Below are 72,089 nucleotides of genomic sequence, written 5' to 3'. Positions count from 1 at the left end.
TTTTTTTATTAAAGGGCCCAGAGGTCCCGGATGGCAACCCCCCTTTTTAAAATTAAATATATATATGTTTTTATTTTTATTAAGGGGCCCAGAGGTCCCCAAGGCCCCGGATGGCTACCCCCCATTTTTTTTTAGATATTTTTCTTTATTTCTTCTTTTTTTTGTAAAGGGTCTCCCCCGTTTCTCAATTTCAGGCGGCAGCACCCCCCCCCCCCCCCGGTTCTCTACAATACAATACACTACAACAGAACACAACACAATACAATACAATACAACACAAAAAAGAGTGGTGCCTCTGAGTGTTTATAATGCCGTGTACACACGATCATTTTTTGGGTTGTAAAAAACAGTTTTTTAAAAATGTCATTTAAAACGATCGTGTGTGGGCTTTTCCGGGTTCTGAAAAAGTACAAAGAAAAATTCGAACATGCTCTATTTTTAAACGATGACGTTTTAAACGATGTCATTGGTCGTGTGTGGGCTTTAACGACATGAAAAACCCGCGCATTCTCAGAAGCAAGTTATGAGACGGGAGCGCTCGTTCTGGTAAAACTACCGTTCATAATGGAGATCGCACATTCGTCACGCTGTAACAGACAGAAAAGCACAAATCGTCTTTTACTAACACGGAATCAGCTAAAAGCAGCCCCAAGGGTAGCGCCATCCGCATGGAACTTCCCCTTTATAGTGCCGTTGTACGTGTTGTACGTCACCGCGCTTTGCTCGAGCATTTTTTTTCACGATCACGTGTAGGCAAGGCCGTTTTAACGATCGGGTTGAAAAAAACGTTGTTTCTTCTAGACCCTTAAAAATGAAATTTTTTACAACCCGAAAAAAACGGCCGTGTGTACGCGGCATTAGGCATTGAAAACCTGCTGAGATAAAACTGCTGAGAAAACTACCGATGTACCTCTCTGTTCAGAAGTGATCATGTATGTTGGCCTCTAGCAGGAGGAAACTCCTCTCCGTATTATCTGTTTGGCGCCATTGAATTACTTGCTATGAAAACAGATTTGGTTCAACAACCTCAGCCAGGCTTAATAAATGTCACATACAAATCTTTATCTCTTTATCTGTATTATTGGAATGTGAAAGTGTTTTTTCTGTGTGCCTGCTTTCCATACCTTATGCGCAATGTACAGTGCCTTGAAAAAGTCTTCATACCCCTTGGAAATTTTCCACATTTTGTCTTGTTACAACCAAAAAATTTTATTGGGATTTTATGTGATAGACCAACACAAAGTGCTGTTGTGCCGTGTTCTTTCCATTTGGTGATGATAGATTTGATGGGGCTCCTAGGGATCATCAAATATTTGGATATTTTTTTATAACCGAACCCTGACTTGTACTTCTCAACAACATTGTCCTTTCCTTGTGTGGAGAGTTCCTTGGTCTTCATGGCAGAGTTTGGTTAGTGGTGCCTCTTGCTTAGGTGTTGCCGCCTCTGGGGCCTTTCAGAAAGGTGTGTCTATGTAGTGACAGGTCATGTGACACTTAGATTGCACACAGGTGGACGCCATTTCACTAATTATGTGACTTATGAAGGTAATTGGTGGCACCAGAGACAATTATCAGTTTTCTTACTTCACCAACTCATGCCCCATGAGAACGGACCAATGGACCGTTTTCATAAAAAAACGATCGTGTCAGAACGCGGTGACGTAAAACACAACGACGTGCTGAAAAAAATGATGTTCAATGCTTCCAAGCATGCAACGACTTGATTCTGAGCATGCATAGATTTTTAACCGATGGTTGTGCCTACTAACGATCGTTTTTTTCCCATCGGTTAGGAATCCATTGGTTAAATTTAAAACAAGTTGGCTTTTTTTTAACTGATGGTTAAATAACCATTGGCGCCCACATAAGATTGGTTTGGACTAATGAAAACGGTCAATCAGACCATTCTCATCGGTTTAACCGATCGTGTGTACGCGACATTAGACTATTGTGTTCTGATCCATCACATATTCAGATTAAAAAACATTGAACTAAAGGCTTTAATGTAACAAAATAGGTGAAAAGCCAAGGGGGTGAATACTTTTGCAAGGCACTGTAATTCCTAGAGTTTGGTACAATATGGCAATAGTCGGGTGTAGCCGTACTTGATGACGATGATGAGATTTACAAGGAAAAATACCTCAAAAGAGAAGCCCGGAGCTAAATACAGAGTATAGGTCAGAGGGCTGGCATGACTAAGTAGCAGAGGACTGAAGAAAGTAGAGAGGGCCATTTTCAGCTTGGAGGGGGTGGCCGGAGTTAATATTTCCCGGGGTAGGAGGGGCTTGGGGGAAGGTCTGCAGTTTAGGTGTGGGCAGCCCAGGAAGAGGAAACTCCCACCCTCCGGCCCTATTATGTTAGGATTGTATGTAATGTGTTGTGTTGGGTTGGTTTTGGCGGTTGGGGATGTTTGGAGGCAGTAGACATTTTGACCAATTTGGCATAAGTGGGAAACCATCAAGGTATGGGATCCTCAGTTGATGCCAGCTAACCGTGGTTTAGCTGGCATCGGTTGATGGGCATCAGCATGGGAAAGGTTAAGTGTGCTATGGTCCTTGAGTTGGCGCATTGCATCTGGGATCTTGGATGGCCAAGCTGGTACAAGGGAAATTTGGTCAATGCCTTCAATCCTCTCCTAACAGGGTGGCAATTGTATCTGTGAAGGAATGTTTAGTGAAATAAAGATGTTGGATTAATTTGTTAATAAAATGGCCAAGTGGATAATTTTACTCCAAAATGGATGTCGCCTGGTTATTTATAAGTTAAGGTATAATTTTGGGTAATATGGTAATGGCAGGTTAATCTGACTTACTATAGTCAAGTTATGTCAAAGTTGAACTGAATTCTTCTCTGACACTTTAGTATAACATGCTTCTTTTGCTGTCTGTGTCTGGAGGGGAGGGAGGAGTATGGAGGTTGGTTAATTGTTTTTGAACAAGGTCAGTAAGGCTGCTTTTGGATTTCTAAGCTGAAAAATGTGACTTGTTTTATGAAAAAGTCCATAAAAGCAACTGTTTTTCTTTACTAATCAGATTAACCACATGCCTCGCATCCGGATACATTTTTAATTAGGTGCTGTAGAATTTCCTGCTAGAGGGCTGTGCTGACTTTGGACTTAATAAAACACAGGGGACCGACACCAGCAGATGACACGGCTCCCATTATCATCATGGACTGTGGAAAATGTTGCACTTAATTTGGAAATCAAGGTCTCAGAGTCTGGAGGAGGAGTGGAGAAGCACAGAATCCAAGTTGCATGAGGTCCAGTGTGAAGTTTCCACAGTCAGTGATGATTCGGAGAGCCGTGTCATCTGCCGGTGTCGGTCCTCTGTGTTTTATCAAGTCAAAAGCCAGAGAAGCCGTCTACCAGGAAATTCTAGAGAACTTCACACTTCCCTCTGCTGACCGGCTTTATGGAGATGTTGATTTCATTTTGCAACAGGACTTGGCATCTGCCCACACTTCCAAAAGTACCAATACCTGGTCACATGATCATGGTATCGCTGGGCTTTATTGACCAGCAAACTTGCCCAAACCCCATAGAGAATCTGAGGGGTATTGTCAGGAGGAAGACGAGAGACACCAGACCCAAAGCAACCTGGACTTCCATAACGCCACACCGCATTGATGCCGTAATTCATGCAAAAGGCAAGTATTGAGTGCATACTATACTGTACATGGACAGACTTGTCACTAAGCCAACATTTCTGTATTAAAAATCCGTTTTTTATTTATCTTATGTAATATTTACATTTTCTGAGATACTGAAGTTTGGGATTTCACTTGCTGTAAGCCATAATCATCAACATTTAACAAAAAATGCTCACAATATATCACTATGTGTGTAACACATCTATATAAAATATACGCGTTTCACTTTTTAAATTAAATTACTGAAATCATTATTTTTTACGATATTCAAATTTTATGAGATGCACCTGTAGATACAAAATATATCAAGAATCAAAACTGCATGAATCTAAGAAATAGCGAAAAACTATGGTATGTAAATTGCTTTATTAGGTGACAAGTTATCAATTTATAGGTAGATTCACGTACGCGGCTTAACTTTGTGTGGGCGTAACGTATGTTATTTACGTTACGCCGCCGCAAGTTAGAGAGGCAAGTGCTGTATTCACAAAGCACTTGCTCCATAAGTTGCGGCGGCGTATCGTAAATTGGCCGGCGTAAGCCAGCCTAATTTAAATGTGAAAGCGGTGGGCGTGTTTTATGGAAATTATTCGTGACCTCACGTGAATGACGCTTCGAACGAACGGCGCATGCGCCGTCCGTGGACGTATCCCAGTGCGCATGCTCCAAATCACGTCGCAAAAAGTCAATGCTTTCGACGTGAACGTAACTTCCGCCCAGCCCCATTCACGGATGAGTTACGCAAACGACGTAAAACGTGAAAAATTTGACGGCTGTCTGACGTCCATACTTAACATTGGCTGCGCCATCTTTTTGGTGGTTTATCTTTACGCCTGAAAACGGCTTACGTAAACGGTATATCTTTACTGCGACGGGCGAGCGTACGTTCATGAATAGGCGTATCTTGCTGATTTACATATTCTAGACGTAAATCAGCGTACACGCTCCTAGCAGCCATCGTAAATAGACAGCTAAGATACGACGGCGTAGGAGACTTACGCCGGTCGTATCTTAGCAACATTTAAGTGTATCTCAGTTTGAGCATACGCTTAAATATACGACGGCGCGGATTCGGAGTTACGACGGCGTATCTACTGATACGCCGTCGTAACTGTACCTGAATCTGGCTATTAGAGTTCACCATGAACAATGGCCATAGAACTATTGGTCTCTGTGATGGGAGTCACATTGGGCGGGGGGCCCATGGAACCCAGATTACCTTAGAGAGGTCAGGAAACTCCTTGTTTAGCGCCCCAGGCTCCTCTTATATATATGTTGCCCGGTTTCTATTAGGGGCACTGGGTGATCGAGAAGCCCAGTCTGATCTGCTCTAACCAGACTCACCGTACAATCACATTTCAAAGGACGCTCATACGGTGATTATACTCCTCTTGAGTACCGGGTCTGCGGTGATAGCTCATACAGAAGGTGCCTCCGATTTTGTATATCCAGCGTGATGGGATCACGCTGGATATCGCTGCTGGAGGCTGTGCTTCTCGTGCTCGCTGACCCCACGAGATGCCGCGCATCCATAGGACACCATTGGGGCGGCGAGCAGGAGGAGCGACATAGCTCGGCGCTGGCTCCCACGACGGGGATCGCGGGTGGTCAATCTCGCCGCTAGAAGAGGCGAGATTGACACAAATTCGCTGGCACCTACTATATGTCCAGTGCAATTGTTGAATAGCTACCAACTGTCCCTGATTTGGAGGGACTGTCCCTGATTTGGAACAATGTACCTCTGTCCCTCATTCCTCCTCATCTGTCCCTCATGTTGGTCTGATCTATATAGTTTGATATAAAATGCACTTTTTATCTTTCAAAAAGTGTTTCCCAGCTCTAAACCTTTCATCCAAATTCTAAATTGCTGCATTTTTACATTTCAAAAGCCAATATAAAGGAATAATAGTGGTAAAAAAGCACTTGTGGGTTTAACTCTTTTTTTTTTATATAAATCTCCTTTAAGGGGGCGTGGCAGGAGGTGTGTCCTACTCCTACATACCCTTGCTAATAGGTGTCCCTCATCTCAAAAAGTTGGGAGGTATGATGGTTGTTTACAACATGGGCAAGACCTACTCCTGTGAGCGAAAGGGCGAGTGGGGACCAAGCTGGAGGCATCTGGCTAAGGTTCCTCCACCTCAGGTTCCTTAGTGCAAGAAGCATCCCCGGCCAATACTCTGTAGAGAACACATTTGTATGTCCCAAAGTTTGGTACAATATGATGATTGTCAGGTGTAACTGTACTTGATGACGATGATGAGATTTACAAGGAAAAATACCTCTGAACCGGTTCTACAAGTTCTGCCAAAGTTGAAGTTGAGTTGAAGTTGAGTTTTTCTCTGACATATTATGATATTACTATCACTGGCTTCTGTTCCTGTCTGTGCCTGGAGGGGAGGAAGGAGGGAGGAGGTTGGGTAATTGTTTTTTAATTTCTAAGCATAAAAATGTGACTTGCTTTCTGAATAAGTCCATAAAATCAATTGTTTTTTATTACTAATCAGATTAACCACATGCCTCATATCTGGGTACCGTAATTTTTTTAATTTTTTTTTCACACATATATTAGAAGATTCGCAATTTTAATTGAGAATTACTTAGAACTCCAAAAAAAAGTATACATTTTTTGAAATAAGGAACATAAAAAACGATAAAATTAATTTTAGTGCACACAAACCAAATATAGGGCCAGATTCAGAAAGAGATACGACGGCGTATCTCCTGATACGCCGTCGTATCTCTGAGTTCTGACGGTCGTATCTATGCACCTGATTCAAAGAATCAGGTTACGCATAGATCTCCCTAAGATCGGACAGGTGTAGGTGACTTACACCATCGGATCTTAGGCTGCAATTTTAGGCCGGTCGCTAGGTGGCGATTCCATTGCGGTCGGCGTAGAATATGCAAATGAGTCGTTACACCGATTCACGAACATACTCTTGCCCGTCGCAGTAAATTTACGCCGAGAGATACGCGGCGTAAAGATAAAGCTGCCCCCTAGGTGGCGTAGCCAATGTTAAGTATGGCCGTAGTTCCCGCGTCGAAATTTGAAAATTTAACGTTGTTTGCGTAAGTTGTCCGTGAATGGCGCTGGACGTTATTTACGTTAATGTTGAAACCAATGACGTCCTTGCGACGTCATTTAGCGCAATGCACGTCGGGAAATTTTAGGGCCGGTGCATGCGCAGTACGATCGGCGCGGGAACGCGCCTAATTTAAGTGATCCACGCCCCCTACCCGGATCATTTGAATTAGGCGGGCTTGCGCCGGAGGATTTACGCTGCGCCGCCGCAACTTTACAGGCAAGTGCTTTGTGAATCAAGCACTTGCCTGTAAAACTTGCGGCGGCGTAACGTTAATGAGATACGTTACGCCGCCGCAGAGATGCGGAGATCTACGTGAATCTGGCCCATAAGTACCAAATATTTGGGTAAAATATAAAAAAAAATATTTTGTAGTGTAAATAGATACCAAATACAATACAAAATATATCAAGAAACAAAACTGAATTTACCTAATAAATGGCAACCATCGAAACAAATGGCTGCATAGTTGGGCATCTCCTCATGCAGCCGGAAAACTCATAAGGACCAGCGCTGACACAGAGCCGCTGCTAAACTATCTGGCTTATAAACCATGGGCTTCACCTAGATCAGGCATGTCCAAAGTCCGGCCCGTGGTCCGGTTTTGTGCGGCCCCACTAGTAATTTGTAAAAGTATATCTTTTGTGACCCTCAAAGAATCCCCAAGCGCTGCGCACTGCTATATACTGTATTTATTGTTCCAGGGAGGGGGGTGGGACGAGTGCCGTCAGATACCATACAGGAGAATCTCTTGTTTACTTGGCGGCCTCTGTAATAGGAAGTCCCGTCTCCTGGGCTGGCATTGGAGGACTGTTCTGTCTATCAAATGAGGCGGGACTTTGTATTAAAGAGGCCACTGAGTAAACAGGAGATTCTCCTGTATGTAATCTGTTGGCGCTTGTCCCACCCCCTCCCTGTTCTCTCCGAGGCTGCAGATGGGCATGGACAGGCTGCACTAATGGCAATGGTGAGGCTGCATTCATGGCAATGGTGAGGCTGCATTCGGGCACTGATTGGGCTGCATTGATGAGCACTGACCTTTATTTTGCTTCACAGTTCTTTATTTAATTTATTTTCTTCGTGAAACTTCCCTCTTAAATTAAGGTGTGTGTTATACGCCAATAGATACGGTATATCCAAATAACACTCCCGAGCTCATCCTTAGACCCTTCACCACACACAGCCACAAAGGCAAGAAAATTCTTGTTTGCCAGTGTATTAGTTAATTTAAAATTACATTTTAATGGTTCTAAGAATGTCGGGCAATATGGTCGGCCCTCACGCACGCTCACTTCACCAAATCTAGCCCTCTTTGAAAAAAGTTTGGACACCCCTGACCTAGATGGTGATGGGGATGTTCTTCTAGTGGAGAACACACAGACAATTGCTGCGAGCTCCATGGCTGCCTCAAGTTGTGGAGGATCCAATGGGGTCTCAAGTGTCTCTACCCCTTACACAAGGAGCCCAGCCAAGTCGAGGCTCCGCTGTGACTCAGATGAGGAACCTCTGATGGAGGTAAGCTCCCACACTGAACCAATTGTTACTGCAACTGCCGCTGAAAGATCCTATAACTGTGTCAGCCTGTCTCAGATACTACTTTGAAAGACATACTGAGGACGTCTTTACAAGCTGATCTATTATCCTGCACTTATAATGTTAATGCAGATGTTCAGGTCTTGGGTGACAGGATAGGGCATGTGGAGAATAAAATGGGGGAATATGTCACCTCTTTCAACATGTCAGAGAATGAATAGAAACAGGACTTGCCAGTATCGCCGCTTTCCTGCTCGCATGCGCAGCGGAGCGGCGCTTCGGCACATACGGGTGCGCGATTCAATGGAATGGCACCCGTGCATACGGATTAGAGCACGCATATCGTGAAGTTACCTTGCCAGCCTATAAAGGGCTGTTCAGTCCCATGTTTAGTTACTGGTTTGTCTCTCAACTTCCTGTGTTCCTTGCCTCTGTATCCTGTTGCCTTGTGATGACCTGTTGTGAACCAGATTGACCTTGACCTGTTCTGATCTTCTCCAACACCTGACCCTGGCTTGTTAAAAGGACCTCTCTGCGCTACCTGCCTCCTGTGTTTGACCCTCGGCTTGCTTAAAGGACCTTACTACCTGCCTCCTGAGTCTGACCCTCGGCTATCTTAAAGGACTTTGCTACCTGCTTCTTGTGTTTGATCCCCGGCTTGCTTAAAGGACTTTGCTATCTTTCTCCTGTGTTTGACTCCCGGCCTTCTTAAGGACTTCTCCGCCGTTCAACCCTGTTGGGTTAGAATCTACAGGGGGTGGAGTGTGCTTTGTCGCAGCGGGAGACCACTCTCGACATCTCGGCATTGGTGAGTACTTCCTGACACAACACCATGGCGCACATGAGGGCCAGAAGGACAACATAGCCTAGATCAAAAATAAGTTGGCTGATCCAGAGGATAGGTCCCGATGTAACAATCTAAAAATAAGGGGCATACCAGAATCTATACCTTGCTCACAGCTACCACATTTTGTTTGAGACCTTTATCAAGCGGTTATTCCAGCATTTACATCTGCTGCTTTAACCATTGATACACAGGGTCCCTAAGCCTTCTTTTCTCCCTGCTCATGTTCCAAAGGGATGTCCTTCTGCAAGCTAATTTTTTCCAAGCCCAACAAAAAAATCCTGGAGGCCTTCCACAAGAAAGAGCATCTCCAGGGGAGGTATGTATCATCTATGTGATTACCTGCATTGATACTGCACATTTGCTGTGATAAAAAGCTCCATACTGCGCTACAAAGTTGATGAACTGTTGTGTCGTGATGGTGACGTTATCTACATAATCTCTGAAGTACCAGCATTTGCATATTTCACTTTCAGTGTCCGCACTCCATAATGCAGCTTCTGTTGATCGCAACTTCTGGATTCCAGCCTATACATTCTACATGCTTGCTTGCTTTGTTTGCTATAGATTCCTATTTTTAGGATAGCATTTCCGTGTATTACCCCAGTATTTATGGATCTGACCGCGGTTTGTAGAGGGGCTCATATCTTTTAAAGTTGTATGCACGTGGTGTGCGACACATGGTATGCACGTGGTGTGCGACACATTATGGGCCAAGGTTGGATCGGTTTGTCAACTTATTTATATGTGTGACAGTGGTATGGATGGGGACCTCCTTCATATGACAACGTTTTCATTTGTTATTAACTGCCTGCCGACCGTATAACTTTCATATATAGTTGCAAGGTGGCTCTACTGCGCTGGAATGACATACCTAGTATGGGATCCAGAACTTCGAGATTGGGGGCGAGCAGACGTGCCGCTGGCAGCCCCGTTCCATTGTGATTATTTACAGCGGGAGCCGATCAGCAGGTACCGCAGACTCAATGTCCACCGGCACCCACCGGCACCCACCGGTCCATTCTATTACAATGCAGATTGCCATTCTGTCAGCGAGGAAGGCATGGATTTTGTGTTCCTGCTTTGCAGGGTCAGGATCCATGCCTTCCCCTAGTAAAATCACCTCCCACAGTTTAGTAAAACACATAGCTAGACACACATTTAACCCTTTGATCACCCCTGATGTTAACCCCTTCACGACCAGTGTCATTAGTACACTGACGGTGCATATTTTATAGCACCGATCGCTGTATTAGTGTCGCTGGTCCCCAAAAAGTGTCAAATTGTCAGTTAGTGTCCGATTGTCTGTCGCAATATTAAAGTCCAGCTATAGGTCACTGATTTCCGCCATTAATAGTAAAAAATAAATAAATATATCACATAGTTTGTAGACGCTATAACTTTTGTGTAAACTATTTAAAGCGGAGGTTCACCCGCAGCTTACACATTTTCCCCTTAGATTCCTGCTCGTTTTGTCTAGGGGAATCGGCTATTTGTTTTAAAATATGATCCGTACTTACCCGTTTACGAGATGCATCTTCTCCGCCGCTTCCGGGTATGGGCTGCGGGACTGGGCGTTCCTTCTTGATTGACAGTCTTCCGAGAGGCTTCCGACGGTCGCATCCATCGCGTCACGATTTTCCGAAAGAAGCCGAACGTCGGTGCGCAGGCGCAGTATAGAGCCGCACCGACGTTCGGCTTCTTTCGGCTACGAGTGACGCGATGGATGCGACCGTCGGAAGCCTCTCGGAAGACTGTCAATCAAGAAGGAACGCCCGCTCCCGAAGACCCATACCCGGAAGCGACGGAAGAAGATGTATCTCGAAAACGGGTAAGTACGGATCATATTTTAAAACAAATAGCCGATTCCCCTAGACACAACGAGCAGGAATCTAAGGGGAAAATAGAAAAAAAAAAGGAATTGGGTGAACTCCCGCTTTAATATACGCTTATTGGGATTTTTTTTTCTACCAAAAAACATGTTGGCCCAAACTGATGATTTTCTTTTTTTTTTTACCAAGGACATGTAGCAGAATACATTTTGGTCTAAATTCATGAAGGCATTTTGTCACGTACCTGATGGTGATGAGCCCGAATTGCAGAGGTCGGCCTCCCTTATGGCTCCCACTTGTGGCCCCCTGATAGGGTAACAGAAGGCACAGGACTAAGGAGTGGCACGGGTGCCTGGCAGGATCAACAAGAAGAGGTAGTGGGTCAGTCCAGTAGAAACTTCCTTGCAGGAACTGGAATACCGGAACTGGATCAGCTCAGCAGACAGGGTAGGTCCAATAGACTGGATCAGCTTAGCAGACTGGAACACCTCACCAGACAGGATCAGCTCAGCAGAGAGGATAGGTCCAATAGACTGGATCAGCTTAGCAGACTGAAACACCTCACCAGACAGGATCAGCTCAGCAGAGAGGATAGGTCAAACAGACTGGATCAGCTTAGCAGACTGGAACACCTCACCAGACAGGATCAGCTCAGCAGACAGGATAGGTCCAATAGACTGGATCAACTTAGCAGACCGGATCAGCTCAGCAAACTGGACTGGAACTAGGACAGACTGGAATCGTTCAGCTGGACTGGAACTAGGACAGACTGGAATCGTTCAGCTGGACTGGAACTAGGACAGACTGGAATTGTTCAGCTGGACTGGAACTAGGACAGACTGGAATCGTTCAGCAGACTGGAGCAGACTGGATCAGCACGGAAGGTCAGACAGGCCGGGTCGGATATCGGGCGGACAGCGAGGTACAGGGGTGCAGACAGAAGGGTAGTCAGAACCTTGCTTGCTTTGTTTGCTATAGATTCCTATTTTTAGGATAGCATTTCCGTGTATTACCCCAGTATTTATGGATCTGACCGCGGTTTGTAGAGGGGCTCGTATCTTTTAAAGTTGTATGCACGTGGTGTGCAACACATGGTATGCACGTGGTGTGCGACACATTATGGGCCAAGGTTGGATCCGTATGTCAACTTATTTATATGTGTGACAGTGGTATGGATGGGGACCTCCTTCATATGACAACGTTTTCATTTGTTATTAACTGCCTGCCGACCGTATAACTTACATATATGGTGGCAAGGTGGCTCTACTGGGCTGGAATCACATACCTAGTATGGGATCCAGAACTTCCAGATTGGGGGCGAGCAGACGTGCCGCTGGCAGCCCACTTCCATTGTGATTATTTACAGCGGGAGCCGATCAGCAGGTACCGCAGACTTAATGTCCACCGGCACCCACCGGCATAGTCAGTAGTCAGTGTTGCTTGACTGAGCAATTGACAATTAAAGGGGTTGTAAACCTTCATGTTTTTTTACCTTAATGCATCCTATGCATTAAGGTAAAAAACATCCACTACTTACTGCCCCCCCCCCCCGAGCCCCTGTTTACTTACCTGAGCCCTCAAAATTCCTGTGTCGAGAATGCTCTAGCCTCTTGGCTCTTCTCGGCCCACTCTTCATTGGATAGATTGATAGCAGCACAGCTATTGGCTTACGCTGCTGTAAATCAACTCCAATGATGAGTGGGGCGGGGCCAAGTCCTGTAGTCGATGGCTATGGATGCTGGATACAGGACTTGGGAGCACACCCGCAAGGTAACCCCCTTGGGAGAGAGCTTCCCAAGGGGGTAACAAGAAGCGGGGAGTAGCCGAGACAGCCGCCGAGGGACCCCAGAAGACGAGGATCGAGGCCACTGCAAAATGTGCAAAACTAGCTGCACAATGGAGGTAAGTATAACATGTTTGTTATTTAAAAAAAAAAAAAAATCTTTACAACCCCTTTGAAGTAGCGCAGTGCTGAATAGCAAAAAGTGGCCTGGTCATGAAGAGAGTAAAATCTTCTGGAGATCAAGTGGTTAAAAAAATGATAAAGAAAGATTGCAGATCTTGTGTATCTTTCCCACGTTCAAGTATTTCTGAGTGACAATACAAGATGATCCACACAAAATGTTTTTGTTTGGCCCGTACATACAAAGAATGAGGAAAGAAAAACAAAAGATACCATCAAATGATAAAAAAGGCAATGTAGGAATTTTCATGTCTTTAGTGAAGCTGGAAAGCCCTTTGTGAAGAGACATCGTTGGAGTGATCGGTGTTCAGAAAGGAGTGATAGGCAACGTAGACTCCAGGATGAGAGACCGAGCGTCCCTTCTGGCCCTCCTGGTTCTCCTGTGTGCCTCCCATGGGATGACACGTGAGTAGATTAAAAAATATATTAACTAAAGCCCTGTACATACGCTCGGTTTTCTCAGCGGTAAAAAGTGTGCAGTGAAAACCGAGGGGAAAGCCAAGAACCCGTCAAGAAAACTGCCATGGAGCTTTGGCCAGGAATCCCGGCCGTGTGTATGCTCCTTTGGCACTGCCTTGCAGTCTTTCCCATAGGTGAGTAGTAGATCTGGCGGAAAAAAAATGCCGGGAATCCCAACGGGAAAATAGAGCAGGTTCTCAATTTTCCCAGACGGGATTCCTGATGGGAAAACCGGATGTGTGTACGAGGCTTCAGTCTTTTTTCTTGACAACTTCCATACAGGTGCACAATGCAGGGCTGTCATAATGAGAGGGCACACCTGGGCACTGTCCAGGGGCCCCAGCTGCATGGGGGGCCCCTGCACTTTCCTTAAAGCAGCTGGTCCTTGAGCCCACGCTGCCCCAAAATTGGGGGCCCCATGGTGGCACTGAGAGTGATAGATACACAGGGGAGGCAGTCTGCCTCCTACCTACTTGATGTCTGTTTACCTGCCATCATCATTGTAGGGGCCCCAGAGCATTACTTAGCCCAGGGGCCCATGATGCCATTAAGACGGCCCTGGCACAATGTACTCTGTCTTGTATATCACATACAACTCCCATTCTTAAGTATGTCCATCAAACTTTAGTTCCTTGACTTTGTGAAGTTGTGAAGTAGGGAGTCACAATGTCCTCTGAAACATGCTGGCCTGTTTGATTATATATATATATATATATATATTTTAGTTCAATAATTTTTATTCAAAGTTTTCAAGGATACAAGAAAAATGTGCATTGACTGCCATATAACAAGACATAGCAAATAGTACTACATGTATAAATACATCTACATCATGACTAATATAAATGAACCGTAAGTAAGTTTTTCACACTAAACATTGGGTGAAGGGAATTGTCCAACTCCTCGAGACACCCCGTCTGGGAACAAACTGTGCCCAGAGGGAAGGACAACACGATCAACCCTTACTTTCCACTTTATTCATTACGGTTATAGTAAATTATGACCGTACCATCTTACTATATAACAAAATCAGTGCAGCGCAACAGTAACTGCCATTTGGAGACAGACCCCTTGTCAGGAGACCTGGTTGCTACTGTCAAAGGCTACATCCCTGATGAGAACTTATTGCCCCAAGGACTGGGTAGGTTGGGACAGCTATATGGTCCTGGGAGAACCAAGAGAGGGTCTGGGAGGTTGGGAAAGGCGAGGCATCTAGCCAGTCCAGGGAGCCTTGAGGAAGTCCAAAAGTCTTGTAGAGAGTGGCGAGATCGTTTCATACATTGTGGCTTGAGTGGGGGATGTCAATGCCCCATGGTGTGGGATACATGCTATGTGAGCTTTTCAGGTTGAATCCTTTAGTTGAGCAGTTAGGACTATCTGTGGTGGACGGGCTGCATTCACCCTTATCACTGTCTTGTTTTGAGAACTGCATATATGTAGACATGCTCTTAGAAAAGTACTGGATGAGAAAATATCCTCATTGGGAGAGAAGATCCTCAATTGGTGTAACCGGGGATAAAGGAGGACCACCATCTCTGGTTTTCTTAGACTGGCTTCAAAAGTCTAGGTCAAAAATAGATACGGTAGCTCCCCAGATGGCCCAGTTTGTCTGTAAGGCCTCATACACAGGACCAGTTTCCGCGGACATGTCCGACCGTGTGTACGGCCTAGCGGACCGGATTCCTGGGCTAGTGGACAGGTTTCCAGCGGACAAAAGTTTCTTAACATGCTAAGAAACATGTCCGCTGGAAGCCTGTCCGTCGGACATGTCCGATGGTTAGTACGACTCATTGGACATGTCCGCTGGGCCGAAATCCCGCGCATGCGTCAAAGTGATTCGACGCATGAGTGGAAGCATTGAACTTCCTGGGTCGCGCACGTCGCCGCGTCATCGTTGCCGCCACGTCACCGCGTCGTCTCCGCGTATTCTGTCCGCGGGGAATTTGGTCTGATGGTGTGTACACACATCAGACCAAATGATCCCAGCAGACATGTCCGATGAAAACTGTCCGCGGACCCTTTTCATCGGACATGTCTGGTCGTGTGTACGAGGCCTAAGACTCAGTGCCCATTCATCCCACCAATTTAGATCAGTGTCAGGTCATGGTTAGAGTCAAAATTCAGGGTCCAACGCCAGCATCAAAGGTCAGGGTCAGTGTGTTTTCGGTAGGATAAAAAAACATTTAGTAATTCAGTATCAGTGTCAGTCAGTGTTGGTATGTTTTAGGTAGGAGGAAAAAAGGAAATACAGTGGAATCTTGGATTACGAGCATAATCCGTTCCAGGAGAACTCTCGTAATCCAAAGTACTCACATATTAAAGCGAGTTTCCCCATAGAAGTCAATGGGAAAAAAAAATTGTTCCGCATTGACATTATGGGCATGCAATACCGCATACGGCCAGAGGCGGGGGGCGCCGGAGACAGCCGGAAAGGCCAGAGGACAGCTCGACTGACCTAGGCAAATCTCGGAAAGGCTTGGGACGTAGTATTTCCGAGTTTTTCTGAACAGCTCCGAACGGTGCAAAATGTTCCCCTATTGCCATTATAACGCCCCCCCCCCCCCCAATGTAATCCCCAACTCATCATAAATATTGGCCTTCTCACCCCCCTCCCAGCACAAATCTTCTCCCTCCCCAAATTCCCCCTCCTAGCACAAATCCTCTAGCCCTCAAATTCCCCCTCTGGCCACAAGTCCCCTTTCTCATTCCACTCTTCCAGCATCCCCCCAAATCCTCATCAGTCATTCCTACTAGCATACATCCCCCTAATTCCCCCTTTCTAAGACAAATCCCACCTCCCAAATCACCCCTAAAAGCACAATCCCCAAATTCCTCCTTTTAGCACAAATCCTTCTCCCACATGCTCCTTTCCAGAACAAATCTCCCTAAATCCTCCTTCCTAGCTAACCAAACCCCCCCCCCCCGAAAACCCCCCCCCCCAGCTCAAATCCCCCTCCACACACAAAATTCTTCTCCTTACACGTATCTTACCTCTGCCTCCACCCCCCAAATTACCCCTTCAGAACAAATCTAACCACATCTTTTCTTCCACCACAAGAACCTGGAGGGAAGAGAGAGAACACAGCCGGACCCTCTTCCCAGTTCTCTCCTCCTCTCCAGCTTAAAGCGGGGGTTTCAGACTCCCCGCGGGGAATGGGCGTTCTTATGCAGAGGGAAGATGATTGACGGCCGGCTATGGCGCGTCACGCTTCCCGAAGATAGCCGAAATAGGACTTGCCTCTGTACGGCGCCTGCGCAGTCAGCTCCGATGTTTGTGCGCAGGCGCCATATAGCGCCGTGAAGAGGCAAGTCCTATTTCGGCTATCTTTGGGAAGCGTGACGCGCCATAGCAGGCCGTCAATCATCTTCCCTCTGCATAGGAACGCCCATTCCCCGCGGGGAGTCTGAAACTTCACTACAGGATTAAACAGTGAGTACGGCGCAAAAAAAAAAGAAAGGCATACTGTAGCTCGCGCTAGTATGCTTGATGGCATGCTAGAAACTTGTTTTTTAGGGTGAAACACCGCTTTAATGCTGACAGTAGTAATATTGCTGCTGTCGGATTGCAGCTGCAGGGGGAACTCCACAAGGTGCCCCCACCTCACATGATTACACGGTGCCCAGGGCAGCCACCCCTCCTGCCCATCCCTAGTCAGGGGCCTGGTTACTTGTTTAATCATAAGACATTATAGATATGAAACAACAATTACTGCGCTATGTTAGTAGTGATAAATGCATATAAAATATAAGTGAAAATGATCAGCATGTAAAGGTGCCCATATAGGATTAAATCTGATGAAATTGTTGCAAACGTGTCCAAAGATGATGGACGACCATACACCCAAGTGCACCATCCATGTGATAGTACAAAATGTGCCCTTACTGGACTTATCTAGATTCCACGTTATAGGAGCCTAGTCTGACATGGATTCACAGACCATGAAGGATCCATCCACCGGGTATGAAGGAGGATAACATCATGGCCGACGATGCTGGTTTTCTACTCTCTCTCATGAAAGTTATGCAAAAAAGGCAGAAAGTACGTCACATAGTATAAAACCGAGGTGGTTTTATTGAAAAGTGACCACAGGTGCAATACAATGTATCACGTGAATAAAAAATTCCTACATAAAAATCAGGATCAAAGTAGCATGGTATAATTGGACATAGCAAAATAAACGAAGAAAACTCTGGACTGCCGCACTCCAAAATGACTAAAACAAATTAGGTCTTTATTTTCAAATGCACATGCATTCACCGCAAGCAAAAAGGTACAGTATTGGCCGACGCGTTTCACGCTGTACTTCAGCGCTTAGTCATGGCTAAGCGCTGAAGTACAGCGTGAAACGGGTCGGCCAATACTGTACCTTTTTGCTTGCGGTGAATGCATGTGCATTTGAAAATAAAGACCTAATTTGTTTTAGTCATTTTGGAGTGCGGCAGTCCAGAGTTTTCTTCGTTTATTTTGCTACAATCAGCATCGCCAGCACCCTGGTGGTTCAACAGCCCTTAATGATAAGTGAGGCTCACCTGGAGCAGTGAAAGATTTGTCTGTATAATTGGACATAGACTCCGCCCAACTAGTTTTGTCATACATGACGTCATCGGGGGCCATTATAAGACATTATAACAGTAGAAATGTTCCTGTGCCAGAAGATATTAGGGCTCTTTTACACAGGCACTGCATTTAAAAGCATGTACAGTATGCACCTATAGCATTAATGGGCATTCAGGTCATGGCAATGCATGCTCTTAAAATTCTGCAAGATATTTTTTTTTTTTACAAGGCTAAAATGGGAACTGATTACTTTGACATTTTGCAACTGCAGCTTACATATGGTGTAAATGCCATAGAAGGGAATGGAGGTGACTGCAAAATGCCAACACTCTGCAGGAAGCGTTATTTCTGGCTCGCCGTGATGTGAGACAACACTAAAGCCTTATACACACGGTCAGATTTTCATCAGAAAAAGCGTAGGACCTTTGTCCGAAGGGCGTTGGCCAGGAACTTTGTATTGCATACAAACGGCAAAGAATTGTCGGCCAACAAACATAAAACTATGTGGTTTTTCAGCTCTTTAGCGCCACCCTTTGGGCAACTTCTGCTAATGCTGTGTTATGGTGAGCATTGCTTCTGAGCATGTGTGTTTGTACTTTGGAGGTTTGTCCGACGGACTTGTGCACAGACGTTCGGAAAATCCCACAACACACAATTGTTGGCATACAATTTTAAAGCATGCTATCCCCTATTGTCCGCGGAAAATCCGACAACAATTGTCTGATGGAGCGTACAAACACATTTGCCATTGGATAATCCGATCGTGTGTACGTGTTTTAAGGGTTCAGTGTGCACTCCTCCATTCACTCCCTTTTTTATCAGATTTGAGTGGTGTTGACAGGCAGCTGGGAAGCAGTAAAAAAGGTGACCCGATCGACTGTTATAATTGTCTGTGTGAAAGATCCCTATGAAACAATGCTGGAGAATATAAAATACAATATAAAGAAATATAATGAAATGACTGATCTCTTCTTTCCTTTCCCAGAGACCATCAGCAGCTCTACAGCCATCGGTAAGTGTATAAATATTACCATCCCGTGTTATATGAAAATGAAGGAATGTATCAGATAGGTGACTTTACCATCTAATTTTTTTAATGGGGTGTGATGTCATTTATTAAGAGCCAAATGTGGTGATAACACCCATAGGGGAATGTAATGGTCAGGGGTTAACTCCGTTACGATATTCCATTCCACCAACCCACGACAGCTTCCGACACTCCACAATCCAGCAGACAGGACCCATAAGAATTCTCCAGACAAACAAAACACACACAGCTCTGTTCTCTGGTTCCAAACGGACAGACCTTTTAATGGTAAAACCCAGGCTTTTTATACAGTTAGCAACCAAAAAGCATGCTGCAGGAATCAAAGGGACAATGACACACTCCACCCACAACATCATACATTGAGTAATAACGAGTCCCCCTCAATCCACATCTTAGACAGACATTCTGACTCTGCGATAAGCTTTTCTCACCATCTATACAATCCACATTCCTTTAGTAAACATAAGTCGGACATCTGACCTTTAGATGGTGCTAAGTCACATCACATATTATCATCAATAGACTTTCACACAATACAGGGTCAATTAGCATAGCACAATGAAATATCTTAGGAGCCAGACTTAATTAACACAATAGACAATAGAATGCAATCACAGCAAGCTGTATCACTACAGCCAGGTAGCTGGAGGTGATTAACATCAATTAACATCTTTAACAGTATGTGTCCCCACATTGAATGAATCACACTATTATTGACCTGTTGGGTTCAGAATTAACCATCTGTAATATTTCAAGATATCCTGCAATACATTGTGAATTATCATTATTGTCCCATCTCATGTAATTCAAGATATCCTTTCTCAGTCATCCTATGCCCATAGTGGACATAGGATGACCCTAGACCCAATAGTCATTGGTGAAGCTGAACCAGGAGTACCCCATATCCTTCAAGAGCCTCTGGGTCCCACAGGCCATACCGTTACAGGGAATATGAACATAGAGAGGAAAATGCTTTGTGGAGGTCCACATTGCAGATGTCTTCCAAACAGTGGAATAGTGCCTTGTGCATTCAAAATAGAAGACACAACGACCCAATTCACTGCTGTTCATGGGTTACCGTGTGTTGTGGCTTTACCACAATCCATAAATGTGAATGATTTCACGTTAACACCTTCAGCTCCGGAAGGTTTTACCCCTTTCATAACCAGGGCATTTTTTTCCAATACAGCACTGTGTTACTTTGCCTGACAATTGCGCGGTACCCAAATACAATTGGTGTTCTTTTTTCCCCACAAATATAGCTTTCTTTTGGTGGTATTTGATCACTTCATCAGAGGCAACCCTCAGAAACATGTTAAAAAAATGGCCCCCCAATCAATACCAGGCCCTTTTGGGCTTTTTGACATTTGATGAACACCCACATTTTCAGGGAGCCCAAAGGAACCTTTTTGGTGTCAGTTGTTGGAGTGGAGATAGCTAGAGCAGGGCTCAGTTTACTACTAGCAAGCTAGTGTGTTATTGTGACTCTAATGCCACGTACACACGATCGGTCCATCCGATGAGAATGGTCTGATGGACCGTTTTCATCAGTCCAAACCGATCGTGTGTGGGCCCCATCGGTTAGTTAACCTTCGGTCAAAAAAATAGGAATTTAACCGATGGACGGCTAACCGATAGGTCAAAACCGATCGTTAGTAGGCACGACCATCGGTTAAAATACCGTGCATACTCAGAATCAAGTCGACGCATGCTTGGAAGCATTGAACTTCGTTTTTTTCAGCACGTCGTTGTGTTTTACATCACCGCGTTCTGACACGATCGGTTATTTAACCTATAATGTGTAGGCGTGACGGACCATCAGTCAGCTTCATCGGGTGAACTATGACAACTGTCCTTCAGACCGTTCTCATCGGATGGACTGATCGTGTTTACGAGGCTTTAGTGTACAGTGTTAGTATAGTGTGAGTATAGTGTCAGTGTAGTGTGTTGATGTAGTGCAGTGTTTAACACAGCATTACATAAAATGTAGTGCTGTATACACTGCTGTATACTATTTTTTTTTTGTTGCTGTGTGTTTTTTTTTGCCCCGTGCCTGCCCCACAGTCAGTGATGATTTGGAGAGCCGTGTCGTCTGCTGGTGTTGGTCCTCTGTGTTTTATCACACAGCCCTCTTCCTGGAAATTCTAGAGGTCTTCATCCTTCCCTCTGCTGACCAGCTTTATGGAGATGCTGATTTCATTTTCCAGCAGGACTTGGCACCTCCCACACTGCCAAAAGTACCAATAACTGGTCACATGATCATGGTATCACTGTGCTTGATTGGCCAGAAAACTCGCCTGACCTAAACCCCATAGAGAATCTATGGGGGATTGTCAAGAGCAAGATGAGAGACACCAGACCCAACAATGCTGAAGGCCGCTATCAAAGCAACCTGGGCTTCCATAACACCTCAGCAGCGCCTCCATGCCACGTCACACTGATGCCGTACTTCATGCAAAAGGAGCCCCGACCAACTATTGAGTGCATACTATACTGTACATGGACAGACTTTTCAGTAAAAATACTATTTTCTAAAAGAAACAATGAAAAACATGTGTTTTAAAAAAAAAATCAATTTATTTAGCAAATAATTCAAAAACCCAGTGGTGAGTAAAGAGGAAGTAGACCCTCAATAAAAAAAAAATGTTTCTTCTCCCTCCCCTGCAAAGTACAGACATAATGTGCTGCAGTCCATATCCATCTTCGCCCCCCTTCCTTCTGGGGCCGCGGACTCCGGCTCTGTGACTGGTCGGAGTCGCGTGACATCAATCCAGCGCATGCGTGCAGGAGCCGCCGGTCACGGCACTCACTTCTGAAGAAACAGCACGGGTGTCCATTTCTTCAGAGCGCATGTGCCGGTGACATCATCTGCGCAGTATACTGTAAATATTTCCTAAATGGCACACGTTTAGGAGATATTTACAGTACCTATAGGTAAGCCTGATGCCCCGTACACATGAGCGGTTTTCCCGTCGGAAAAAAGTTGGAATTCCGCTGAAGCTTGTCTTACATACACACGGCCACAGAAAAGTTCTCTGAACTTTCGAGCATTAAGAACGCGGTGACTTACAACACTGCGACGAGGCGAGAAAAAGAAGTCCAATGCTTCTGAGCATGTGTCAAATTGTTTCCGAGCATGCATATTTTTTTTCCCGTCGGAATTCCATACAGACAAACGTTTTTTCCGCTAGGAATTTTTTCCGTCAGGAAAATAGAGAACCTGCTCTCTATGGGCCAGATTCACGTAGAATTGCGGCGGCGTAACGTATCGTAGATACGTTACACCGCCGCAAGTTTTCATCGCAAGTGCCTGATTCACAAAGCACTTGCAATGAAAACTACGCCGGCGACCTCCGGCGTAAGCCCGCGTAATTCAAAGGGGCGTGTGCCATTTAAATTAGGCGCGCTCCCGCGCCGGACCTACTGTACTGCGCATGCTCCCTTTCGAATTTCCCGCCGTGCTTTGCGCGAAGTGAAGTCATTTTTTCGAACGGCGATGTGCGTAGCGTAATTCCGTATTCCCGGACGTCTTACGCAAGAAGGAAAAACATTTTGAATTTCGACGCGGGAACGACAGCCATACGTGTGCTGTGTAAAGTTAGGGCACCAAAAACGACGACTAACTTTGCGACGGGAAACTAGACTAGCAGCGACGTAGCAAACGCGAAAAACCGTTGTGGATCGTCGTAACTCCTAATTTGCATACCCGACGCTGGTTTACGACGCAAACTCCCCCCAGCGGCGGCCGCGGTACTGCATCCTAAGATCCGACAGTGTAAAACAATTACACCTGTCGGATCTTAGGGATATCTATGAATCAGCCGCATTGATACTCTGAGAGATACGACGGCGTATCTCTTTTGTGAATCTGGGCCTATGTTTTTTCCGGCGTTTTTTCAGTTGAAAAAAGTCTGATGGAGCATACACAGGATTGGATATCCCAACCAAAAGCTCTGATCTGACTTTTTCTGATGGGAAAACCGATCGTGTGTACGGGGCATTTCTCTAGACTTACCTATAGCTACAAAGTGTAAAGGGAGGTTTACAACAACTTCAAATACCACCAAAAGAAAGCTCTATTTGTGTGAAAAAAAATGTATAAAAATATCATATCCTAATGGGAGTGTTGATTGCCACTTTAAGCAAATCCGGTAGCAGGCTTTAGCAGGCTTTCAACAAGCTTCAAGAAGTGCTGAAGCCTGCTAGCAGCTTGCCTAAAGTGGCAATCAACACTCCCATTAAGATCTGTGTTCATTATTTGCAAACTGGAGCTGAATGGTACTTTAAACGCTTCAAAAAAGCTTTCTGAAAGCTCTGCAAATGCTTTGTCAAAGCTTGCTGCTCACACTGCTCTTATACAAGCTGAAGTGAAACAGGCTTTTATTTTTAAATTTTATTTGATTTCACTTTTTAAAAACTTTTATTATTTTTTTTTTATTATTGAACTTTCTTGCTTACAACAAGAGGATTAAAGGGGTTATAAAGTGTCACGTTTTTCACCTTAATGCATCCTATGCATTAAGGTGAAAAAACATCCAATGCTTACAGGCCCCCCCAGCCCCCCGTTTACTTATCTGAGCCCTCAAAAGTCCCACGTTGTGAACGCGCTGTCTTCTCAGCCGGGCTTCTCGGCTCTTCTTGTCTCTTCATTGGAAAGATTGATAGCAGCACAGCCATTGGCTCCCACTGCTGTCAATCAACTCTAATGATGAGAGGGCCAGGGGGGGGGGTGGGGGGCGAGTCCTGTAGTTGGCAGCTATGGACACCGAATACAGGACTCAGGAGTGTGCCCGCAAGGTAACCCCTTTGGCAAAGCGCTTCCCAGGGGGATTAACTCTTGTGGGGAGGAGCCGAGACAGCCGCTGAGGGACCCTAGAAGACGAGGATCGGGGTCACTCTGTGCAAAATGAACTGCACAGTGGAGGTAAGTAGGGTATGTTTGTTATAAAAAATGTTTTAAACCTTTACAACCCCTGTAACAGACCTCCAATGTGATAGCATTAGGCAGGTGACAGGAGTTCTTTATGGAGACATCAGCAGTTTATTAGACCCCAGATTTCTCCCCTGACATCAACTGCAGCTAATGATGCACAGATCATTCTTGATTTGCTGTTTTCCTGGTTACAGCAGCCCGGGGAATGGCAACTCCTTAAAGGGGTTGTAAAGGTACAATTTATTTTCCTAAATATCTTCCTTTACCTTAGTGCCGTCCTCCTTCACTTACCTCATCCTTCCATTTTGCTTTTAAATGTCCTTATTTCTTCTGAGAAATCCTCACTTCCTGTTCTTCTGTCTGTAACTCCACACCGTAATGCGAGGCTTTCTCCCTGGTGTGGAGTGTCCCGCTTGCCCCCTCCCTTGGGCTACAGGAGAGTCAGGATGCCCACTAACACACAGCTCATTTCTCTATCTGCAACATAGAGAGGGTCCTGACTCTCCTGTAGTCCAAGGGAGGGGGAGAGCACGACACTCCACACCAGGGAGAAAGCCTCGCATTACTGTGTGGAGTTACAGACAGAAGAACAGGAAGTGAGGATTTCTCAGAAGAAATAAGGACATTTAAAAGCAAAATGGAAGGATGAGGTAAGTGAAGGAGGACTGCACTAAGGGAAAGGAAGCTATTTAGGGAAAAAAATACCTTTACAACCCCTTTAAGACTGGAAACTCTGAGGCCTCGTACACACGGCCGAGGAACTCGACATGCCAAACACATCGAGTTCCTCGGCGAGTTCAGGGATGAAGCCGCCGAGGAGCTCGGCGGGCCGCCTTCTCCCATAGAACAACGAGAAAATAGAGAACATGTTCTCTATTTTCTCGACGAGTTCCTCGGCGGCTCCATCGGGCCAAAAGTGTACAGACGACAGAGTTTCTCGGCAGAATCCGGCTCTGACCGAGTTTCTCGCTGAATTCTGCCGAGAAACTCTGTCGTGTGTACGAGGCCTCAGAGCTGAGTGCTTTGGGCTTCATAAAGAGCAGACTATAGAATGCAGATGTGTTGGACCACCACACTAGACACTGCTATGTGGAAATTAGCAAGGGGAAGTATTGAGGAGTCAGATTGGAGCAGACATTGCAGGTTGTAGTTAGAAGTTTGAGTTCTGATAATTGTCAGCCAGTAATCAGACAGACAGGGAAGCAGCATTTGTGAAGTCAGAGGCAGGAGCGGGTATTAGGACGGATGGTATTGGTTCCAATCTGATTATTGTTTTTTTTTTTTGTGACCTAGGATCTGAGTGTACCAATTCCCTTGGCTCCTCTTCCTGCTCTGATCCTTGTGTGACCCGCAGTGTTCTCAATGAGCCCTGGAGAAGTGTAAACAACACAGAATCCTCCACCCCGAACTGTGATTATTACCTGAATGGATGGTATCAGTTTGTTGGCAGTGGAGGTGTTCGTATACCGGAATCCTGTGTACCCGCCTATAGATGTAATACACACGCTCCAGTGTGGATGAATGGAACACATCCGCTCATTACAGACGGCGTCGTGAATCGCACGGCTTGTGCCAGTTATAGTGGAAGTTGCTGCTACTGGACATCAACCATCCAGGTCAAGGCGTGTCCCCAGGGATACTATGTGTACAAATTATTCACAACTCCAGGGCCCGTTTGCTACTTGTCCTATTGCACAGGTAAGTGACTAATTTCCTGTTCCTCATTTAAAAAAAAAGAGTCATTATACCTACTAAGATTTAAAGTCCTCCAGGTTGCAGAATATCTGGGGGTAGCAAATCAAGGTCAACTGAGTTTTCACTTCAGTGTTTTTCTTGGCTTTAGTGTAACTAAATGAAGGCAAACCACTGCTTTTATGCCCAGCATTTTACTTCATTGTGGATCGATCCTGGAAAGGTTCTGTCAGGCTTTTATTTTCTGGAAGGTTTCGGACGGCCTTTCTCAACCTTTTTACCCCAGAGGAGCATTTTAAGCCATAGAAAACCCCCCGCTAAAAGTTATTAAATCTACAACTCGTAATCAATAAGTTGTAGAAAGTTTTAAATAAAGTAAAAGTGAATGTGGCATACCTCGAGTATTTGATACCCTGGGCAGATAATTTATTTATAACACTCATTGTCTGAACCCGGATCACCTGCTGGTGGCACCGTGCTTCCCACAGCAGAGGGTTGCAGTTTGGCTGTCCACCAGCAGGTGCCTCACAACCACCAGCTGGCTGCTGGGAGGGTATTTAGGTCCTCCTCTGCAATTATACTTCACCTCAGTGTTTTGCATTTTGTATTGGTGAATGACTCCTGCGCTACCAATTAATAAATCTCAAATTCTAAGAATAAACCTAATGAATTAATCAAATAATAATCTGTGGGTTGTTGCACGCACACAATCTATAAATTAAATATAAATACAGTGAAACCTTGGATTGCGAGTAACGCGGTTGATGAGTGTTTCGCAATACGAGCACTGTTTTAAAGAAAATCTGACTCGGTTTGCAAATGTTGTCTCACAAAATGAGCAGGATTCAAGCCACAGCGGTGTGCAGTGCCACGTTTGGCCTGAGATGGGGGGGCACCGGAGCCGTTTGGAGCCGATAAGAGCTGTTAGGAGCCATTCGGAAATGCTCGGAAATTCTCCATACCCGAGCCTTTACGAGGTGTTGTAAGTTCAACCGAGCTGTCCCTGGGCCTTTCCGAGTGTTTCTGAGGCTCTCCAGCGCCCCCCACCTCTGGCTACATGCAGTATTGCATGCCATAGAAGTCAATGCGGAACCAATTATTTTCCTTTCCATTGACTTCAATGGGGAAACTCGCTTTGATATGCGAGTGCTTTGGAATACGAGTGTTCTCCTGAAACAGATTATGCTCGTGATCCGAGATTCCACTGTATAGTTAATGTGTGCTGCATTATCAATCTCAAAATTATAAATGTGAAATAACACATAAAATAACTAAGTGCCAATATAGTAGTAATAGTGTCCTGCATACACATCCAGTGTTATTACAGAATCAGTTCTTTAAAAAGTGACAGTTCATCAAAAGCGTGTAATTTGAGATTCAAATCCACAAATCTTCATAAACTTCTAAACCATCTCTTCCCGATCACCACTGTGCTCTCATCTCAATGGTGGGTCAATACTGTCAGATTATAGCGGCAGGGAGACTCCCTGTGGTGATCCCGTACCTCACATCATACCACTGTATCCCTCCTGCCCACCCCTAGTCCCGGACTTGGTTACATGTTTTATAATAAGACATTATAACAGTAGAAATGTTCCAAAAGATATAGTAAAACTTTGGATTGTGAGCATAATTCATTCCGGAAACATGCTTGTAATCCAAAGCACTTGTATATCAAAGCAAATTTTCCCTTAAGAAATAATGGAAACTCAAATGATTTGTTCCACAACCATTTATTCATAAGTCCTTCAGTTTGTAGTCCATATAAAAAAGATTAAAGCGATGTGATTGGAAGGAAAGAAAAAAGGAATGGACGTGGCTGAAAAAATTCAATGCCTGCTGAACTCTGCAGGAAGCGTTATTTCTGGCTCGCCATTATGTGAGACAACACTAATGCCGCGTACACACATGACTGTTTTCCATGACGAGAAAACTGCCATTTTTTAGATTGGTCATGGAAACCAGTCGTGTGTATGCTTTTCCGAGAGGGAAAAAAACGTGCATGCTAAGAATCAAGTACGAGATGGAAGCGCTCGTCCTGGTTAAACTAGCGTTCATAATGGAGATAGCACATTTGTCACGCTGTAACGGACTGAAAAGCACGAGGAAGAAAAGTGCGAATCGTCTCTCACCAAACTTCTACTAACACGAGATTAGCAGAAGGAGCCCAAAGGGTGGCGCCATTCTAATGGAACTTCCCCTTTATAGTGCCGTTGTACGTGTTGTACGTCACCGCGCTTTGCTCAAGCATTTTTCCTTCCTGAACGTGTGTATGCAAGGCAGGCTTGAGAGGAATCACGACAAATCACGTCGAGAAAAACTATTTTTTTTGCATAACAGGAAAAACGGTTGTGTGTACGCGGCATACTAGTGCAGTGCGCACTCCTCCACCCACTCCCTGTTTTACCAGATTTGAGTGGTGTTGACAGGCAGCTGGCAAAAAGGCAACCCATTCGCTTGTTATCAATGTCTGTGTGAAAGATCCCTATCAAACAATGCTGGAGAATATAAAATACAATACAATATAACAAAATATAATACATGTTTTTAAGTTGATTACAATTGCCCTGGGGGTGGTAATCAAACACCCTATGAAAAATAGGTGCCACATCCTAGAATATATGGGTTGAAGAAAAAAAGCATTATAGAAATGTTTTTTTTTTTCCCATAAAAAAGGTGGACTTTGTAGGCACATTAGAATAACAAAAACATATTTTAATAATACATAAATACATAGATGCATCTATAAAAGATTATAACACCATATATAGAACAAAGGCCAAAGGGTCTTTCCAAGGAATATACTCAATAACCTCAGAACTTGATGTGGAGCTGTAACATAACATAGATCCCACGCTGGGTGGAGTAGAGAATCCTGGAGCAGACCACTTAGATCCTTGAACTATTAAAAAGCAGCTCTACATGTTTCGCAATTTCAAATATATTGCTTCTTCAGGAGCTTCTAGATTTTTAAAGAAATAAACTTCAATTAACCACTTGAGATCCGCGCTATAGACGAAATACGTCCGCAGCGCGGCTCTCAAGTGCCAAGTGGCCGTTTAAACACGGCCTCTTATGTGCATTACCCGCGCGCGCCACTGGGTGGCGCGCGGCGGGTAAAAACTGTACCGACGCATCGCCGAAGACCCGATGCGTGTACCGGGCGGCCGCGATGTCCGCCGGGTACACGCGATCGTCGGTGACACGGCGGTGACAGCAGGGACGTGGAGCTCTGTGTGTAAACACAGAGCTCCACGTCCTGTCAGGGAGAGAGGAGACCGATGCTGTGTCTCTTGTACATAGAGACACAGCATCGGTCCCCTCCCCCAGTCACCCCCCTCCCCCCACAAAGTTATAACACACCCAGGCTACACAGTTAACCCCTTCCTCACCCCCTAGTGTTAACCCCTTCACTGCCAGTCACATTTATACAGTAATTCGTGCATTTTTATAGCACTGATCGCTGTATAAATGTGAATGGCGCCAAATTTGTGTCAAAAGTGTCCGATACGTCCGCCGCAATATCCCAGTCCCAATAAAAATCGCAGATCGCCGCCATTACTAGTAAAAAAAAAAAATAATAAAAAAAATCATAATTCTGTTCCCCATTTTGTAGGCGCTATAACTTTTGCGCAAACCAGTCGCTTATTGCGATTTTTTTTTTTTTTTTACAAAAATACGTCGAAAAATACGTATCGGCCTTAACTGAGAAAAAAAAATATTTTTTTTAAAAAAAAATTGGGATATTTATTATAGCAACAAGTAAAAAGAATATATATTTTTTTTAAATTGTTGCTCTTTTTTTGTTTATAGCGCAAAAAATAAAAACCGCAGAGGTGATCAAATACCACCAAAAGAAAGCTCTATTTGTGGGGAAAAAAGGACGCCAATTTTGTTTGGGAGCCACGTCGCACGACCGCGCAATTGTCAGTTAAAGCGACGCAGTGCCGGACGCTGAGATTTCGCCTGGGAACGAAGGGGGTTTATGTGCCCAGTAAGCAAGTGGTTAAAATACATAATACTTTCATACAAGAAGAGCTATCATGTAGCTTGCACTTTAATATGTAAATATAGAGACAAAATGTATTAATATATACAACTCACCAAAGAATGGTGCTATAGATAGGAGATGACGATTGTTAGCCCTGATTCGCAAGCCGGCCACTGGCTACAAATCACACCTCCTTCTGATGGTATTGAGGGAGGCGAAAATGAATGCCACAGATCCTAGACCACCACCGAATAATGTAGTACCTTGCACTGATAGAAAGTAGGTAATTCTGGATAGAAATTTACAAAAATTATATAAACTTAATGCTATACCAAACCATGGTGAATAGGTACTATCACCATATTTTTATGCTTACTATATGGCTCTTCAAAGAAGAAAAAGCTGTAAAGAAGGTCCCTTTGTGTTTTCCTATAGTTCCCCAGTTATAACATAAATCTGTAAATAAAAGAACATTGCATGACAAACTTGCATTTATAATGGAGTTATTGCACTAAAGGCAACAATTGCCAAACTTTAAATGTAAGATCATAAACAGCAACAATGCTGAAAAATTACCTTACAAATCTCGTTTGGGGTATTCGCTGATGGTACTAATTCATCCAAGCAACCACCAGATGGTGATAAAGTAACTGCAGAGGACAAGCCCTCCACTACAGCCAATCTAATTGGAAGTGAAAACATGAATAAGCTAAAGCCTAGCATAAAAGCCATGCTCTTCTTATTACATACTGGTCCATAACAACACCTACCTTCCCACAGTGTTCCCAGAGGATTTAGTCCACAGGAAAATCAGAGACAAACCAAAAGACCAGCTTTTCACACTCTCCTAGTACCTGGAGAGTGACATACCAGCTGGTACTTTATGTACGGGTGACGTCAGAACATCAGACGTCACTCCGGCCGGCCAACTAAGCACCACGCATGCGCAAATTTAGCGTGTGTGCACTAGGGAGCCGCGAACGGCTTTTTTGCTAATCAAAGAATTGATTGCAACTGTGCTTGTAATACATAACTTCTCCAAATCCTTTGCACTAAACATCTCATTGCCAGCATCCATTGTGTACATCTTAAAACACCTTTACATGGCAGCCGCAATAAATTGCATATCTTGGAATACAGCTTCTTAGAAACCTGAATCAATCTGAATTACTTATCCATTTTAAAAGAAATACAAAGTGACCTTCAAAATTTTCTAAATTGGCATAAGGTTTTGTTTCCTTGGTCCGGTAAAGCCGCCATCATAGAAATGAATATCCTACCACATATTCTTTATATCCTAAAAACAATACCCATTTAACTCCCCCAAAACGTTCTTCTCAATCTACAAAAAAGCCTGTACTCACTTTATATGGGGAAATAAACAACCCAAACCCAGTTATAACTTACTAACATATCCTAAACTAAAAGGTGGTACAGGTCTTCCTGATATATACAAATATTACCTAGCATGTCACTTGTCCAGAATAGCGGATTGGGTCTTACATTAAGAAAACTTGGGTCACACTGGAAGAGGCAGGTTCACCAATCCCACTACAAGTGCTCCCCAGGCTCCCAGCAAGTCCCACACCCAGAAGACTCAAAGACCAGCCTGTAGTAGGACAATCCCTCCACTGCTATTACCTTACATGTAGAAATCTAAGCATGTCTTCTTTCCCAGGACCTCTTACACCCTTGAGACGCAACCTTGACTTCACCCCTGGCCTTTCACCCCACTTTTATAAAAAAAGTATGGTCGCACAAGCAAGTGCGAACAGAACACTTCTTCCATAGAGGCAACTTCCTTTCTTATGAAGATACCCAAACTAAAACATTCAACTCCTACTTCCCCTTTTGGACTTACGCACAGCTAAGGATGACCAAAAGCACCTTCAAACTGGTCTTGTGACCTTAAGCCTTTATTTTTTTAAGCACTCTTTATTTTACATTTTCATCATACAAAACATAAAGTAGAGAAACATAAAAAGGAAAAAAATTGCATCAACAATCACAGGTATCACTAACATTTTCTAAGGAGGGGGTCATAGTTTTAGTTTTGTGAATACAATGATCCCAGACAGTCAGTAAGTTGGATATTTCATTAGGGTGGTTGCCAGGTGAAGGAGATAGCACCACTCAAAGCAATAGCAAGAGTAGGGGATATGGTGATCGGTAGGATCTTGGATTTCATGTAATTAATCTGAAAATTAGATACCTGCCCATAGTCTGTTAATTCCGCCATAAGGTACGGCAACGAGACAAGGGGGTCAGTAACATAAAAACAGATGTCATCCACAGAGTACCATAGAGCCTACGGAAATTCCTCCGATATTCGGATTAGCTTGGACTGCCAAACTTATGCTGCGTACAAACGGTCGGAATTTCCGACAACAAATGTTCGATGTGAGCTTTTGGTCGGAAATTCCGTTCGTTTGTAGGCTCTATTGGACTTTTTCTGTCGGAATTTCCGACAGCAAAAATTTGAGAGCTGGTTCTCAATTTTTCGAACAAGAAAAGTTCTTGTCGGAAATTCTGATTGTCTGTATGCAATTCCCACAAGCAAAAAAAAACACGCATGCTCTGAATCATTGAACTTAATTTTTCTTGGCTCGTTGTGGTGTTGTAGGTCACCGCGTTCTTGAGGGTCGGAATTTTGTGTGACCGTTTGTATGCAACTCAAGTTTGAGCCAACATTCCGTTGGAAAAAAAATCCACGGTTTTCTTGTCGGAATTTCCAATTGTATGTACGCGGCATTACTCCTTTTGATGCTTTCTGCTCTAGGAGCACTCCACAATGCCATACAATATCATTTATGTACACCCTTCTTTTCTCTAACTATGAAATGAGGACCAGTAGACTAGGTCAAAAAAGGGAAAATGCTTAGACATCTCCCTTAAAGGGGTTGTAAAGACAAAAATATTTTCTTTAAATTAAAGTCTGACAGTAGCTGATAAAGTAAAAAGTAATGTTTTGCATTATAACAAGTTTGATACCTGTTGAAAGTGAGACGTTTTTTTCACCTCCGTCACTCCTGAATCATTATTCTCACTGACTTCCTGGTTTGCGGTGCACATTCATTCTTGCTACATCACGGCCTAATGGGAACTACAGTTCCCATTAGGCTTAGCCTTCATGCCTGTGAGGGATAAGAGAGCATCTTCACGCAGGGCTGTAGTCATAGGGAGGGGGTGAGCACATTCTGCTTTCCACCATGCAAAACAGCTCAGATGCCGGTGGAAAGCAAGAAGAGGAGAAACAGGAAATGGCATTTTCAAACCTGGATTACTGTATTTTGGAGGTCAAAAGGAAAAACGAGGTAAGTGATATTTAAATGCTCTAGCTTAAAGCAATCAACTGATCTAATAAAAAACGAACCTTTAGTGTTCCTTTAATGATGAGAATTGGGAAAGAGTAAACACTCATAAAGGCTCAATTAATGTGACAACACAAGAAACGAGCTATAAAATACTAACAGAATGGTACAGGACACCCACCCAACTTCACAAATTCTCACCTACAAACTTGCATCTATGCTGGAGTTGTGGTTCAGATCCTCAATCGTTGCTACACATTTGCAACTGTTTTGAAAGGAAGTTCATGAAACAATTACAAAAATGACTATATACACACTTAACTTCACCCCTGCACAATATCTACTGCACCACTCGTTCCTTCCAACAGCTACATACCATAAGTTTTTAGCCCTACACCATGTAAATTCTGCAAGACGTTGTAACCCCTACAAATTGGAGGACCTCTACACCACCAACACTCAGAGACTAGTACCGTTTCATACGCAAATGACAGACATAGTGGAACTTTTAACCATCGTAAAAGACAACCCAAATTCACCCGAACCTGGGCCTGTTGGTACCCTACAATCTTAACCTTACCGTCAGATGCTAATTGACTATTATTTTCTTCTGATCCCGATACCTGTAAGATGGAGAACCTCTACACTCATTCTTCTCGTCCAATGTCCCCAACTCCAATCAATATACCTGATATCACCTCTGCTGCACTTTCTAAGTGTCACCAAACCTATATATCTTAGATTATCGATGATCATAAATAGCAGTTTTTGCTCCACCCCCCCTCATATTGCCCTACTTCCCCTTTATCTTCCGATGCTTACTAAATTCTTCTTCAACCTACCCCCTCCCCCTCAATTCTCAAATATCTTCTCTTACCTACCCCTTCTCTTTTTTTTCCCTCCCATTATATCCCTCAGCCTTATATCACCCTTCTTCTTCATACACACTGTTATACATTGGCCCTCATCATTCAGAGATTAAAAATATAGGAATGCCTTAATACAGGCATACCCCACTTTTAAGTACACAACGGGACCAGAGCATGTATGTAAAACGAAAATGTACTTAAAGTGAAACAATACCCTTTTTCACTTCTAGGGTGTAGTGGGGGGTCAGGGACTGTAGTGGGGGTGTCGAGAGCTGTAGTTGAGGTCTCAGGGGCTGTAGTGGGGGTGTCAAAGGCACACTGGAACAGGGTGGGGTATGCTCTCGGAGCTTCAGCTCCTTCTACTGCGGCTGCAAAATGTCCGTACAGTACTTGTAAGGCACTTTACATACACTCGCGGGTATGTCCTTACTCGCGAGGGTATGTAAAGTGAGTGTACTTAAAGCGGGGTATGCCTGTATAGCACTCCTGATAACCTGAGTTATTGTAACTCGTTATACTTAGATCAGGGGCTTGTTTTTATTACATACCTAATCCTACTTTCTATGTCTAGTATATTACTTTGAATCCTCAATATTTATGTGTTTATGTAATGATTGCTGTCATTTTGTATTTCCCTCTCCTCTTGAGAGACATTTTCATATTCCCTGTCATGTTCTTAGTATTCACAACGATACATTGTAGCCTTTAATTAATTCCACTTTTATATGAATGATCCCTTCTTTCCTTTCACAGAGACCACCAACAGCTCTACAACCACAGGTAAGTGTTAAATATTACTATCTCGTGTTATAGAAAAACTAAGGAATGTGTCAGATAGGTGACTTTAATATCTAATTTTTTTAATGGGTTGATCTCTTACTGGGTAAGCACGGCTTCCCTCTTCCTGGGCTTCCCCAGTGACGTAGCAGAGGGTACGTCAGAGGGGGCGGGGTCACGTGACGGGTGGCCCTGCCTCCTCTATATAAGTAATGTCACAGCTGCAGCGCGTCATTCGCTGGGCTGTGCTGCTGCGCCGGATAGATGGATCTTCTCAGCGCTGGAGCGGAGATCACCCGACGCAGGATCTTCTCATCGCTGGAGTTCACCCGCAGAAGTCGCAGGATCAGGACAACGCAGGAAGCCGGGAACGAGTGGATTTCTCACCGCTGGAGTTTTTTTTTTTTTTTTTAATAAACGACTTTATTCAATGGTGTCAGTGTGTTTTTTTACAATACTTTACACTTCCTTCGTGAAATGGTAGGGGTACAGTGTACCCCATTACCATTTCACACAGGGGGGGTCAGGATCTGGGGGTCCCCTTTGTTAAAGGGGTCTTCCAGATTCTGATAAACCTCCCACCCGCATACCCCCACAACCACCGGGCAAGAGTTGTGGGGATGAGACCCTTGTCCCCATCAACATGGGGACATCCTCCCCATGTTGAGGGCATGTGGCCTGGTGCGGTTCAGGAGAGGGGGGGCCGCACTCTGTCCCCCCCTCTTTTCTGCGGCCGGCCAGGTCAACGTGCTCGGATAACGGGTCTGGTTATGGATATTTAGGGGGAACCGCACGTCATTTTTGTTTTAAATTGACGGCGGGGTTCCCCTGAATATCCATACCAGACCTGAAGGGTCTGGTTATGGATATTTAGGGGGAACCGCACGTCATTTTTGTTTTAAATTGACGGCGGGGTTCCCCTGAATATCCATACCAGACCTAAAGGGTCTGGTTATTGAATTTGCGGGGACCTCCGCGCATTTTTTTTTCTAAAAGTCCGTGTCCCATTGACTACAATGGGGTTCGAAGTTCGGGTTCGGACCCGAACCAGAACATCCAGGTGTCCGCTCAACTCTATCTCTCTCTTCTACCTTCGGCTTACAGAAAGGGGAGGGGGCGGCGGGGGAGATACAGACAGCCCGCAGCTCTCCTCTCCCTGTCACGTCGCCGCTGCTCTATTTGCCAGAGAACTTGGCAGTGGCACCGTGACAGAGAGAGGAGAGCCGCGGGCTGTCTGTATCTCCCCCGCCGCCCCCTCCCCTTTCTGTAAGCCGAAGGTAGAAGAGAGAGTGTCTCTAATTGGATTTGCCGCACTGCCACCCAGCTTTCTGCCTGCTGTTGCCCTCCCCATGATTGGCCACAGCAGAATCACGGCTGTAGGGGGAGGCAGCTTGATGGCTCATATTTAAGCTGCTTTCTGGCCCCCTTTGCACTCGGCACGAGCCACTGCACTCCTAAGCAGTACTACCCTGATAGTGGCCCTGCGTGCGGGAGACGGGAAGAGGGCGCGGGTGCCATTTTCGTGGGGGGAGGGGGGCGGCTTTTTTGTCACAGTTTGAAACTTCTTAAGACTACTTGCCAACTATACCAGTTTAAATTCCCTTGCCCCTTCGTCCCGATATCTCAGTGTGGAGTGCTGGTACTAATGCTGCCCAGCTCTGCCCTATTGTTGTATACAGATGACTCACCTGCAGACCCTGTGTTTACATGTAAATAACTGACATTCATATGTAAATAGCTGTGGCCGGCAGCATTGATATGTAAATAAAGGCGTCAATTATATGTATATCATGCCCCCCTGCAGTGAGGAGATGATGTGCTTTAACCTCTAGCAACCAATCAGTAAGCAGTATTACTGTACAGGTTCCAATCTGATTATTGTTTTTTTTTTTTGTGACCTAGGATCTGAGTGTACCAATTCCCTTGGCTCCTCTTCCTGCTCTGATCCTTGTGTGACCCGCAGTGTTCTCAATGAGCCCTGGAGAAGTGTAAACAACACAGTATCCTCCACCCTGAACTGTGATTATAACAAGAACGGATGGTATCAGTTTGTTGGCAGTGGAGGTGTTCGTATTCCGGAATCCTGTGTACCCATAAATAGATGTAATACAAACTATCCAGTGTGGATGAATGGAACACATCCGGTCATTACAGACGGCATCGTGAATCGCACGGCTTGTGCCAGTTATAGTGGAAGTTGCTGCTACTGGACATCAACCATCCAGGTCAAGGCGTGTCCCCAGGGATACTATGTGTACAAATTATTCACAACTCCAGGGCCCTTTTGCCAGTTGTCATATTGTACAGGTAAGTGACTCATTTCCTGTTCCTCATTTAAAAAACAAAAAAAGAGTCATTATACCTACTAAGATTTAAAGTCCTCCAGGTTGCAGAATATCTGGGGGTAGAAAATCAAGATCAACTGAGTTTTCACTTCAGTGTTATTCTTGGCTTTAGTGTAACTAAATGTATTTATTGGCGTATAACACTCACTTTTTTACCCTGAAAATAGGGGGGTAAACTGTGCCTGCGTGCTATATGCAGGGGGCTGTGGAAATTTTTTTTCCTTAAAATTCCCTCTTAAGATAAAAGGTGCATGTTATATGCCTGTGCGGGTTATACGCTGATAAATACGGTAAATGTAGGCAAGCCACTGCTCTTTATGCCCAGCATTTTACTTCTTTGTGGATAGATCCTGGAAGAGTTCTGTCAGGCTTCTATTTTCTGGAAGGTTTAGGACGGCCTTTTTACCTCAGAGGAGCCCTTGAATTAATTTGATGCCATAGAAACCCCCCCCCCCCCCCCCGCTAAAAGTTATTAAATCTACAACTCGTAATCAATAAGTTGAAGAAAGTTTGAAATAAAGTAAAAGGGAATGTGGCATACCTCGAGTATTTGATACCCTGGGCAGATAATTTATTTATAACACCCATTGTCAGGGCCTGGATCACCTGCTGGTGGCACTGTGCTTCCCACAGCAGAGGGTTGCAGTTAGGCTATCCACCAGCAGGTGACGCACAACGGCCAGCAGATCACAGTAATCAGTCTCCACCTGATGCTGGGAGGGTATTTAGGTCCTCCTCTGCAATTATACTTCACCTCAGTGTTTTGCATTTGTATTGGTGAATAACTCCCGCACTACCAATTAATGAATCTCAAATTCTAATGCCACGTACACACGATCATTTTTCGGCATGAAAAAAATCAACGTTTTTAAAAACGTCATTTAAAACAATCGTGTGTGGGCTTCACATTGTTTTTCAGCTTCTGATAAACAACAAAAAAAAAAGATTCGAACATGCTGCATTTTTTAATGTCGTTTTAAAAAATGTCATTTTTCGTGTTGTAAAAAATGATCGTGTGTCTGCTAAAACGACGTTTTAAACCTGCGCATGCTCAGAAGCAAGTTATGAGACGGGAGCGCTCGTTCTGGTAAAACTACCGTTCGTAATGGAGTAAACACATTCATCACGCTGTAACAGACAGAAAAGCGCGAATCGTCTTTTACTAGCAAGGAATCAGCTAAAGCAGCCCAAAGAACTTCCCCTTTAGAGTGCCATCGTACGTGTTGTACGTCACCACGCTTTGTTCATCATTTTTAAAAAACTATGGTGTGTGGACAACATCGTTTTTAACGATGAAGTTGGAAAAACGTCGTTTTTTGGACATGCTGAAAAACAATGTTTCTTTTTCATGACGAAAAACGATCGTGTGTACACGGCATAAGAATAAACCCAATGAATTAATCAAATAATAATCTTTGGGTTGCTGTGATTCTAACTGTGTGTGGGGCTGGGCTATGAGTGACACAACAGTGATCACTGCTCCCAATGAGAGGCAGCAGTAGATCACTGTCCTGTCACTAGGCAGAACAGGGAAATGCCTTCTTTACATAGGCATCTCCCTGTTCTGCAGCTCCATGACACGATTGTGGGCCCCGGTCACCGCGGGACCCACGGTCACACTCACGGAGCTCGCAGCGCGTGCGCAATGCCACAAATTAAAGGGGACGTTCAGGTACGTCCATATGCGCAGCCCTGCCATTCTGCCGGTCAAATAGTCATGCAGCGGTCGGCAATCGGTTAAGGGGGGGTGTTGGAGGCGGTGCTAGTGAGGGGAGCAGGTTTGTTTGATGCCCACCCAAAATATTGAGCACCATCCGCCACTGGTTCAAAGAGGTGCCACCCTCAAATGAAATCACGCCTCTTACCAGAAATATATGGTCTCGATTTTTAGAGATCTCACTCACTCCAGATCTCTTACCCTCACTGGTTCTCTAAGTCCACAGATTGTATCACCTTGGGAAAAAAATCCTTCATATCCGGTCTAAATACTGTTGTCACCCCAGGGAATCGGCTGGCTTTACCTGAGGGGTACATATGCTGAATCTCAATTATGCTCAGGCATATATGAAAGACAGAAGAGGCTTCATAGTAGTGTAGTATCTTAAAACCACAATTTATTAAAAAAGGTATAGCAATTACACAACAGAAGCTTAAAATCAGCGGAACAGACTGCAAATTCCGCCGCAGTCCTCGCCAGCTCCTCGCCAGCTGGCCCAAGTGTGATGATATCACAGATGCGGCTCCACCCGACGCATTTCCTGTAACAGGCGTCTACTGGGAACAAGGCTCCTTCTGGGGCGTTTCAGGCTAAACCTTATATGTAAACGAGCAGGAAAAGCACCGGAGCATCCCTACATCAGTATATCCGGCATAGAGTCCATCCTATGTGCTACCTCTGTGTGATGATAAGATAAAAATTGTACCCTATATTTAATCACATCTAAAAAACAGGGAGGAATAAACCCCACTAATTTACTATAAAGCTGAAAAATTTGCATATTAATTGAAAATATAAAAAAGTGAAAAATTGCGTAAAAGAGAAAAATAGAAAATATGTACGGTAAAAAATTTAAATATACAGAAAGTGAAAATAATAAAACCAAATTATATATCATATATTTATATCATTTTTTGTTTTTATTATTATTTTATAAATAAATATATATATATTTCTAAGATACTTTTTCCATTTTTTTTCACTAGATAGTGAAAAAAAAAAAGTATCTTGTATCTTAGAAATATATATATTTATTTATTTCTTTATAAAATAATAAAAATATTGATGCTGAAAAAAAACCTTTAAATATACTAATGCAACAGAGAATTATGTAGGGCACACATATTTCTGATGACCAAAAAAAAGGAAAATATGGTGGTGATCTGCCATCCGGTCCCTTCACCTGACTCCCAAAAAATGTTCATATATAGACAAACATGCAAAGAAGGTCATCATGAATCATAGACAGCACCGGCCTTGCACTCTTTCTTGTCCCTGTATACTTGTGCTTCATCACTTACGCATTTTGGGGTCACAGCCCTTCATCATTATAGTGTCACCTCTGGAAGTCTCATTCAGAGGAATTCTCTCACCTCTGATGGGAAAACATGGTTTCTGTGACTTCAAAAAGAGAAAAGTAAAGTGGGAGAAAAACATTTTAAAAAGCGTGTGTATAATAACCACTTAAGCCCCAGACCATTTGGCTGGCCAAAGGATCGGGCCACTTTTGGCGATTCGGCACTGCGTCGCTTTAACTGACAATTGCGCTGACGTCGTGCTACGTGGTCCCAAAAAAAATTGACGTAATTTTTCCCCACAAATAGAGCTTTTTTTTGGTGGTATTTGATCACCTCTGCAGTTTTTATTTTTTGCGCTATAAACAAAAATAGAGCGACAATTTTGAAAAAAAAAAAACAATACTTTTTACTTTTTGCTATAATAAATATCCTTATTTTTTTTTTTTTTAAAAAGCATTTTTTTTTCCTCAGTTTAGGCCAATACGTATTCTTCTACATATTTTTGGTAAAAAAAATCACAATAAGCATTTATTGATTGGTTTGCGCAAAAGTTATAGCGTTTACAAAATAGGGGATAGTTTTATGGCATTTTTATTATAAAAAAGATTTCACTAGTAATGGCGGCAATCAGCGATTTTTATCGTAACTGTGACATTACGGCGGACACATCGGACACATTTTTGGGACCATTCACATTTATACAGAGATCAGTGCTATTAAAATTCACTGAATACTGTGTAAATGTGACTGGCAGGGAAGGGGTTAACCAGTAGGGGGCGGGGAAGGGGTTAAGTGTGTCCTAGGGAGTGATTCTAACTGTTAGGCCCCGTACACACGACCGAACATGTCCGCTGAAACTGGTCCGCGGACCAATTTCCGCGGACATGTCCGACCGTGTGTACAGCCTAGCGAACAGGTTTCTTCGCCTAGCGGACAGGTTTCCAGCGGACAAAAGTTTCTTAGCATGCTTAGAAACTTGTACGCTGAAAAACCTGTCCGTCGGACATGTCCGATGGTTAGTACGACTCATCGGACATGTCCGCTGGTTATGACGTATAACCAGCGGCCCAAAATCCCACGCATGCGTCAAATTAATTTGACGCATGCGTGGAAGCATTGAACTTCCATGTTAGAGAACGTCGGTGTCTTCTACGTCACCGCGTTCTCTGTCCGCAGGGATTTTGGTCTGATGGTGTGTACACACATCAGACCAAAAGCTCCCAGCAGACATGTCCGATGAAAACGGACCGTTTTCATCGGACATGTCTCCTCGTGTGTACAAGGCCTCAGGGTTGTGGCTTACTGTGAGGCCCCGTACACACGACAGAGTTTCTCGGCAGAATTCAGCGAGAAACTCGGTCAGAGCCGGATTCTGCCGAGAAACTCTGTCGTGTGTACACTTTCGGCCCGATGGAGCCGCCGAGGAACTCGTCGAGAAAATAGAGAACATGTTCTCTATTTTCTCGTTGTTCTATGGGAGAACTTAGCCCGCCGAGCTTCTCGGCGGCTTCAGGGCTGAACTCGCCGAGGAACTCGATGTGTTTGGCACGTCGAGTTCCTCGGCCGTGTGTACGGGGCCTGACACGTCACTGATCGCTGCTCCCGATGACAGGGAGCAGACGATCAGTGTTGTGTCACTAGGCAGAACAGGGAGATGCCTGGATTACAAAAGGCATCCCCCCGTTCTGCCGTTCCATGACCCAATAGCAGGACACCGGCGGACATCGAGTCTGCGGGTCCCACGGGCAGGGGTCACGGAGACCGCGGCAGGCGCGAGCAGATTTAAAGCAATGTAAATATACGTTGCTTTGCCTGCCCGTGCCATTCTGCCGACATATAAGTGCGTGAGGCAGTCGGCAAGCGGTTAATAAAAAAAACAAAAAAAAAAGATATCAAGCCAATAGACAGATCTGAATTAAAGAACATATCAAAACCATAGACTCATAAATATTGACCCTAATATGTACAACATAAAAAGAAATAAGAATATGAGTAGTAACCGAAACAATGCCCAGCCTGCCTTGGAAGACTAAACTGTCTGTTGCACCTCTTGTGGTTATGCCAAGCTGCACAGGGGAGGGGGATTTGATAATACTGGAACACTCAGGATCTGGTGCAGCTGTACATGGTAACCAATCAGCTTCTATCTTCAGCTTCTTCAATTAAGCTTTGAAAATAAAACCTGGAAGCTGATTGGTTTCTATGTATAGCTGCTCCAGATTTTGCACCCTCCAGTTTTTATCTCCTTCATTGTGTCATTTGAAACAAGTTCAGAAGAGTTTTTATTTTTTGTCTACAAACGCAATGAGATTTTTGATGGTCACAATGACCACTGTGCAGGTAAATATTACTAAAGTGAGAATATTGATATTTTAGATTCATAAAGACAAAATATTTAGCAATTTGTGATTTTATTTTTACCTAGATCCCAACCAATGTTTTCCTGATGAAGAGAGCGGGATTGTTAATGGAGTATCAGGATGTTATTGCAACTCATCATTAAATGACACCACTGCTACGTATGATGCCATGCCTAAAGGTAAGGGGATAGGTTCACAAAGTGGAATCATAGTAGAGGTGCTTCCATATTATTCCAAATTTTCTTTGTGGTAATTAACAATCCAATAGCTGATAGTCAACATGTCACCAATCCAAGTCCACACGTAGATCCAACTCTGTGGGGATCCACTAGTGCCACAAAGCTTACTGACTGGTTCCAATGCAAACCAAATGTTGCAGAGCTGAAAGAACCCATCCGCATAGCCCATGACACCCTTGAAAAATGTACACACATCTTCTGGCTTCATTTTTAGGAATCTGTGGAATATAGCTGTTTGATGGAGGATTCTCCCTAATTACGAACCCCCCTTTATTATCTAGAATATTCTTTCGTATTTTGACTCCAAGGAAGGTGGAGAGCCCAAACCCTTGTCTTTGCCTTTCTACCCTCCTTCCCAACCTTCCCTTCATCTCCCCCCCCCCAAAAAAAAACAACCCCTTTCTTTTCTTTTTTCCTCAATCTAGTATCCCCCCCCCATTTATTTTATAGACTCTTCCATCCCGAGCACTCACCATTATGAGTCTTTTTGTTTTGACAAATTCGTCAGACAACGTCAGAAGTCCAGTTCTTGAGCTCTTGGTTCTCTTATGGTTTCCTCTGCCTGTAGAAGCAACTAATGTTATACTATGGGGTTAATTACTACAACTGGAGAGTGCAAAATCTGGAGCAGTTGTGCATGGTAGCCAATCAGCTTCTAACTTCAGTTTTTTTTTATTAAGATTTGATTTAAAAAAAACTGGAAGCTCATTGGTTTCTATGCAGAGCTGCACCAGATTTTGCACTCTCCAGTTTTAGTAAATAAACCCCTGTGTGTCCATGCACATCAGGTAGTTTAGAGGCATTTTCTTTAAGCTTAGAATTTAGAGGCAGAAAAAAAAACGTCTGTTTTGCAAGTTTAATGGCGCGTTCACACAATCGGAAATTCCGACAAGAAAACCAAGGATTTTTTTTCCTACAGAATGTTGGCTCAAACTTGTGTTGCATACACACGGTCACACAAATCTTGTCTGAAATTCTGAACAAGACGTACGACGAGCCGAGATCAATGACATTCAATAGGCAGTGTTTTTTTGTGCGCCGGAATTGCATACAGACGATCGGAATTTCCGACAAGAACTTTTCTTGTCGGAAAATTTGAGAGCCAGCTCTCAAATTTTTGTTGTCGGAAATTCCGACAGCAAATGTCTGATGGGGCCAAAACACGGTCGGAATTTCCGACTAAAAGCTCTCATCGAACATTTGTTGTCGGAATTTCCAATCGTGTGTACGCATCATAACAGTGTTTTTCTGCCAGGAAAAAAAAAAAACACACAAAACATTCCTTTGTGTACTGTTACGTATTTATTAACCTGAACTGACCACTCAACTTCAGTTTTTCTAACTTTTATCGGGAGGCTTTATTGCCTCAACCTCACATGTTTGTCTTTGTTTTTCTATGGATGGCTCCAGTCTACTAACATTATAGTGCGTTTTATATTAAACCCTAATACAATCTTTGTGAAAGAAAAAACATTTCCTCTAGAACTTGGGGTTCCTATCAAAGGGAACGCAACTATGCTCCAGGAACTCAACATAAAAGCATGAAGTTGCAAACGGAAAATGTCATATTACAACCAAAGTTATTAAAAAATAGCAAAGCATGCCATTACCCCACCTAGTTCCACCCCTCCATAATGTTTCACCCAACCTGAGCTAAAGTTGTCTGTGACCTCAAATCATTCATATGCAACTTCCTGCTTACCTGCTCAATAGCTAATAGTGGTAAGATTCAACTGGGCTTATAATGTTGAAGAGGTTTCACTACTGATACATTGTGGTATTCTTTAGCCAGGAAAACCACTTGAATGAGTTGCAAAATGTCATCATTATTACAGAATAAGTCCAATGAAATGGGACTAACTACTAATGTTAGCTACATTAAATGGGGAAAAAGATTATGGATACCTGACCATTACGATTACTATATGGCCAAGGTCTGTGGATTTCCCTACAAATGATGGAGTTCAGGTTTCCCCAGTGAAGCGGAATGTTAATACTACATCATACAAAGACATATTCCAACCGTGTGGTAATAGTTTGGTGAAGACCCTTTTACTCTTCCAGCATGACTGTGCCCCTGTGTGCAAAGCCAGCTTCATAAAGACATGGTTTGACCAGTTTGGACCAGTTCCATAAAGACATTGAACCAGTTCAATAAAGACATGGGTTGACCAGTTTGGACCAGCTCCATAAAGACATGGGTTGACCAGTTTGGACCAGCTCCATAAAGACATGGGTTAACCATTTTGGAACAGTTCTGTAAAAACATGATTTGACCAGTTTGATGTCGAGGAACTTGAGTGTCCTGCACAGAGCCTTGACTGAATTCCTTTGGGATGAATTGGAATGCTGATTTGAAGGCAGATCTTCTCATCCAAGATCAGTACCTGACCTTACAAATGGCCACAAATTCCAACAGACACCCCCCCAAAATTTTGTGGAAAGCCTTCCCAGAACAATGGAGGTAGTTGTAACCACATAAGAGGACCAATTCCATATTAACGGCCACAAATTTGGAATGGGATGACCAACAAACTCATAGAGCTGTGACAGTCAGGTTTCCAGAAAAAAATTGTGAATACCATTGCCTAGATAAATTAAACCCTTTACAGGCATATTCACAAGCAGATCTTTAGGTTATTAATACTATATAGGGAAATATGGTTATCTTCCCTGCTGAAAGACCTAGCTAGCAAACAGTCAACCTTTGGCAAACTTAGCTTACCAATCCACAGGTCAATATTTTGCAACACTGTATGATCGTCCAAATGAAAACACATATATTTTCCATTAAAAAAGGGGTGCTCAACCAGTGGCCTGGGGGCCACATGTGGCCCATGGAGCCCTCTGATGTGGCCTGTGACCTCCTGCTCTGGGATGGTGGGTTGGCAATCCCAGATCGCAGGTTGCTGACCCACTACTCCAGAGCATCAGTGTTGTGAATGAAGTCAGTGATAGAGGAAGCACGTGACTGTAGAGAGGAGCCACGTGAACCAGAGTAATAGCAAATTAATTTTGCCTGGGACAGCAACAGCCAGCGATACCTGAACTGTTCTGCAGTGGTTACTGGGATGCTTTCAAGCTGGTCCACAGGTGTAGTGAAGTGCACCTATGGGGTACCTGTACTGTGCCACAGACTTCTGTTATTACCTGCGGGTTTGGTGCACTTTTAGTAAATTTAACCACACAGAAACACAAGTGCACCACCTGCAGGATATAATAGAATTCTATGGCAAAGCACAACTAACCTGCAGGAAAGCCACAGGTGCACTGTGCTGCACCCATCGTGTGGGTAGACTGCAGACCATCAGTGTAAAAGCAGCCTTAGGCCCCTTTCACATGGTCGGTCTGACCCAATTGCACCCTCCCTCCATTCACCTCCATGGAGCGGCAGAGGTAAACAGACTTGTCTCCATATACACTCGCCTACCTGCAATTCAATCTGGTAAAATAGAAGTGGATCCATCCCCTTCCATCTGATCGGATCAGAGGGCCCATAGAGTAGAGTGGGCTGTGTCTGTGTCCGTTTTGCAGCTCATTGTTGCCCATGACTGGTTACAAAGTCACTTAAGTGGGCATTGCTCTGCAAATGGTTGGGCACACCTGCAATAAAACAATAACCACTTGGACTAAAAAAATGGCAGATGGCTGCTGATGGCCTAGAAAATAACTTTCTTTGATTGTTTAAGGCTGAAGTTATCAAGTCACGTGTGCTGACTTTAGGTAAATGAAGAATTAGGAAGAGGCGGTGATCTAAAAGATATGTGTGTTGATTGAAGTGTAAGCATTATCTGATATGATCATCACAGCATAGTACAAGTTGAAAAAGGTTGCAATTGTTGACTCAACTTCTGACCATATGACATATAATATGCAGTTATTTATTGATCAACAAATCTGTCCAAAAGTAGCTGACTGATTATGGTGAAGGAATCAATTGCCACAATGGATTTTCCTGGGTGTGTGCTCTTGTTCTTGTAAAAGTGCAGAGTGAGGTGATGAGCAGAAAACGAAAGTGTATAATGAAAGGATAATCAAGCAAAAACAAAAACAAATCACAGATAACATAGGAGGGTCTGACGATAATTTACTGAACATTCTCTCTGAAGATTCTCTTATATCCAAGTCATGATATAATATTGCTGAGCCAAGCGGGTTCTTCAGTTCCAATCAGTGTCAGGAATAGGGATGAGCCTGACGTTCGAGTGGAACCTGAAGGGCCTGGTATGGAATTTGGGGGGACCCCCACGCAATTTTATTCATTTTGGTTCGGGGTTTCCCTTAATATTCATACCACACCCAAAGGGCCTGGTAATGGACGGCTGTTTTTTTTTCAATGACTTTTATCTGTATTGCCGGGACCCGACAATTCATTATAGCCGCGAGTGATTTTAAATGACTTTTTTTCCTTTAGAAATTACATTTTGTGGAGGGACAGTTCTAAACACGGAAACATGCTCTACTTTACAGGCATACTATAGACATCCCCTAGGTAATTTAAAGGAATGTTTCACTTTTATTGTTTCACTTTAAGCATTATTAAATTCACTTCTCCCAAAAAAACGTCCATTTTTAAAACTTTTTTTTTGCATTGATACATGTCCCCTGGGGCAGGACCCAGGTTCCCAAACCCTTTTTATGACAATAACTTGCATATTAACTTTTAAAATGAGCACTTTTGATTTTTCATGTTCCTGTCCCATAGACTTTAACAGTGTTTGCGTGTTCAAACTATTTTTTTGCCTGTTCTGCTGCCAACCGAACCAGGGGGTGTTCGGCTCATCCCTAGTCAGGAACCCCAATATTCATAGACAGGTAACCCAGTCACCTTCATTCATTCACCATAGAGGGTATATAGGCAGATGATTGAAGAAAAAATGATATCCCCTTTTTGTGTTTATACACTTATTTATGTTTATTTCCCCCCAGATATCAATATTGAATGTGGAATGAATCAAATTACAGTTTCTTACAGTAAATGTTACATTGAGTTGTTGGGATTCAATACTTCATCATTACATCTGAAGAACAGTAGCTGCACCGGGGTCATTCAAATAAGAGATAAAAGGTACATTACTGTCACCACACTGCCCAGGAGTGGTTACTGCGGAACAGAGCTGATGGTGAGTATAAAGAAGAGATAAAAGAGCTACAACATTTAAAAGTATTATAGTAGAAGTATGGTACCGGTAGAGGATGTTCTCTGACCTCGTAGTGGACTTTAGAGAAGACACTTCAAGAGAGAAAGGAAGGAAACTTAGCTGATAGGTATGTAGCTAACAATGAAATCTTGGAGGTCTTTAGGGCAGAAAGTGAGGAAAAATCTTTCTAGTGGGGACACAGATCTTTAATACATAACAAAGAATGGAAAGCTTCACTTTTCTATATAAAAAATTAATTAAAAAAATTATATATATGATTAGAGATAAAGATGCGGCCCATGCAATTAGTAAGCATAGAAAGTGGCCTCAGCCTAGGCTCCTCCCAGGTCACTGGCTCATTTCACCCCACCCATGGGGCTTAGTCATACTGGTAGACCTCTACGACTAAGCCCTATGTACAGAATGAAACATGTCAGGAGGTGCGGCCTGGGAGGAGCCTAGGCTGTGGCCACTTTCTATCCTTACTAATTACATTGGCTGCTAGGAGTACAGCATCTTCACATCTAATCATAACATAAACATAAGCCCATAAACAGGTAGTACTTATGTCAAGCACGTAGTAAATAGGCGTTGTTGAGACAACTAATAGTTACGTATGAGAGGCAATTCTAACTCAGGTACTTTGACAGTACACGTAGTAAATAGGAGTTGTAGCGACAACTAATTGTTGCATCTAGGAGGCAATATAGCTCAGGTACCTTGAGAGTACATGTAGTAAATAGGAGTTAATTGCATAAGAGTGACAATTATAGCTGAGGTAACAATAGTTGCATATGAGAGGAAATTATAGCTGACGTAATTTGAAAGTAAATGTCTCTTTAATATATTCCTTAGCAATGAGCCTTAAGCACAACACTATATCCCAAACAGTATGTTGATAGGCAAAAAGCCTAATAAATAACAGCAATTGTATTAGATGGAACATAAGCAGCAGATCTTCCTGTAGAACTACAAGTGACACAATGGCTACTTATCCATTTGCAGGCTTCAGTATAGGAAGTAGGGATTCTGTGGTGTAAGGTGTTCAGCAAGGAAGGCCTCAAGGTTGTCCCCAGCAATAGCCCTCTGTTGCAGTAGATGTAACAGCACCAAAGTAGTAGTTGTTGCCTGGAGCGCTGTAGCAGCATGGGGAGCAATGCAGTCCAAGGATTAATTGTAGATTCATTGTAGATTGATAGCAGCGCAGCCATTGGCTTGCGCTGCTGTCAATCATCTTCAATGACACAAGGTCGAGCTGAGTCCTGTAGTCAGCGGCTATGGACGCCGAATACAGCACACGGGAGCGTGCCCACAAGGTACCCCCCTTGGGAGAGCGCTTCCCAGAGGGGGTTATCAGAAGCGGATAGGAGCTGAGACAGCTGCCGAGGTACCCCAGAAGACGAAGATCGGAGCCACTCTGTGCAAAACGAGCTGCACAGTGGAGGTAAGTATGACATGTTTGTTTTTGTTTTTTTAATATTCAAAGCTTTAGTATCACTTTAAATTATATGAATTTAGATAAAAACTACTTCATTGAACCTTTGAGGGGAATGTATTATTTTTTTGTATATTTTATTTCAGGTAAATAGCAGCTATTTTACATACACAAATGTGGTGTATTTATCATCCAAAGTCACCTCACGCACGTTTTCCACAAATATCTCATGTACTTACCCAAGAAGCATGGCGAACGTCCTGTGGTTCTCTACGATGAGAGTAAGGTAGAGTATGTCTAACTAAAATTGTGGGGCTGCTATCTCTGGGGAGGGGACTTTTTTGTAAATAGCTAGTCAGCTAGTTCCTACAAGAAACTACCCCATCCCCCCATTTTATTGATCATTGGAGAGGACCCCCTTTACAGTGCTGGTCAGTGGAGAAGTGCCCCCTTAGGTTGATGATCAGTGGAGAAGTATCTCCTTACATTGCTGGTCAATAGAGAAGCGCCCCCTTACAATGGCTGTCAATGGAGAAAGCCCCCCCCTTTTAATTGGTGATCAACGTGGAAGAGCTCCTTACATAGATGGCCAGTGTAGATGTTCCTTTTTATATTAGTAAACAGTTGATACTTACTTTTGTTGTTCAGTGAAAAAGTCTCCTCTTACTGTACATTGGTACTCAGTGAACAAGTGTCACCTTACATGGATGATTAGTACCAATGGGCCCCCTTACATTGGTACTTAGTGGAAAAGAACCTTCTTACATTGAAGGATACAGACCTTACATTGGTGGACAGTAAGATAATTGGTAGTCAATACAGAAAAGCCCCCCTTACATTGGTTATCAGTAGATAATTATCCCCTTCATTAGTGGTCAGTAGAAGAACGACCCCCTTATATCGGTGGTCATTGGAAGAAGGGCTCCCTTAAATTGGTGGTCAGCGGAGAAGGGCCCCTTATGTTGGTGGTTGTAACGAAACGTCCCACACTCCACTTGAGTGCTTTTGTCATATACCACTTCCTCCCAGTCTGGATATAGATATCAGACATTCCAACTACTATCAACAGCAAACAAGACAATACTTGTTTGATTGCTGAACATGGACTATTTATTAGAACCAAAATACAAGTCTCATATACAGTTGAGGAGGAGGTTCCTACCTCCTGCTCACATTACTCTAACAACACACCTGTAACCAGAAACAGAATTAACATGAGCTAATTAACTAATCCCTTATAGCAGCCGAGGTGACCCCGTGCCCTCCTGGGCATTGTTATGATAAATCAGGATTTCACTACAGGTCAGACTTATTGTTACCGAGCTTCACCCAGTATATTATACATTATCATAAGTATAAACACAAGACACCTTCACACAATAGCAGGAGCTCCAGCAGGAGTCGGCCCGTCTCCTACATTGTACAGAGGCCAAAGTGATCGGCTCTCTCAACTAACATGTTGAGTTCAGAATCAAACAAACCAAGAATAGTCTTTATCTATATCCTGCGAGATATTGTGGACAAATGTTACTGTCCCACACGGTGGCAAATTAGGGGAAAAAAGGGGACATTCCTGTACACCCATTTGCCCAGCCGTGCCATTCTGACAGCATGAAAAGGTGTGGGGTGGTTCTTAAGCGGTTAAGTAATCCAAGACATATTTTCTCAGTCACCCTGTGCCAGGTGCATGGGGAGCTGAAACAAGAGTTTCCCAACCTTTCCACTGAATTTTGGGTTCCACAAGCCTTCCCGTCACAGTGGTCAGTGGAGAAGTGCCTCTTTACATTGGTGATCAGACCAGTTAAAGAGTGCCATATTACATTGGTGATAAGTTGATAAGTTGAGAGGTGTCCCTATATAGGGAATTTCTCATACTGATGGTCAGTGGTGAAGTGTCCTTTACATTGGTGGATAGGGGAAGCCTAGTTACATGTTGTAGGTTGGAGAGGGAAACCTAACACAATGGTGCTCTTGGAGTGGCCTTGCAATAAAGCGTATGCATGTCTATCTAGAAAAAAATACCTACCTAAGGGTCTAGCTAGATCAACATTTTTCACACACTATATGGTGATGTTACCGAACTTTACCTAACCAGATGTCTGAAATATACAGAATGTCATGGTCCTGTTCTTATTGCCATCAAGGTGACAGAAGTGTCTAATGCTATAATACTGTTTTGCAGTGAAAGTAATCTAACACTCGGAGGATCTTCATCATATGCGGCCAGAATGGGCATCTTCCAAGATTCTAGTTACACCATTCTCTATGAGGACCAAGGAGGCTGGAGAAATACAAGTGTACCTTTGTATGTTGGGATAAGTGTGAAAAACGAGACTTCTCCCTCAGCCGTGCTGCTTATGAAGAGCTGCCTTCTGACCACTACATCCTATACAGATACTGCGAGATACAACGTCATCAGTGACTAGTAAGAGTCTTTTTCTCCAACTCAAACTATAAATTCTGAAGTAACATCTTGCTACCATTCTATGGCCTTCAAAACCTTGTTTCTTTCCTTGGCATAAGCATCCATTAAAGGGGTTGTAAAGGTAAAACATGTTTTCCCCAAATATCTTCCTTTACCTTAGTGCAGTCCTCCTTCACTTACCTCATCCTTCCATTTTGCTTTTAAATGTCTTTATTTCTTCTGAGAAATCCTCACTTCCTGTTCTTCTGTCTGTAAGAACACAGAACACAGTGACGTCATCGCATATGACGAGCATTCGCTCATAACATTTGATGCTGTCGCCGCCATCTTGCTTCACCCTACCTATGCCGTGGACTCTACCGCGCATGCGTCAAAGTCATTTCGAACATGCGCGGGTTTCCACGGCGACAGGCAAGTATACACACTCTCGGGTTTCTTGTTGGGAAACAGGCTGACAAGAATCTCGACGAGAAATAAGAGAGCAGGATCTCTTTTTTTCTCGTCGAGATTCTGACCAGATTTCCAGATGAGAAACCTGAATGCCTCGTACACACTCACGGGAAGCAGTTTTCTTGCTGTTTTTTTGCCGAGAAACCCGGTCGTGTGTACGAGGCCTGATTGCTGCATTCTCTTCAAAACACATACTTACCTACACAGCAAATTCAGCATTGTCCCACCCTCAGTTTTCTGTTTTTCTGACATATTCAGGCTCCTGAATCACCATCTTGGCAGCCATTGATGATCTTGCACCCCTCAGCCACTCTGTGTGCCTGCTCCTGCAACCTTCTGGGAGTTGGGATCGATGTATCCCAGGAGGCAGCAGAACCAGGGACAAGACATTCTAGCCTAGGCAGAGGCATAGAGGTGGGGCCAAAGAAAAAATAATAAATGCTATTCTGCTTGGGGAAGGGAGAGTGTTTCAATGGAACTATCTCCCTTTTCAGAGTTAGGTTGTGCTTTAACTGTGGTGTGGTCTACTAGGACAGTCCTGGTTTGGCTTTGCCATCAAAGGAATATAATTAAAATCAGAATTACAGATCCTTAAGTAGGTGCACATAGATGTATTTTGCTGACTGTTGGTATCGTAATTTTTGTCTTTCAACAGCTGCCCTGTTCTCAATGACTCTACGCTACATGTGGAAGAGAATGGAGTCTCCCGGCAAGGACGTTTCTCTCTTAATATGACTCAGTTTGCTAGAAATTACAGCAAATATTCTATAGACTGTCAGATAGTCTTGTGTAATACAACATTGGGGACTTGCAGTCCGGTAAGTTGGCTTTTGACACTCTGACAAATACATAAAAGTGTGTGTGTCCCCTTAACACATCTACCCTTTTATATCATTTACAGAATTGTTCCCAAACAAACCCCACAATAGTGGTCAGCAGCACGGACATCGCCAGTTTAACATTGGGTGCTCTGTATACTGATGGTAATATTTTATCTTTCTATAAGAATTCGATTTTATTACAAATATGAGCAATTTCTCACCAAGTACTAAACATAAATGCATTCAAAAAGAAACATCTCAGCATTCTTTGGCAACACGGCATTGGTTTATTAATGATTTACAATGTCAAGAAAATCCAAATCCTAATTTAAACATGTCTGGTTACATAATGCATGGTAATTCTGGTATGATTTTTTTTCCCCCAAAAAGTTAAAATACTTTTAATTTGTATTACAAATATGTGCAATTTTTTACCAAGTACTAAACATAAATGCATTCAAAGAGAAACATCCCAGCCTTCTTTGGCAACACGGTATTGGTTTATTAATGATTTACAATGCACAATGTATAGAAAATTCAAGAAAATCCAAATCCAAATTTAAACATGTCTGGTTACATAATGCATGGTATTTCTGGTATGATTTTTTTTTTCAAAAAGTTAAAATGTTTTTGATTTTCCTTTAAATTAAAATTGTTCATCGAATTCGAATAAACACAAAATGGTCATAATGGTGATGATAATGATAAAGGATGGTAATCATTTTTGAAAATAATGATATTAAAGCGGAGGTTCACCCTAAAAACAATTTTCTAACATTACATTGTGCTCACTCTCGACATTGACAGTATGCTGATGTTTTTTTTTTTTGCCGTACATACCGTTGTATCGCTATATTCCCCGCCGGCTTCTGGGTAGTGGCTCCCTCGGTAGTGGGCGTTCCTATGCACAGGCTAAGTGATTGACGTGATGACAAAAGCTTCCCCCCGGCGCATAAGGTGCGTCACGAGTTCCTGAAAGAAGCCGAACTGCGATTTGGCGCTATACGGCGCCTGCACACCAACGTTTGGCTTCTTTCGGCAACTCGTGACGCGCCTTATGCACCCGGGGGGAAGCTTTTGTCATCACGTCAATCACTTAGCCTGTGCATATGAACGCCCACTACCTGGAAGCCGGCGGGGAAAATAGCGATACAACGGTATGTACAGAAGAAAAAAAAAACATCAGCGTACTGTCAATGTCGAGAGTGAGCACAATGTAATGTTAGAAAATTGTTTTTAGGGTGAACCTCCGCTTTAAGAAAAAGCAGAAGAGAAGAAGAGGAAGAGGAACGTAAGTAATGTTTGCATTATCTTTTTTAGTATTATATTTTATTACAAATATATGCAATTTCTTACCAAATACTAAACATAAATGCATTCAAAAAGAAACATCTCAGCATTCTTTGGCAACACTGTATTGGTTTATTGATGATTTACAATGCACAATGTGTAGAAAATTCAAGAAAATCCAAATCCAAATTTAAACATGTCTGGTTACGTAGTGCATGGTAATTCTGGTATGATTTTTAAAAAAAAGTTAAAGTGATTTTGATTTAAATTTAAATTGTTCATTGAATTTGAATAACAATTTGGTCATAATGGTGATGATAATGATAAAGGATGGCGATAATTTTTGTAAACAATGATATTAAGAAAAAGCAGAAGAGAAGAAGAGGAAGAGGAATGTAAGTAATGTTTGCATTATCTTTGTATAAGTATTATATTTTATTACAAATATGTGCAATTTCTCTCCAAGTACTAAACATAAATGCATTCAAAAAGAACCATCTCATCCTTCTTTGGCAACACTGTATGGTTTAATGATTTACAATGCACAATGTATAGAAAATTCAAGAAAATCCAAATCCAAATTTTAGAAATGTCTGGTTACATAAACATAAATGCATTCAACAAGAAACATCTGAGCATTCTTTGAATATACACTGTAGGGTTTATTTGTGATTTATATATATATACGATTTAAGAAACTACAAACTTAATTTTAGAAATGCATGGTAATTCTGGTTTTATTTTTCCCACAAAGTTAAAATGTTTTTAATTTTTTATTTAAATTAAAACTGTTCATTGAGTTAGAATACAAATGTTGTAATAATGGTGATGATAATGGATGATGATTATTTTGATAAATTATACTATTAAGAAAAGACAGAAGAAGAGGAAGAGGAATGTAAGTAATACATGCATTATATTTGTATAAGTATTATATTTTATTACAAATATGTGCAATTTCTCACCAAGTACTAAACATAAATGCATTCAAAAAGAAACATCTCAGGATTCTTTGGTAACACTATTGTATGTTTTTTTGGTGATTTACAATGCACAAGATATAGAAAATTCAAGAAAATTCAAATCCAAATTCTAGAAATGGCTGGTTATATAAACATAAATGCATTCAACAAGAAACATCTCAGAATTATTTGAATATACGCTGTAGGGTGTATTGGTGATTTATATATCATATTTAAACTACAAACCTAATTTTAGAAATGAATGATAATTCTAGTATTATTTTTTCCAAAAAAGTAAAAATGCTTTTAATTGTTTAATTAAATTAAAATTGAAAATTGAATTAAAATAAAAAAAAATTGTGATAATGGTGATATTAATCCAGAAGGAGAGAAATCAGAAGAAGAGGCAGAAGAATGTAAGTGATATCAGCATTATTTACTAACAGATCAATGTAACTATTAAACTATTTAATTCTACAGTATATAAATACAATTAAAATATGAACTATAATTACATTATTTTGAAACAAATATATATACTGTATATAAAAAAAAACGTATACATGCATTTAAGAACACAACATTTGCTACATAAATAATGCTTGCATGACACCAACCTTTACAATCATAAGATGTTCTACTTTACATACCATGCAGTATATTTGAATTTTGAATAAATGCACAACATCTACAAAACACCTACAATATCTACAAAACATCTACAGCATCTACAAAACACCTACAACATCTACAAAACACCTACAACATCTACAACACATCTACAGCATCTACAAAACACCTACAACATCTACAACACATCTACAGCATCTACAAAACACCTACGACATCTACAAAACATCTACAGCATCTACAAAACACCTACAACATCTACAACACATCTACAGCATCTACAAAACACCTACGACATCTACAAAACATCTACAAAACATCTACAGCATCTACAGCACCTACAACATCTACACAACATCTACAGCATCTACAAAACACCTACAACATCTACAAAACATCTACAACATCTACAACACATCTACAGCATCTACAGCACCTACAACATCTACACAACATCTACAGCATCTACAAAACACCTACAACATCTACAAAACATCTACAACATCTACAACACATCTACAGCATCTACAAAACACTTACAACATCTACAAAACATCTTCAAAACATCTACAACATTTACAAAACACCCACTGTACAACATCTACAAAACATCTATAACATCTACAGAACACCTACAACATCTACAAAACATCTACAACATCTACAAAACATCTACAACATCTACAAAACATCTACAGTACAGCATCTACAAAACACCTACAGCATCTACAAAACATCTACAGCATCTACAAAACGCCTACAACATCTACAAAATATCTACAAAACATCTACAAAACATCTGCAAAACACCTACAACATCTTCAAAACATATACAAAACATCTTCAAAACGTCTACAACATCTACAGAACATCTACAAAACACCTACAACATCTTCAAAACATATACAAAACATCTTCAAAACGTCTACAACATCTACAGAACATCTACAAAACACCTACAACATCTTCAAAACGTCTACAAAATATCTACAGAACATCTACAACATCTACAGAACATCTACAACATCTTCAAAACATCTACAACATCTTCAAAACATCTACAACATCTACAAAACATCTACAACATCTTCAAAACACCTACAACATCTTCAAAACATTTACAGAACACCTACAACATCTACAAAACATCTTCAAAACACCCACAACGTCTACAAAACATCTACAAAACACCTACAACATCTACAACACATCTACAGCATTTACAAAACACCTACAGCATCTACAAAACACTTACAACATCTACAAAACATCTTCAAAACATCTACAACATCTACAAAACATCTACAACATCTTCAAAACACCTACAACATCTTCAAAACATTTACAGAACACCTACAACATCTACAAAACATCTTCAAAACACCCACAACATCTACAAAACATCTACAAAACACCTACAACATCTACAACACATCTACAGCATTTACAAAACACCTACAGCATCTACAAAACACTTACAACATCTACAAAACATCTTCAAAACATCTACAACATTTACAAAACACCTACTGTACTACATCTACAAAACATCTATAACATCTACAAAACATCTACAACATTTACAGTACAGCATCTACAAAACACCTACAACATCTACAAAATATCTACAAAACACCTACAACATCTTCAAAACGTCTACAAAACATCTTCAAAACATCTACAACATCTTCAAAACATCTACAACATCTACAAAACATCTTCAAAACATTTACAGAACACCTACAACATCTACAAAACATCTTCAAAACACCCACAACATCTACAAAACATCTACAAAACACCTACAACATCTTCAAAACGTCTACAAAACATTATAAAACTTCCTCCATAATTTATTTCAGAAAAAAAAACAATATATGTAGCATGATAAAACATATTTATGTAAAAACAATGATATAACTATATTTTCCCGATCGCTAATTGCGCGTGCGTATCGTTAGAAATCCGAACAAGCAGCGAAACAAACAAGCGTCTAACGAAACCGAAAATACTTTTTGGCCATTCTTCGGCTTTCACCTGGGTGTTTGTAAAATGTATAATTAAGAAATAAATGGCGGCGTCTTTCAGAACATATTTTGTGATGAAATGTTTAGAAATTATTATATCAATGAAATATTTTAGAAGGAAGTGATGTGGAAATGTGGTGATATAACCGCTAAGATAAACAGTCACAAATAAAGTTTATATATATAAAAGTTTAATAAAGAAAGTCATCATTTGCCATTCACATGGCCAGAGGTAAGAGGATAATTAAAGTACATAAAATGGAATCAAATGCTGATTGATGTTTTTTTTTTATATTTTTGTATATAAATTGTATTCTATTTACATACTTAAAAAATAAACATTGATTGAAAGTTTTATTTGCATCACTAGTAATGAAGGAAATAGTGAAAACTGTCTATAAATAAGTTTTTGAAATCTAGCTACAAAATGTCGCCATGTCTGCAAAATGCATTGGTGTTGAGTGTCAGCGTTGAGTGGCTGTTCTCATCTCTGTAAACTGATACATTCTGCTGGAGAGCTTGTGCTTCTGAAAAACACAAGATTTGCTGGTTGGATTACAAGATGAAAACAGGAGAAGAAAGCCTAAAAAAAAACAAATGCACCCAATACAGCTAGAAATTCTTAAGCTGCCCCATAATAAATGTTTTCTTTGGGGTTTAATACCACTTTAAAGTGTTAGTAAAGTCTTTTTTTTTTAGTTAAAAATAATATACATGTAATACTTACCTGCTCTGTGTAGTGGTTTTGCACACAGTGGCCCCGATCCTCCTCTTCTTGGATCCCTTTTCTGTGCTCCTGGCCCCTCCCTCCTGTTCAGTGCCACCACAGCAAGCAGCTTGCTATGGGGGCACCCGAGCCAAATCACAGCTCCCCGTGTCCATTCAGAGATAAAGCTGCGGCCCCGACTTACCCTCTTTCTCTCCTCATTGGCTGACTGACTTTGATTGACAGCAGCGGGAGCCATTAGTGCCGCACTGCTGTCTCAGCCAATGAGGAGGGGAGTCCCGGGCAGCCGAGACACTGCTGCAACATTGCTGGAACTAGACGGGGTTCAGGTAAGTATTAGGGGGGGGGGGCTGAGAAGTTTTTTTTTTTAATCTAAATGCATATAATAAACCTTCTGCCTTTACAACTCCTTGAGTGTTAGTTTTAAAGGTGCAATAAACCTTAAATGGCTCCTGTGGTTTATTGGGTAAAAATATGTCCCTTCATTTTGGCATATTTTATTGTAGTATGTATAATTCACGGCAAGAGAAATGCAGAAATAGTAACAAAAAAAATGCAAAAAAGAAAAACACACACACAGTTTTATATTCTATTATATCATATTATGTTATAAATTGTTTGGGCCAGATTCTCAGAGAAAGTACGCCGGAGTATCTACTGATACGCCGGCGTATTTTCAAATTTGCTGCGTCGTATCTTTAGTTTAAATCCTCAAACCAAGATACGCCGGCTTCTGGCTTCGATCCGACAGGCGTACGGCTTTGTACGCTTTCGGATCGTAGGTTCAATACTTTGGCGCCCGCTGGGTGGAGTTTGCGTCGTTTTCCGCGTCGGGTATGCTAATTAGCTTTCCGGCCGTCGCATTCTCTTATGTCGTCACTAGTCGGCTTTTCCCGGCGTATAGTTAAAGCTGCTATTTCGTGGCGTATAGATAGACTTGCCATGTTAAAGTATGGCCGTCGTTCCCGCGTCGAATTTTGAATTTTTTTTTTTTGCGTAAGTCGTCCGTGAATAGGAAAGGACGTAACTCACGTCTAAGTTCAAAAAATGACGTCGGTGCGACGTCATTTCGCACAAAGCACGGCGGGAAATTTCGAAACGGAGCATGCGCATTTCAATCGGCGCAGGGACGCGCTTCATTTAAATGAATCACGCCCCCTACCCGCCCAATTTGAAATACGCGCTGAGAAATACACTACGCCACCGTAACTTATGGCGCAAAATCTTCCTGGATTCGACTTAAAGCCAGGTAAGATACGGCGGCGTAGCGTATCTCTGATACGCTGCGCCTGGGCAATTCTATGTGAATCCGGCCCTTTGTGTTTGTGTGTTTATCCTCCGGGGCTTTTTTCTCCTAATTTTTTGTTACTATTTTTTTCTTCTTGAAATAATACTATGATAACATATGGCAAGGTAAAACAAAATATCATCAAAGAAACCTCAGAAGCCATGTTTTTTTTTTCCCTTTTCTTTTTTTTTCTATATATATATATATATATATATATATACATTTTCTATGATAAAATATGTACAGTGGAACCTCAGATTGCGAGTAACGCAGTTAACGAGCGTTTGGCAATACGAGCGCTGTATTTTTAAAAATTGTAACTCGGTTTGCGAGTGTTGTCTCACAAAACTAGCACGATTCAGGCCAAATCGATGTGCAGACGATCGGCGCCGTTAGGAAATGCCCAAGGACAGCTCGGCTGCCCTCGGAAAACTGAGTCTTTCCGAGGTTTGCCGAGGTCAGCCGAGGTGTCCTCGGGCCTTTCCGGCCGTTTCCAAGGCTCTCCGGCGCCCCCCCACCTCTGGCCGCATGCGGTATTGCATGCCATTGACGTCAATGCGGAACAAATTATTTTCTTTTCCATTGACTTCAATGGGGAAACACGCTTTGATATGCCAGTGCTTTGGATTACAAGCTGGAACGGATTATGCTCGTAATCCGAGGTTCCACTGTATAGACAAATTTATAAAAAAAAGATTAAATACATTTATAAAAATACCCCTTAATATCTAAAGAACAGTCATCTGCAAATTTCTTTTTATATATAATAATTTATTACTCAGATTTATGATATACACATATTTTTTTGTGTTTGCACAGTAAGGCCCCTTTCACACTGGTGCTAAAGGCGCGGTGGCGGTATAGCGAAGCTAAAAAAAGCGGCGCTATACCGTCAGAATTGCCGCGGGATTCGGCCGCTAGCGGTGGGGTATTAATCCTTGCTAGCTGCCGAAAAAGGGTTAATACCGCCCGCAATGCGCCTCTGCAGAGGCGCATTATGGGCGGTATTACCGCGGTTTCCCATTGTTTTAAATGGGAAGGAGCGGTGAAGGAGCGGTATACACGCCACTCCTCTCACCGCTCCAAAGATGCTGTTTGCAGGAGATTTTTTTCTCTCCCGCCAGCGCATCGCCTCAGTGTGAAAGCCCTCGGGCAGCTTTTTTAGGCGGTATTTAGGCGCTATTTTTAGCGCTATACCGCCTGAAAAACTCCTCGGTGTGAAAGGGGTCTTAGGGAGTTGATTTATTTAATTTTTTCTTCACAAAACCTGAGAAATATCCGCTTAATGTATGACCTGTGAAGGATTCCTCCAGGTTCTTACCGGCAGGTTGTGTGATATTGGTGCAGATTGGTGTTGCTCAGTAATAGATTTGTAGTTGTGTTGTTATTATTATTTCACGACAGCTCAATGTTTTCCCAGATTGCCTTTCTCTTATGATTAATCATTTTTTAAGTTTCATAGTTTTTGTGGTGTGACCTGATATGTGGCCCGAGAATACGGAGGATAAATAATGTTCTGTGATTGGAGAGAATCGGCCTTCATCTATGCCTCAGGAATAAACATCTGTAGAGTGTTCTTCATCCACACAAAGAATTATGGAGAGTAAGTTCTGATCTTCTCATCTCATATTATGTAATCACTTCAATAAAGAACACTTTCCACACCAGGGCAGGACTGGGCCAGGGGGAAGGGTGGCAATTGCCTCCCAGGCCGCTCTAATTTATGTTCAAAATGGCCGGCAGCCGCTACCATTCTCTTTTTGATTCTGCACTAGGAAGTCGGGCCGGGGGCACGGTCACAGCCAGACTCGAGAATACCGCTCAGGGGGTTAATGTACACTACTGAAGTCGCTCCGACTCCAGAAAAGGTTCCTGTGCTACTTCTAGGCAACTTGTACCCATTGATTTCAATGGAAGTCGCCTCCAAAGTCGGATCCTCTGTTTTAACTGAAGCAACTTTACAGGAAAATAAAATAGTTTACTCAGGCAAACCCCTCCCTCCCACTGAGCTGATTATTCTGTGATTGGCCACAGCCAAAGTCGCCTGTCCTGGAGGCAACTTTAAGTTGAGTTGTAACTTGCTGAAGTCACCCTGAAGTCGCCTTGCAAAGTCGCGCTGTAAGTCGGGTTGCCCCTGTGTGAACCGGCACTGATACAATTTTGCAAATAAATAATCCTTCTTTATGATTTTAGATAAAAATGTATTCTGCTACATTTCTTCCCAAATCAAAACAATTTTTTCATCTACTGTCACCAGTGCAATGTGTGTGTGTGTGTATATATATATATATATATATATATATATATATATATATATATATATATCCACTTAATATAACTGGTGTGGCTGTGATCAGGGACACTGACTGCTGACAGTATATAAAGAACAAAAACAATAATAATAATAATAATAATAATAATAATAATAATAATAATAATATTAATAATAATAATAATAATAATCATTTTATTTCATTATTGATTTCATATTTTTGTTTCTTTTTTCTTCTTTTTTTTTACTGGTATAAGCAATCATTTTTATTGAATGAAATAGATTTATGCAGTGTATGTTATTGTGATTAGCTGTGATTGGCCACAGCTAATTACATGGTACAGATGGGTTATAATTGGCCCTATCTGTACTATGTGATCACTGTGACCAATCACAGCTAGCAACACAATTGTACACAATGAATGGCTTAAATCAAAGCCATTCATTGTGTACAATTGTCTTGTGATCTGGTGTGATTGGTCACAGTGATCACATGATACCGGCAGTGGGCCGCAGCAACATCATATGACGTCCACTCGGAAGTACAAAGTCGTCATTTGACAAAATCCCGGGTGGGGAATGGTTAACTAGGATTATGGACATTTGGTCCAAATTTTGTAACTTTGCACCAAAATGTCTGAGACATTATTTTTTTTTACCGATTTTGCGACTAGAACATTAAAGGGGTTGTAAAGGATAAAAAAAAAATAACAAACATGTTTTACTTACCTCCACTGTGAAGCTCATTTTGCACAGAGTGGCCCCAGATCCACGTCTTCTGGGGTCCCTCGGCGGCTGTCTCGGCTCCTCCCCGCATCAGCTAACCCCCTTCATGGGAAGCTCTCTCCCAAGGGAGTTAGCTTACGGGCGCGCTCCCTTGATACAGATGCTGGCTATTGCCGCCGACTTCCCCCCCCCCCCGGCGCGCCTCGTCATTGGTTTGATTGACAGCAGCGGGAGCCAATGGTTGCGCTGCTATCAATCATCCAATGAAGGAGCCAAGAAGAGCCGAAAATCCCGGTCAAATGCTTTAGAATAGATTTCATTACGGTGAAAAAACATGAAACTTTACTACCCCTTTAATGTAATATCGATGCTAATCGGGTACATCACATTATTTTATACAGGCTCATAATGTTTATGTATTTCTACTTTACAGAATTGCAAGTTTAGAGGTTCCATCTTTGCATGAAAAGTCTATGGATAGCATCTATGACATCCTAATTTTCCAAGGTGTATGTAACCGGGTTCAACATTGGACTCACCATACTATACGGGATGGAACTCAGTCCAAGAAGATGTGAAAATCGATCTTGCATAATTGAAAACATCTCTTCCATAATACAGGATGGGGACAGTATGATGGAATATTGAGTTTTGCTCTATATCCTCTCTGGAAAAAAAGCATAAATCTCCTCCGAAAGTGGGACCTGCTGCCCAACGTGCTCCATCACAGGGAGCTTCACGCAACGGCACAATTGCTATTGGCTGATAGACATGCGCACACTGAAATATTTTTTTTTCTGAATTTCGTTTACGTCCGAAAAATAAAATTATTTAGCTACTCCCGAAATTATTTTTTATTTATTTTGTTTAATAAAGAAAGTGCATTAGTCCGAAAATTTGAATTAATTAAGGTCGAATCTGTCAATTGAAGGCTTATGGTGTCTGTCGGAAGTTCTAAGAAGATTTAATGAAGCAGCTAAACTGTATGACGCCGCGATCGTACATTTCCGATCGAATGTTCCGCCTACAAGCTATAGTAGAATTCTAATGTTGTATGACACTAGTAATAATTATATTTGTCATGGACATGCAGTAATGTCTGGCAGCTTACCTTCTCCTCCATGTGTCCATCAGAGGCCTGACTCTCTTCTGGCTGCCTTTTTATCACCTCTCCTTCCTGTATGGCCCCACCCCAGGCCATCCCAGGAAGTCTATATTAACTGTTGCACTGCAGGTCTGCTTTGCTGTTCAACTTTGTTTGTTTGCTTGTGTTCCTGTCTGCCGTGTGCTACGTTTACCTTTCTGTGTACCGAATTTGGCTCGTCTCTGACTATTCCTGTTTGCCTGTGACCCTGACCTTTAGCCTGTCTCTTGGTTACCCTCGTCTGCCTGTTGCCCCGACATCGGCTTGCCCATCACTATCCTTTGTGTCCTCAGTGGCTGCCTCCCCTCTCTCCCTACGGAGCGTGACCTGGGGGACCCCAGGGGCCGCGACATGGGTTCAGTTGCAGCGAAGGCCATCCTCACCACTAGAGGCTTTGATGAACACCTGCTGGACCTTAGACTCCACGCCCTGGGGAATTTTGGGCTCACGTTTCCTGTCCATCTGCAGCAGTGTCTCCAACGGGGTGCATTTGTCATCTGGCCACAGGTGACCTGACAATATTTATAAATTATTATTACTAGTCAACCAACATTAGAATTTTCCTATAGCTTATGGGCGGAGCATTTGACCGGAAATGTCCGCTCGTGGTGATCGTCTGTTTTTAGCTGCTTCATCGAATCTTCATGTCTCTATAATGTGGAATCTTTCCTCTCTATGTAGAATAATCTCGGACTAATAGAGTTAGGTTAGGCACATTCAACCGCAGGTTCTATAGACACAGATCGCTATTGTCACGTCATGTCGAATCTCCTCTCTATATCCAACTGTTGTCGCAACAAAACAAAAATAAAGCATTTTTTATGTCGAATCTTTCAGATTTCGGATTCTGCACATTCGTTATTGTTTGTTAAAACGAACGCGAAAATCCCCAAAATTTGGACGAAAATTAATGCACATGTCTATTGGCTGAGGATAGGGGCAGAGTTTTTCCTTAATGTACAGAATATAACCGAGTACTGACATTTATAGGTAGAGTTGATCCGGGGAAAATCCGATTGCCTCTCGGGGGATCAGGAAGGAATTTTTTCCCCTGCTGTAGCAAATTGGATCTCATGCTCTGCTGGGGTTTTTCGCCTTCCTCTGGATCAACTGTGGGTGAAGGATTGTGTATATGGGATTGTATTATTTTTGTTTTCTTTTTTTCCCTTTTTATTGGTTGAACTTGATGGACTTGTGTCTTTTTTCCACCAGACTAGCTATGTAACTATGTAACCATGTGAAAATGCTTCAATGTAAGGCCCCGTACACACGGTCGGACAAAACCGATGAGAATGGACCGAGTTTCATCGGTCCAAACCGACTGTGTGTATAGCCCATCGGCTTGTTTTCCTTCGGTCCAAAATTTTAAAACATGCTCCAAAACCGAACCGATGGACCGCTGCCCGATCGGTCCAAACCGATGGTTAGTACAGAAAAGCATCGGTTCAAAACCCGCGCATGCTCAGAATCAAGTCGACACATACTTGGAAGCATTGAACTTTGTTTTATTCAGCACGTCGTGTGTTTGACATCACCGCGTTCTGACCCGATCGGTTTTTGGAACGATGGTGTGTACTTACATCAGGCCACTTCAGCGGTTTGGACCGACCGGGTGTACAAGGCCTAACTTGGGGTGCTAACGGGCCTCCCGCTCGTAATAAGCATGAGCCTGGTCACAGTGTGAGCCCCAATGGGGTGACAGGCCTAACCTCCATGATGGAGGAATAAAAACACCTTTCACGGGAGCCTAAAGCCTCGTACACACGATCAGTCCATCCGATGAGAACGGTCTGATGGACCGTTGTCCTAGGTTAACCGATGAAGCTGACTGATGGTCCATCGTGCCTACACACCATCAGTTCAAAAAACAATCGTGTCAGAACGCGGTGACATAAAACACAACGACGTGCTGAAAAAAAACGAAGTTCAATGCTTCCAAGCATGCGTCGACTTGATTCTGAGCATGCGCGGGTTTTTAACCGATGCTTTTGCATACTAACGATCGGTTTTGACCTATCGGTTAGGCGTCCATCGGTTCAATTTTAAAGCAAGTTCTCATTTTTTTGACCGAAGGTTAAATAACCTATGGGGCCCACACACGCTAGGTTTGGACCGATGAAAACGGTCCTTCAGACCGTTGTCCTCTGGCGATCCTATCGTGTGTACGCGGCATTAGTGTCAGCTGAAATTATAATTAGCTAGAAGTCTGTTCAATGTTTATTATTATATTTACTGCTTACTATTGTATGACATATCGGTGATGGATCATCATGTATAGGAAATATTTCCATATTTTTTCATTCTGTGATACTTTGATGCATAATAAAAATCTATGGTTTACATATAAAAAAAAATAATCTTTTTTGGCTCATGACTGTATACCAGAGAAGGCAACATATAGTTAAAAAAAATTCTGAAGACATTATCCAAACAAGGAAATGTTATGTGCCCACAAATGCCACAAAGATATACACTATTTTCCCAAAAGTATTGGGACACCTGCCTTTACACACACATGAACATTAATGGCATCCCAGTCTTAGGCCCCGTACACACGAGAGGATCGATCCGCTGGAATTGATCCGCGGACCGGTTTCAGCGGATAGATCCCCTGGTGTGTACGATCCAGCGGATCTGTTTCCGTGGATTTTTGTCCCCGGGGATGGATTTCCAGCGGATCAAAATTTCTTGACATGCTAAGAAATCGATCCGCTGGAATCCAGTCCAACGGATTGATCCGCTGGTCTGTACAGACTCACCGGATCAATCCGTCCGAATCCATCCCCTGCATGCGTCGTAATGATTCGACGCATGCGTGGACATCCTTATATCACAGCGTCGCGCACGTCGCCGCGTCATCATCGCGGCAACGGCGCGACACGTCACCGCGGACGGAATTCCGCGGGGATTTTGATCTCATGGTTAGTACAACCATGAGATCAAAATCCGCCAGAGGATTTATCCGCGGAAACGGTCCCCCGGACCGTTTCCGCGGATAAATCCTCTCGTGTGTACTAGGCCTTAGTCTGTAGGGGTCAATATTGAGTTGGCCCCCCCTTTGCAGCTATAACAGCTTCAACTCTTCTGGGAAGGCCGTCCACAAGGTTTAGGAGTGTAGCCCTGTACACACGGGCCAGAATCTCGTCAGGAAAAAAACGTTGTTATTCCTGACGAGATTCTTGGCAAGAATCTCATGCCGCCTGAGTGTACAGACTCTTCATTCAAAAGAACCGCAGTTCTTTTGAATGGCAAGAATGCAGTGACGTTGTCGCGTACGACAAGCATGCACTAGTCACATTCAATGCCGCCGCCGCCATCTTGCTGCACCCTACCTATGCCTAGGAAGCTACCGCGCATACGTCAAAGTCATTTCAAGCATGCACAGGTTTCCACGGCGACAGGTAAGTATACATACTCTCGGGTTTCTCGGCAGGAAAAAAACATGTTCTCTATTTTTCTTTCTGGGCAGTTTTCTTGACGAGAAACCTGAAAGGCCTCGTACACACGCTCGGTTTACTCTGCCAGCAGTTTTCTTGCTTGTTCTTGCCCAGAAAACCGAGCGTGTGTACGAGGCTTAAAGAGGAGGTTCCCCCTAATTCACATGTATATCTGACCAGCTTCTTTATATTCGTAACAAGTACAGTCCGGATTTTTTTTTTCTTATGCTTTACGTACCTTGTAATCCATGTTTTCAATGTACTTCTCCCCGCGGGAGTAGGTGTTTCTATGCCTAGGGGGATTGTCATCTGGGAGGTCGGCCAGATGATTGACGGCTGTTCCGTATTGCATAGGCGCGCACGAGTTACAGGGTTTCCGAATGAAGCCGAACATGCAGAGATGTGAGTCGGCTCTATACGGCGCATGTGCTCTGCATGTTCGGCTTTTTACGGAAATGCCGTGACTCATGAAGAAGCAGCCAGTGTGCTCCGAAATACGTCACCGCCCCCTCACCTTCGAGGACTGCATTCCACTCTGGTTCTGGCAGCATGGTGGATCTTCCAGGGTGTCCGACATGCAGCTATGTACTGCTGGCCCGCTTGGAGACATGCCGATTGGATAATCCATGGAGAAGCTCCTGCTGGGCATCTTAAGTTATTTGATGAGCCTTTATACACATTCCCTCTTGTAAAACCCCGTACACACGGCCCAGAATCTCGTCAGGAAAAAAACATTGTTTTTCCTGACGAGATTCTTGGCAAGATTCTCTTGCCGGCCGACTGTAAAGACTCTCCATTCAAAAGAACCGATGTTACGAACGCGGTGACGTCATCGAGTCATCGTCACCTATTCCTTGGAAGCTACCGCGCATGCGTCAAAGTCATTTCGATCATGCGCGGGTTTCCATGGAGAGGTAAGTATACATGCGTCCAGGTTTCTTGGCAGGAAAACACTGCCGAGAATCTCACGACGAGAAACCTGAAAGCCTCGTACACACGCTTGGTATACTCGGCAAGAAAGCTCTGCCAGCAGTTTTCTTGCCAGGAAAACCATGCGTGTGTACAGGGCTGGACTGGGACAGAAATTTAGCCCTGGACTTCATCCAGACTAGCCCACTTTAACAGGTCTCTCCCAAGGCGGCTGGACAACTTTTTCAACCCCCCGGCCACCCAAGCCCCCTCTCCCCCTTCACTAGCCACTAGCCGTTCTACTTTATTAGAGTAGAACGGTTGGTACTGGTACTCTTAGGCCTCGTACAGACGGGCAAACATGTACGATGAAAACGGTCCGCCGGACCGTTTTCAGCGTACATGTCTGCCCGGAGATTTCTGTATGATGGCTGTACACACCATCATACAGAAATCTGCGCGTACTCGATACGCAGCGACGAGGCCGCGCCGTCGCCGCCACGATGACGCGGCGACGTGCGCGGCCCTGGCAGTTCAATGCTTCCACGCATGCGTCAAAGTCATTCGACGCATGCGAGGGATGGCGGCCGCTCGGACATGTACGGTAGGTCTGTACAGACAACCGAACATGTCCGACGGACAGGATTCCAGCGGGCATGTTTCTAAACATGTTTAGAAATATTTGCCCGCTCGAAAAAGGCCCGGCGGGCAAATGTACGCTGGAATCCTGTCCGCTCGGCTGTACAGACGACTGAACATGTCTGCTGAAACTGGTCCGCGGACCAGTTTCAGCAGACATGTTCGGTCGTCTGTACGGGGCCTTATAGGCAGTACCAGTGAGGAAGCTAGACATTATTTCACCCGGGGCAAAGAATCAGTTTGTTGCCCCCCCATGGGACAAGATTAGGCAGAAGTGAGAAACTCTCAGGCCATAGCTGTTGAGTCAGCTGTCTGTCCCCTCCCCCCATGCTCCTCTGTCATCCCCCTGCTTCTTTGTTCCCCCCAGGTGAGCACTGCGGGGAGGGAGAGACAGAGGAGCGGAGGGGGGCGGCAGTCCGCTGTCACTGAAGCCGGCCCACTGAGCCATCAGCCCACCGGGAAACTCCCTGTAGTGCCAATGGCCAGTCCATCCCTGCGTGTGTACAAGGATTTAGTGTTTTTAACTGCTTTTGAGAATGAAAGTTTTGTTTTTACTGCACTTAGAAGCTCCTTCTTTCTGTTTTTTTTTTTTTCTTTTGCATAAAAAGTTTATTACATTTTTAAAACAGTACAGAAAAAAATAAAGATTCCATGTACAATATACAGTTATGGGAGTAGGTAGTAACAGAAAAGTGAACCATGGCTAAACATGACATAAATCCAACAATGAGGTGAGGGTGCCTAAATGTAGACACCCTGGGGGGGGGGGATGGGGTGCAGCCAAAAAGGAAGAAGAGAAAAAAATGACCCTTATTAAACAGTGGCCTATAGAGCTGGGCATGAATGGTAAGACATCCTTTACAACAGTGGTTCTCAACTTGGGGGTCGGGACCCCCTTGGGGGTCGAATGATAATTTGCCAGGGGTCACCAAATCCTGGCCTTTTTCTGAAGACCGCACCGCTCTCCCAGCCTTTTGTCGGCCACCCAGCTGGGCTGTCCCTGGAGCCCGCGGGCGCCCACTCAGCCTCTTTGCAGCCGTCCGTTCAGTTCGCGGCATGGCTGAGGGGCAGAGACTAGAAGTCGGCCGACGGGTGAGGAAAGTGAAGTGGGAGGGGCTGAGGGAGACCCCATCTCCTGATTTCAGCATAGGTGTCACTGCTGCGAGACACCACTGTAGTACGGGTTCCACGCTACGAAAATAATTTTACTGTTAGGGGTCCCCACAATTTGTGAAATGTTATCAAGGGGTCACGACACTAGAAAGGTTGAGAAGCACTGCTTTACAATGACCAGCCCAGGAACCTGGGGAGCATAAACAGCATATATGGAAGTGTTGTAACAAGTGTTGTAAGTAGTAAAACAATACCTAGCGGGTGTCTCAAATCAGTCCCTAACCAACAGTGGCAGGCTAATGCCGCGTACACACGATCGGACGTTCCGATAACAAAACCGTGGATTTTTTTTTTCCGACGGAATGTTGGCTCAAACTTGTGTTGCGTACAAACAGTCACACAACTGTTTGTGTAAATTCTGAACGCCAAGAACGCGGTGACGTACAAGACTTACGATGGCACTATTAAAGGGAAGTTCAATACCAGTCATGTAATGCCACGTACACAGGGGCAGACTGACAACTCATGGGGCCCCCGGGCAATAGAAGATTATGGGGCCCCCGGGCTTACAGATGACCACCATGCCAGGAGGCAGTGCAGAGGCGGGCAGCTAAAATCTTGGGATTTTCACATCAAAAGCATGTCGGTTTCTGACATATCAGGGACAGATGTAAAAAAAACACAGATTTTTACATACTGTCCCTGGTTTTACTGAGCCTGGCAACCCTGATGGGTCCCCCTAGTGGCATGGGGCCCTCGGGCAGTGCCCGAGTGCCTCAATGGTCAGTCCGCCCCTGCGCGTACACTCGATCGGTCAAACCGATGAGAACGGTCTGATGGACCGTTTTCATCGGACCAAACCGATCGTGTGTGGGCCCCATCGGTTATTTATCCATAGGTTTAAAAAAAGCAATCTTTTTTTAAATTTAACCGATGGATACCTAACCGATAGCAAAAAAACGATCGTTTGTGGGCACGTCCATCGGTTAAAAATCCATGCATGCTCAGAATCAAGTCAACGCATGCTCGGAAGCATTGAACTTCTTTTCTTTCAGCACGTCGTTGTGTTTTACGTCACCGCGTTCTGACACGATCGTTTTTTAACCGATAGTGTGTACGCACGACTGACCATCAGTCAGCTTCATCGGTTAATCGATGAAAACGGTCCATCAGACTGTTCTCATCGGTTTGACCGATCGTGTGTACGTGGCATTAGTAGAAGTTTGGTGAGAGACGGTTCGCGCTTTTCAGCCTCGTGCTTTACAGCGTGATGAATGTGCGATCTCCATTACGAACGTTAGTTTTACCAGACCGAGCCCTTCCATCTCGTACTTGATTGCGAGCATGCATGGAATTTTGTGCGTCGGAATTGTCCACACACGATCGGAATTCAAGAGAACGGACCAGATCTTAATTTTTTGTTGTCAGAAATTCCGACAGAAAATGTCCGATGGAGCCTACACACGGTCAGAATTTCCGAAAATAAGCTCCCATCGAACATTTGTTGTCAGGAATTCCGAGCGTGTGTACGCGGCATAAGAGTAGGTAGACTCCCCTACCATCAGAGGTTTGGGGGGGGGGGGGGGGGAGAGACAAAAAAACAGGGGAGGAAAAAAAAAGGGGGGGCACGAGCATAAAATATGGAGAGGGAGTGAGGACATCACCAACTGCCCTCTCCATCTTCCAGTGATCAAGACATTAGAAGGGAAATCCCGAGTGGAATATCGGTGTTTGTTCTGAAGAGTAACATTGGTTTTACCCTTTGGAAGTAGTGTGTGTGTGACTTTTTCTGAATTTGTGATCTCATTTACGTTAAAGTGGGACTTTACCTATAACAACTTGATAAAGAAATAATGTTCCACGTTATCATTCCATAATTATGCTTCCAAAATCAGTGAGTGCTGACAATTTCATTGTTTCTTCTTGCATTTTACTGAAGCCCAGGGACCCCGAGCAGCAGTAAATCTTTAGGCTGCCAGCAGATCGGCCGCTACATTTTTGGCACAGTGCCTAAAAATAGAGAGCAGGTGAGCATGTGCAGAGCAGGATGAGACAGCGTATTGCTGGATTTGACACTCTTATTTTTTATATTTCACATATTGTAGCTATACCTGCAAAAAAAAGGGGGCCGGCCTGAAGGGATCTAGCAG

General features: G+C 43.2%; 1 protein-coding gene across 1 annotated transcript; it reads left to right on the top strand.

Moving 5' to 3' along the window:
* Positions 1–25,178: 25,178 nt before the first annotated feature.
* On the top strand, positions 25,179–53,476 carry LOC120942823 (uromodulin-like). Its single transcript, XM_040355748.1, has 8 exons — positions 25,179–25,602; positions 34,521–34,547; positions 36,447–36,851; positions 42,330–42,443; positions 47,433–47,626; positions 51,224–51,504; positions 52,610–52,772; positions 52,856–53,476. The coding sequence occupies exons 1-8, from the start codon at positions 25,422–25,424 to the stop codon at positions 52,982–52,984; spliced, it is 1,494 nt and encodes a 497-aa protein (XP_040211682.1). The 5' UTR covers positions 25,179–25,421; the 3' UTR covers positions 52,985–53,476.
* Positions 53,477–72,089: the final 18,613 nt, after the last annotated feature.

The sequence above is a fragment of the Rana temporaria genome, chromosome 6 (genome assembly GCF_905171775.1).
Source record: "Rana temporaria chromosome 6, aRanTem1.1, whole genome shotgun sequence".
Classification (NCBI taxonomy): Eukaryota; Metazoa; Chordata; class Amphibia; order Anura; family Ranidae; genus Rana; species Rana temporaria.
Note: the sequence above shows the minus strand (reverse complement) of the source record. Positions and strands in the feature narration are given on the sequence as shown.

What these genes read in the sequence shown, in the direction of transcription:
- LOC120942823 (XM_040355748.1), top strand. Translation starts at nt 25,422, where the DNA reads ATGAATGGAACACATCCGCTCATTACAGACGGCGTCGTGAATCGCACG. An exon ending in GTATGATGCCATGCCTAAAG is followed by an intron (nt 42,444 to 47,432) that starts GTAAGGGGATAG and finishes ATTTCCCCCCAG; the next exon opens with ATATCAATATTGAATGTGGA. An exon ending in CATTGGGGACTTGCAGTCCG is followed by an intron (nt 52,773 to 52,855) that starts GTAAGTTGGCTT and finishes TATCATTTACAG; the next exon opens with AATTGTTCCCAAACAAACCC.